The 72089-nt window shown below is 41.4% G+C and overlaps 2 protein-coding genes across 5 annotated transcripts in view; one reads left to right on the top strand and one right to left on the bottom strand.

Annotated features, from left to right (window-relative positions):
- Positions 1–23382, bottom strand: part of KCTD20 (potassium channel tetramerization domain containing 20) — a 26391-nt gene extending 3009 nt beyond the window's left edge. Inside the window, exons 1-6 of one of the 4 annotated variants that reach the window (XM_065885302.1) lie at positions 23297–23382; positions 7738–7925; positions 4921–5194; positions 2434–2536; positions 1949–2069; positions 680–877 (exon numbers count right to left, since the gene is read on the bottom strand). In XM_065885302.1, coding sequence (XP_065741374.1) covers positions 680–877; positions 1949–2069; positions 2434–2536; positions 4921–5194; positions 7738–7897 — 856 coding nt within the window. In that variant the 5' untranslated portion in view covers positions 7898–7925; positions 23297–23382. Of the gene's footprint in view, positions 1–679; positions 878–1948; positions 2070–2433; positions 2537–4920; positions 5195–7737; positions 7926–23065 lie in introns of those variants that run through there. The other 3 variants (XM_065885303.1, XM_065885304.1, XM_065885305.1) reach the window with 3 other exon arrangements.
- A 16680-nt stretch (positions 23383–40062) lies between these two features.
- On the top strand, positions 40063–59966 carry PXT1 (peroxisomal testis enriched protein 1). Its single transcript, XM_065885956.1, has 3 exons — positions 40063–40234; positions 53631–53761; positions 59862–59966. The coding sequence occupies exons 1-3, from the start codon at positions 40063–40065 to the stop codon at positions 59964–59966; spliced, it is 408 nt and encodes a 135-aa protein (XP_065742028.1).
- Positions 59967–72089: the final 12123 nt, after the last annotated feature.

The raw sequence follows: 72089 nt of genomic DNA, 5'->3' as shown, positions 1-72089 counted from the left end.
AAGCTTTTGACACAAATTTCATTTCTAGGAATATTATTCTGTAGAGATATACATGTGTGAAAGACTTTGTTTAAAAAGATATTCACTGCAGCATTATTTATAATTTATAGCTTAAATGGTCATCAAAAGGGCTGGTTAAATCAATTATAGCACAATCATGCAATGGAATACTATTCAGCCATAAAAAAGATTGTGGAAGCTTTTAATGTTAAGACATGATATAGAACAGTCTCTACAATATGGTATCATTTGGGAAAAGAACATGCAATTGCTTGTATATGTGCACTGAATAAATCTGAAAGAATATAAAAGAAACTGAGGAGGAAAACTGGGTAGATGAGGCGGGGTGGGAATAAGACTTTTCGATGTATATCCTTTTGTATTTTCTGAATTTTGAATTACTACCAATTCAAAAGGATTTAAAGTGAAACAAATGGAGAGAAGAATGACACCACCACTTAACGTGCTGCCGCAGTACTGACACAGTACCAGACGCCAGCGGTAGGCATGGGAAGTATAACGATGTTCCCTATGCTCCCCAGCAGGAAAGACCCTCATCCAGGTGAGTGTGCTCATCACCAGCTCAACAGCGACAGTCACACTGGTTCTAGGATTTAGCTGCCACTCTGGGCAGCACATTTCTTGCTGGAAACAGGTACATCATGCAAGGGGCTCCTACTTTGGGAATACTCCTCCCCCATGGGTGGGGGGTGGTCTTCGTCCCAGTCCACAGAATCCTCATCCGTCAGCACGACGATGTGGCATTCTCGCTCCCCTTTCTTGGCACAGCCCACCATGATGGGCAGGATCAGCTCTTCGAGGTAGTGATCAAACTGCTTGTGAGCACCGTCGTTAGACAGTTCATGCAGTAAAGCACCTGGGAGACAAAAGGCAAGTGAACATCCTCTCTGCTCAAATGCAGGTAATTACTGGAGTGAAAAGACTATGAGGTAACAGCTGTTATCATTGATAAGGTCCAGAGAAGTGGCCCATTTAAAGGCACGGTATGTCTCCTACTCCAAGGCTATTATGTTAGATACTTTTCACATTCTACCAATCTCCTGTTTAATAAACCCTGAGCATTCTGATCAACTGTGGTTTTCTTGACATGCAATGTCAGAACATAAACATTAATTCTACAAGAGACAGAACCATCATTTGGGGATGACTCTTTATAGTACCTCTTCTGAAGATGCTCTGGACCGCAACTTCATAGAGTACCACAGAAGAGGAATGATATCAAGTTTGGCGACACCAAGGGACTTGCTCTAAGTGTGTACTAGACTCAGTAGAGACACCACACATCTAGAGAACTTCATGGAATATGCAGGGAAACGTACCATGAACTTCAAAGAATTTTAAAATCATTTCAGGAAGCCTAGGTAATGATAAGTGCGTGGAGTTTATATTCAGACAATCAGTTCTAATCCCAGCTTTAATGTTTAGAGCTTTGAACAAGCTAATTTCTCCACCTTCTCATTTGGTAAGTGAGAATATCACCTAGCTTTCACGGGTTAATTGTGAAACTTATGCAAGTTCACGTATATAAAGCACTTAAACACTAAGTTAATAATAATGATAAACTGTAAGAAGAACCCAGCCGATTTATGTTGTGTGACTTTATTAGTGAACCTTCCCTCATATCTGAGGATCAGTATCCTTACTTGTTAAAGAGTTGAGACACCAAGGTCCCAAGAGGGGAAGCAATTAGCTTGGTGACTCACGGGGTCAAGCTAGACTTAGAACCCACTACATGTTCTCTTGTTTACTCCACTTCTCACAGAGCTTTGAAATAAGACAGGGAATGGTTAGTACCACGTCTCTGCCTCTACAGATGATTTTCAACCCACACTTGAAACGCTTTCTGTTTAGTAATAAAAAATGTCAATTCCAAGCACACTCAAAGTTCAGCTGCTCAAACGCAGCTGGCAGCTTCTCCTGCACTTACTCAGATCTTGACATCGGATAGTGTTGAAGTCAAAGTTAATGCAGAGATAATCGCACGTATCTCTAAGGTCTGGGATAGAGATGCCATCAGGACAATTGATGATACCAGTTTTGTAATAATCCTATAAATAAATTAGGAAGAAGAAATGTAGGCAAAGAACAACATGAAAATTTCCCTCTTCAACCCCCTACTCATTCCTGGTTCTATTAAAGTGGTGGGTTACTAGAACTATCACCAAGTTGGTGATTCATTAGATAGCAAAGTGGCTCCTGGCCATCTTGACATGTTTAATCACAATTTGATACCTGACTGAGCTCACACAAGCAAGAAGGACTTAAGAATTATAGAAACAGAAAATAAAGTGGGAAAGGCAATAACTAGAAATGAGAAACCCTAAAGTCAGAACACAGTCTGATGGAACTCTCAAGGCTTCTGACCATGCACACCCCCAGGGAAGATGATGTAACAAGAAGGCCACTACACACCAGCACCGTTCGAAATACAGTTGCACTGATTCCTTCGGCAATCTCATACTCGCCCTTCTCATTGGGCCGTGTGAAGTTGTACTCTCTTCCTGGTCCAAACATCCTGAAAAATACCCAGGCAACAATGTTACCCGCTGCAGCAGGATTCTTCACAGATGAGACTTCTCCCTTCTTCACCTCATTCTGGAAGACTCCGTTCCACTCTTTCAGTGTAAGTTAAAAACACAGCACTAGGACTCAACCCCTATACGACACACTCAAGTCTTAGGAAACTCCCTTCAGATAGGAAAAGAGGGCAGCAATCGCTTTCAGTGTTTGAGTGCAAGAGGAACAAAGCAGCAAGCCCTCACAGTCCACCGTAGCGAGCTTCTGTGACAGCAAAGAAAGTAGAACAGCACCTGCAGAGGTGGCCCTTGGAAAGTGTCTGGAGGGTGTGACAGTCGCCTCTCACGCCCTCCGCAGCGCCCAGGAACCTGCCCACGCACCGGCAGCTCAGGAAGACAGCGTCTCCTCCTCCTCACCCATCAGCATGTACCTATCCAGCACAGCATCCTTGATATTTCTGAGTTTTGCTTTTCAATATCTAATCTGATAGATGAATCTGTATTAGTAGGTGCAGATGTTACTGCTTTCCCTTTCCTGGTAGATTTTAATGGCGTAACTCTGGGGAAAATGCCCTTCCTCAATCCAAGGAGTAACTAATGATGGGAATTTCAGGTCAAGTAGAAAAGGAGGGTAGGTATTAGGATCATCAGCAATTTGACATATTTCAGCGAGGCAGGCCTGCTCTGGGCATGAATTCAGAGCGCATGAGGGCACAGGGAGGAAGTCTTGCTTTTATATTCATCTTTTCCCGTCCTTCGTCTCTCTCTCAGATCCCCTCCAGTAAAACTGGCCCGTGACTTCTACTACTCCTGCTGCACACCTGTGTAGGAGCTGTGGAAGGAGAAGCCAGGACAGGCAGGTGCTGGTATCTTCAGCTGGCCCACTGGGGACTCACTGCCTTTTCCTTCCTTAACCTGTTGGGAAGCCCTGCTGTCCAACTGTTCAAAACTGTTATCCTCCACCCTGAACTGGCTGTTTTCCAAGGTCTGAAAAAGACTCACATGCTTTCCAAATCACTACACCATACATAAGAAATCCATTTAGATAAAAGTAGTCTTCAAAGGATGCTGACATTTTTCTGGAATGTTCCAGTTGAAGTGTAGCTGAGACAGCTATGAATCAAAATAGTGAACATGCCATAAATATAACCCCCCCTCAGAGTCATTCATCCAGTAGTGGCACGGATCTGCATTAATCCATTCTCAGCTTCTTAGTTTGTCCCCCTTGTGACCAGTGGCCCACATTTGTAAGCTCACTGGCTAGGCTTATGAATACTTTACGTAGCCACAGGACAGAACAAACCTAAGAAACTCAGAATTCATGACCTCGGCTGACTCAGCTGATGAACCATGTAGATAAAGGGGTCTATTACCCAGAAAATGCTTGCTTTTCTTTTCTTGTGCGCTACTTTTGGAGGCAACCTACTTCAGACAGCCTACCCTGAGGAATGCCTTTCTGGAAGGGCCTGGGGGGAAATGGTGGCGATACCAAGACTGAGGACATGAAGTCAAGTCTGATATAGGGCCAATTTAGAAAATGTTTTAATGTTCTGTCTTAATCCAGATGTTTAAGAAATATATAGGTTTGGCTCTGGTTAAAAATGGTTCATCATGAATTTGTATGTATATGTTTAAGTACACACATATTTGAACAGCTAGATTCCACTTAGCCTAAAATTCAGCAAGTTAGTGTGGTCCATTCTGATTTCTATTTCAGTTCAAATTAGTTCAAAGTCAGAGTGAGGTTAGATCCACTTTCAAGTACTAGATGAAATCCTCAAAAGCCAAATGTTTGTGTGTGTATACACTCAAATTATTTTACTCTTACCCCAATCTGCTCTTCATGTTAAGGTCTACAGTTGGCCAGAAAGAGATCTCCTAACTCCCAGCCCAGGCTCTAAAAGTACTTCCTGCACAGCGCTCCTCCTCAGTAGACTCCTTCCGTTCCTAAACTCTAACCCTAAAAAGCTGGAGGCAGGAGATGGTGAGGGGAGGGTAAGACTATAGTCTGAATGAAGTAACACAGACGAAGGAACACGAAGAATAAAGAGAGCAATCGTCAAACAAAACAGCCAGATACAAAGATCCAGTTTCAGAAAACTTGAATAGTAGTGGAGGCATTAGAAATTGACACCATTTGGACCTTTTGCACTCCCTTTTGTAGGGGGGCTTATTTCACTATACTGGCTTTGTAAATGAAAGTACCCACCCCCGAAAATCACCAACACATATAAGGTTTTTATGTCCTCTGTCTCGCAAAAGTATGAAGGTAGAAAAATAAGCAATGAAATGTTTTTATGCTCAAATCTAATGCAAGGCAAATAGCAGATATTTCTATTCACAGAGAACAGAGTGAATTTGGAAGGAAATTATTATCAATTACCTTCCCAACATGGTATCCGGATGAGCAGTGAAAATTTGTGGATTGACAACAAAACGTGTGCCATCTACAAGAAGTGTCACTTTCTCTGGTGCCTGAGAATGAACGTTACTGCCAAAGCCCACAGTGCTGTTTCCAAATCGCTCTGGAGCGATGAAGGGTTCATGGTTCCGTTTATTCCCACTTTGGAAGCAAGAGCCTTTGATGTCTTCAGGAAGTGGCATCATGTGAGGGAACTGAAGATTTGCTGGCTGAGAGGCAGAGTCAAGTGGAAGGTCTAAAAGATCATACAAACAAACCAAAATAACTTGACAGCAAAAAGCCCTGGGGAAAAATAAACCTTGTCCTCTTTAAAGAAAACAAGAACAAAAACCATTACACAAACAAAAGAACCCAAACTTTAAGTATCCTTACGCAAAAACTCTTGCCTAAAACACGTAAAGAAAAACACAAACTAGAGATTCATACTGGATGCCCCTGAACTTTTTCGTGTGTGTGTGTGTGCTGGGGAGGAGACAAGGCAGTAATGCCTACACTTTAAAATAGAACGATTAAACAATTTTAAAGTAAACTACACACATGGTTAAAAATAAACACTAGAGAAGCACTTCTGTGGAAAACAAGCAATCCTCTGCCATACTGCTTAACCTTCCCTAGTCTTGTTTCACAGAGGCATTGCTTTTTTATTTCCGCTTTCACTTCTATCTCTAAATAACACTCATATTTCCTGTGTTTTATTAAAGGAACTTGATAACTCTGTTAGCCAAAACTATTTGTTTTCCACATTTTTAAAAAACGTTTCTAAATGTTATTTTCCAGAAAGGATAGTGATAGTCTCTAATTGTCACTTTTCCTAGTAATTCACTGAAAAATGCATTATCACTACACATAGGAGAATCCTAACATTACCAACACCGTTTTTTGAACAGGCGGGTCTTGCTCTCAACAGAAAAGTTCCCGTGCAGATGGTCTTGGATTAGAATTCATTCATGGAACCTGAGTTTTTGTTCTAGTATCACCAGAGAGCCATTTTCTTTAAGTAATTTATTTGATTTTTCTAAACCTGATTCATCATCTGTAAAATGAAAATAATGTTCACTCCACCTACCTCACAGGATTGGTTTGACTATCAACTGAAATAAAGTATGTGAGAGCACTTAAAAATGTATTAATACCACATCATGTAAACAGGCTTAAAACTAAATATATGAAATCTGGATGTATATAGAAGAGAATCAGGGGAAAGTATTTTCAAAAGGATTACCAGAAGATTCTTTTTTTTAAATTGATGTTTGCTGCTTTTATTATATAGCTGTACTTTTTTTTAGAAGATTCTTTTCAATAGGAAGTTCTCCTGAAATATTAAAATGTTTTTTTATTTAATGAAAAATTTCAAATATACCAAATCAGAGTTAATACAATATGTATACCTCACCTAGATTTGGCTAGCTTACATTTTCCTACATTGGAAAGAAATAAAATGTTATAGATACAACTTAATGTCTCACTCCCGCCCTTCATGTAATTTAAGTTTGTATACAATAATTCATTGTTAGCTAGAGTACACTCAATTTTTTCCCCATTTGCTTCTAGAGAAAAGGAAACCAAAATCTAGACCAAAATCCTGTTTAGGGATCATATCCTAGAGCTTCTGATAAATTTTCAACTTACAAAGAGCTAAGTTTCCACACAATCCATGGGCAAGCTTGTAGCAAGAAACGCTTTAATTACCAAGACAGGCTTTCAACACTCAAGTGCTATTCTTAAAAATGAAAGTAGGCACCTAACTTATTCAGCTTTTTAGAGCACTTGATTTTCCCCCAGCTATGATGCAATTAAATTGGGTTGATTCCTGAAGGATGCCTCAGATTCCACCCTGCTTAAATGGGTGAGTAGGAAAAGAGACTCATTGCATAAATTCTCCGTAATGGGGCACTCTAGGGTGGCAGTCACACTCTGCTTTTTTGTCCGTTGATATATATAAAATGACAGCGAATGCTGGCCGGAAAGACAGGTTTAAATCCCACCCAGTCCCCTACCTCCTGGCAGTGTGAAACTGAGCAAGTTATGCCTAAGCTTTTGAAGCCTCAGTTTCCTCATCTGTAACAGGAGGATTAATCTAAGCAGGGATCAGCAAACTTTCTGTGAAGGGCTAAAAAGTAAATATTTTGAGCTTTGTGGGTCACAGTCTCTGCCACTATAGCAGGAAAGCAGCCATATAGACAGTATGTAAACAAATGGGCACGATGGCTGTGTTTCAAAATTTTATTTACAAAAACAGGCAGTGGTTCAGATTTGACCAGTCTGCCACCCTTGATCTAAAAACAGTAAAGTTTCTAGCACAGTGAGTGCTCAATAAATGGTTAATTGCTATTATTATTGTTGCTATTGTTTTCATTAAAAGTTAAAAAGAACCTGACAATTTACCAAGAGCCTTCACATCCATTAACTCAACAGTCTTCTAGCCTTGTGAGGTAAGAAGAATTATTAACAACCTTGTTTTCTAGATTAAGAAAGCAGGGCTCAGAAAGATTAAGGATCTCATCCATGGTTACAGCTGATAAGCAGCAGAGCCAGAATGTGAATCTGTCTTCTGACTCCAAGCCTGAGACTATTTTTCTTATACCATTACCAAGTTAGATGTACTAAACTGATTAAATAAGTGGAGGTTTTTTGTGATAGATTCATATAACTGTGGTATATAAGCGAAGCTAATTAACTGGATATTTTATTTATTAAGAACATTTATGCCTTCTGGGCAAAATAGGTGCTGAGGTGTCAGAAAGCCCTCCACATTAAGTCAAGATCTAATCATCGTACCATCATTCCTGGGACCCAGAGGATAAATAAGATTTTGAAGACCAGAAGAAGCCGGGCTAGTTGCTTCTTTTTCTTGGGCTGCAGCTGAGGCTTCATCCATCAGGCAGCTGGCCTCCTGCCACAGTAACCTGTCGCTCTCAGTGCCACGGTGAACATTCATCCTTGGACTGTGTATCCTGAACTGTCTGCTTGATCAGGGAGAAATCCTGGAAGACAGGAATATGCATGATTTAGAACTCTCTCTTAACTAGAGGACTGACAGACAGCTCTCTTTTTTTTTTTTTTTTTGCAGTACGCGGGCCCCTCACTGTTGTGGGCTCTCCCATTGTGGAGCACAGGCTCCGGACGCACAGCCTCAGTGGCCATGACTCACAGGCCCAGCTGCTCCGCGGCATGTGGGATCTTCCCAGACCGGGGCACGAACCCGTGTCCCCTGCATCGGCAGGCGGACTCTCAACCACTGCGCCACCAGGGAAGCCCACCACTGTTAACTCTAATTCCAAACATCTGCTGATAACAAACGTTATTTCTGTAAACCAAACCTGTAGTTTTAGAACTAAAAACTGTACAGTTTTCTAATGGACCTTTTATACTGACTAAAAGCACTTTTATCAGCTAGGTTTCTTTTTTTAAAATCTCTCAAAATTATAGAGAAGTTTCTGGTAGTCTCTTCAGATTATCAACAAATTAGTCAACATATACAGTCAGCATATATTTTCCAAACACCTACTGCGTGGAAGGCACATGGCACTTTGTGCCAGCACTGCGGGACACAAAGGATTGAGCAACATTTTCAAGGGTTAGCCCTAAGCTCCGACTGGTTAGGTGGGGATATATGAAAAAGATAAGCAAATTTATGTAATAAATACAGAATAAGTGATTCAAACCAGTGGTTCCAGATTCTCGGGCCTATCTTTACAGTGGGGTCTGGGAATTTATAATTTTTAAAAAAGTCAACTTCTCAGGTAGCTCTCATGTGGCATTCAGGTTTTAAGATAAACATAAAAGTTAGAGAAAATCACCTCTAGATTGTATGGTTGGGAAAAGGAAGTCTTCATATGAGACAAAATCTGAGCTGGGCTCTGAAGTAAAGATAAGATTTTCTCCTCAACTTTTTATTTTGAAACTTTTCAAATCTACAGGAAAATGGAAAAAATCATTACAATCAGTAAAATCTTATATATCCGCCAGACTTACCAATGATTATCTGCCTCATTTGTGTGTGAGCCTGTGCTCTCCCACCACACACGTTTTTCTGAATCACTTTAAAGTTACAGACATCACAACACTTCACCCAGTTACTTTAGCAAGCATATTCTGAGAACATTCTCTTAAAAAACACAACAGTACTGTTTTCACATTTAAGAAAATGAACAATTCCATAATACTAATATATAACCCATAATCAAATTTACACAACTGGCCTCATATTTTCTTTCAGAACCTTTTTTTTTGGATCCATAATTCAATCAAGGCTCATTCCTTACATTTGGTTTTTCTGAGTCTTTTAATCTTGCATATTCCATACCACCACCACCCCCCGCAATTTGGGGGGGGACTGTTTTGTTTTACATGAAATTGACTTTTTAAAAAAGCCTAGGTCCGAAAAGGGAACCCTCCTACACTGTTGGTAGGGATGTAAATTAGTGCAGCTACTATGGAAAGCAGTATGGAGGTTCCATGCTAAAAATAGAGCTACCATATGATCCTCTCCTGGGCATACATTCAGAAAAGACAAAAACTCTAATTCAAAAAGATACATGCACCCAAATGTTTACAGCAGCACTATTTACAATAGCCAAGACATGGAAACTACCCAAGGGCCCATCAACAGATGACTGGTAGATATCTACACACACACAATGGAATATTATTCAGCCATAAAAAAGAATGAAATATTGCCATTTGCAGCAACATGGTTAGACCTAGAGAATATCATACTAAGTAAGCCAAAGACAAATATTATAATACCACTTATATGTGGAATTTGAAAAATAATACAAATGAACCTATATACAAAACAGAGACAGACTCACAGACATGGAAAACAAACTTAAGGCTATCAAAGGGGAAAGGGGGGGAGGATAAATTAGGAGTATGGGATTAACAGATACAAACTACTATACATAAAATAGATAAGCAACAAGGATTCACTATATAACACACAACTATATTCAGTATCTTATAATAACTGTAATGGAAAATAATCTGAAAAAACATAATTGAATCACTTTGCTGTACACCTGAAACTAACACAATATTGTAAACAGACTATATTTCAATAAAAAAAAATAAAAATAAAATATTTTTAAAATTTAAAGTCTAGGTCAGTTCTAACATCCATCTGATTGTTTCCACGTGATTAGATACAAATTTAATTTTCTTAAACAAGAATATGTACATGTATAGGTGACAGGTGAGTCCTTCCAAATGCCATCACATCAGAGGCACATAATGCCAGGCTATCCCACTACAGGGGATAAGTTTGATCATGTGGTTAAAGTGGTGACTATAGGTCTATCCATTGTAAAGAGAGATCTAATACCCTATCTCCCAATAACTTTTCACCCAGTGGTTTTAGCATCTATTGATGATTCTTGCCTGAATCAATTATTACATTTGGGACTACAAAATGATGACTTTCTAATTTTATCATTCCTCCTACATTTATTGTCTAGCATTCTTCTGTTAAGTAGAACTACTTCTTCACTCTCCCTTTATCTTCCTTTTAAGTATTATTATGAACTCAAAGATCTGTTTTAATCTAATGTATTATAACAATCCATTACCATCATTTTTTTTCAAATTGTCCAATTTTTGGTTCAAATTGTCCCAGGTGGGACTTCCCTGGTGGCACAGTGGTTAATACTCTTTGCTCCCAATGCAGGGGGCCTGGGTTCGATCCCTGGTCAGAGAACTAGATCCCACATGCATGCCGCAACTAACTCACATGACACAACTAAGGAGCCTGTGAGCCAAAACTAAGGAGCCCACATGCCACAACTAAGGAGCCCGCCTGCCACAACCAAATAGACCCAGCACAACCAAATAAAATAAATAAATAAATAGACCCAGTTATGGCTAATATGGTTCCCTTCAAGACTTCATCTGTGTCATTTAACCCCAATTCTACTGGCTGATGAGGCTACTTCCTGTACAAGATTTTTCTTTTTTTAATGAAAGTTCATAGCAGCTTTATTTATTTGCGTGAGAGGAATTTCATTTTATTTTATTCTATTCTATTTTATTTTGTACAAGATTTGTCTAAGCTCACCTTTTACCATCTCTGACCCAGACCTAGAATCAGCTATTCCTCCCTGGAGCCTTTGTTCCTTTTAGTGGACAAAAGAATTTATAAATCAGGATCTGAGCACTAGGTGTCTTCATAGCTATTGAGATGTCATCGTCTCCTGAAATGGTCTAGAAGCAAAGTTGGGGATTAAAAAAAAAAAAAAAAAAGTTTATATTGATATTTTCAACTCAAATTCAACATTATGGTTTTTTTTACTTACTTTATATTAGTACTATATCTTTTCTCTCACAATGAAAATCTTGGTTAATAAACTAGTTTTTAAATTATAACATTAATATTACTAACAATAAACCTACTGAGTTTAAGTCTTTTGGGGGTCAATTCTTTTTGTCCTTAAAGTATACCCCACTAGGGATGTACAGTCAGTTCAAGTTATTTTATTTTTATTTTTTCTCTGTATGTCCTGTAATTTAGGTTCATTTTTTAACAATTATAGCTTATTTTTCATTATTTTTAAATTTAATTTTTGAATATGTAAAACATTTACATTCTTCAAAAGTTCAAGTGTTACAAAAAAGGAACGCTCAGAAAAGTGTCTCTCCCTTCCCCTTTCCCTCCAATATTTTCCTATCTATTCCCTACAGATAACTAGTTTTATTTGTTTATCTTTCATGTTTCTATTTATAGAAATAAGCATAATGTGTGTATACACATATGAATTCTTAATTCTTCTTTTTCTTATACAAAAGATGGAATACCATATCCAGTTCTGTACTTTGCTATTTGTACTTAACAATATATCTCAAATTCACTCCATAGGAGTGATTAGAAGTCTTCCTCATTCTTTTTAATGGCTGTTTAATACTCCATTCTTAGATGTTAATAGGTAGAACTTTGATAGAGAAAAAAGGAAAGAGCATTTTAGACAGGGTGAATGGTATATAATAAGCAGGAGAGTAAGCGTGAACAGGCTTTATACTATATGAAGGAGTGCAGGCTGTGGGGAGAGCAACCAGCTTAGAGTGAAGGGTGGGAGAAATCAGAATCACCATACCATACGACTTCAGGGAACCCCATACACACCATCATTTAAGGAGCTGTACAATGCACAACTTAGATGGCTGTATACAACAGCCCTATAAGATAAGGTTGAAAACCAAGCTGGAGCTAGCTTACGGAGGCCTTGAGTTATAAAGTAAAATAGAGTTAGGACTTTGTCTTGTAGCCAAAGTTTTTACACAGAGAAGTGTCACGTTCAACATGTTGCTTTAAGATAAATACAACCACAGATGGACTAGAAGAGTAAGAGGTTATTGGAATTGTCTAGGCATGAAAGGATCTCTGTGGGTTGACAGCAAGAAGGGTAGTACCTAAGACACAGTCCTGCCTACTTTCAAAGAGCTTACAATCCTATTGTTGAGAATGTGAAACACAAGAGTTACAAAATACAGAAAAGTGATATTTCAGGATCAGAAGAGACCTTAGTGATTATTTTGTCCAGTGGTTCTCAAGTCTAGCTGATAATCAGAATCACCTAGCAGAACTTGTTAAAAACATTCTGTGGCCCTATTCCCCAGAGATTCTGATTTAGTAGGTCTAGGGTGGATCTGAGAATGTGAATTTTTTTTTTTCATGTGGGATCTTAGTTCCCTGACCAGGGATCGAACCCGTGCCCCTGCAGTGGAAGCGCGGAGTCTTAACCACTGGACTGCCGGGGAAGTCCCAAGAATGTGAATTTTTAACAAACTCCTCAGCTGATCCTGTGGACTGGCTATGTTTGGGAACAACTCATCTGGTGTACCCGTTCATCTCACGAATGAGAGACTGAATCACAACAACACTCTTTTTAAAGAATATCCTAGGAGATCACAAACTTAGAGTAGGGAGGCCTTTTCAATCAAGAGCAAAACACCCAAAATCTAAAAAAGAAGAGAAAGACAAATCTAACTACAAACATTTTTTTAAACTTTTGTATGGCAAGGAATCCTATAAAGGAAAAAAAATACTTGAAAAACTGTATTTGCAACAGACTTTTACAAAGAGTTATTATCACAATATTCAAGGGCTTATGAAAATGCATGAAACTAACCCAACAGAAAAATGCGCAAAGGATGGGCAGAAAAGGGAAATACCCAAGAACTTGGTGAAACTACATTAATAGGCTAGGAAATAGAATTTAAGGCAAAAAAACTACACAAGTTGGGCAAGGCATAACATTTGAATATATCTGTTGCCAGAACCATTTCTCTTCCTCATTTCTACCTTGGAAGAAAGCCGTAACAAGAGAAGAGATAAAGGAGAGAAGAGGGCATTCCAATTCCACAGAAAGGCAGGAACGCCTCTGATTCCACATCCCTTCTCCTTCATTTTCCTCTACGAATTGCTGAGGCCAGGCTAGCAAGCTGGCAGATAAAAGCACAAGCACAGGGCTTCCCTGGTGGCGCAGTGGTTGAGAGTCCGCCTGCCGATCCAGGGGACATGGGTTCGTGCCCCGGTCCGGGAAGATCCCACATGCCGCGGAGCGGCTGGGCCCGTGAGCCATGGCCACTGAGCCTGTGCGTCCAGGGACTGTGCTCCACAACTGGAGAGGCCACAGCAGTGAGAGGCCCTCGTACCGCAAAAAAAAAAAAAAAAAAAAGGCACAAGGACAATAGTGACAAGATTATAACCGCTTGGATATATTTTCCTCTTCTCTACTTGACATCCCTAACTTACCACCCTTAGTACCTTTTTGTCAATATAACTTAAGCCCAAGAACAGCTTTTGCGCCAGAAGAGACTATATTACAGTTACTTGGATTTAAATTAAGACTTAAGACCTTACATTCAATTTATAACTGCCTAAAGGCCTTTAAACAGTTTCCTTTACAACTTTATCAAATTACCTATTAAAAAAAGACTTAAATAACAATAACATTTTTACTCACTACTCAGTTTAAAAGATAAAATAAGACAAATATAGTTTAATCCCCTAAAACCACGATCCTAAGTTTGATATTGCCAAACATTTTAAACTATACTTATCATCTTAATATGTTCTTTTCTTGTTTTAGCACTTTTATTGCCTCCCAAGCAAATCTTTAAGTACTCAAAAAACCTTTAGTAAATACTAAAAAAGTAAACTTTTGAATCTAGTATATCTCAAGAAGTTCTTAAATATTGCAACACCCTTTCAAAATGCAAAGTTTTCTTATATCCTTAAACTAATAATCAAACTAAACCCAGTTACTCAAGAACACATTTTACACTGGAACCAAATCAATCAGTTGAGATTCTTCAATATGCCGAATCACCACAAACATTCCGTCTTAAGTCCAGATGGACTTAAACTTCACTGATTTAACATATATCATGTGCTACATATTATTCTAAGTACTTTATATTATTTAACTTAATACTCAAAGAAAAAACTTTTATGAAGTAGGTACTATTATTACCCCTATTTACAGATGAGGAAACTGAGGAAGAAAGAGGTTAAGTTCCCACAGTCACATAGCTAATAAATAGTAGAGCCAGGCTTCAAAATCCAGGCTTCTGGCTCCGGAGTCAAATGCATGTTACCCTTAAGCTGTGTTACCTCTCCTTATAGGTCTGATTTACTTCATGAATTCTACATAAGTTTCACAGGTTTGGAGATATGATTTCAAGCCCAAGGTCTGGAGCCAGGACATATGACCTTTCTGTGCCAGTAACAGGCACACCTAGCACCTTTTCTGTTTAAATAGTTGCTTTGAGATGACCTCTAAATCAATTAACTCCAGATAGGGGCTGATTTTACAATCTGAGTTCCCCAAGTTCAAATTAAAACCTTACCTAATTCTGCTGTAACTTTCAACTTTGTTACCTAAAAACAGGGTAGATAAAATTCTGTAATTTCCACACAGGTGCTTCTATCTTTTGATGGATTCAACTAGTTATGGTCATTCTAATGACACCTTTAAGCTAGGAACAATCCAAGGTACATAACAGACCAGGCAAAGCTCATGACTCCTAAGAAAAAGCCAGTCAACATATGAGGTCCCTAATGTCCAGGGCACTCTTCTGCTTGCTATTATCTAAAACTCTCTATAGGAAAAGATACACAAGCTGTTAAAGATTACTTAATGGCAAACTTCCAGGAAATATCCAAGAGATATACTATTAGCAATAATGTCTTTAAACAGTACAAGGGAGTGCAATTAAAAATTTTTTAATGTATTACTCAATACAGTAGGCCATTTTATAAGAAAGAGCTAAGTTTTTGTACAGTAAGAAAAGATCGGAAGGTCTTAGGGGACAGATCCATGGATCAGTACTGTAGCAATAGAACAAACATTGAAAATTCTGGAGACAATCCAAAATCACTGTGTCAGAAGATGGTTCAAGGACCAGTATCAATTAGCATCAAAAGTTTTCACTGACTCTTAGCAAAAATGAGGACAGTGGAGATGATGTAACACATGGGGGCAGGCACACACACACACAATTACCCCAGTTCTAAGACATGTGACATTGCCTAAGACATCAATATAATAACAGCGTTTCAGGAAAGCACTATTAAATACATACATGAGTTTAAGATACAGCCTGATTTCAAAAATATTAAAATGTGAATTGAAAATTATGGTATATATTAGTGTAATGCTTTCTTGGTACCTAAATTAAATCTTTACTTCTTTTCTGATATTAATGTCTTTTCTTTTACAACATAATGGTGACAGAAAATGATAGTCAGATTTTTTTTTTAATGTCCTAAAAGGCTGGCAACCTGATGATGGGCTCCCAATTTCCCCCCACAATTTTACCAATCATAAATCTCAAAAAAAATCTGGGTCCCAAATCACCTTCCATCTAGGACTACAAAAACACTTCTATTAGTTCAGTCCATCCTACCTAAAAAATCCCAAAATAAGGAATCTCTTGCTTAGCTCACCCTATTGGTGGCCAGCAATCCTCAAGGGAAAAACTTTTTTTTTTTTCCTTGTGCCAAGTTGAAGTCTGCCTTCCTCCCCACACCCACCGTGACTTCCACGCATTGGCAAGTCCTATGCCCTGGAATAATGCAATTATCAGAATGGAATGGGTAAAACAGAAAACAAAAACCAAAAAAAAACCCATTTGTTTGAAGACATTAGACAACTAGTAAGATAGCCAAGACTGCAGAGAAGCTGTGATGGTCAGTTTTATACGGCAACCCTTGAGGTTACAGTCCTAGTCATTCAATCAAACACTAATCTACCTGTTACTGTGAAGGTATTTGGTAGATGTGATTAAAGTCTTTAATCATTTTAGTTTAAGTAAGGAAGATTATCCTAGATAATGTGGGTGGGCCTGATCCAACAATTGAAAGGCTTTAAGGGCAGAACTGAGGTTTCTCTGAGGAAGAAGAAATTTGACTGGAATGCAGCTTCAACTCCTGCCCAAGAGTCCCAGCCTGCGTTCCTGATGGCCTAGTCCAGTCTCCACAATGTATACACCAACTCCCTTCAATAAGCAGCTTAATATATACGTGTGTATATTTATATACAAATAGATAGATGACATAGATTATTTTGATGATATATAAATACTACACAGAACCATATTCCATAATTAAAACCGTCCTTCAAAGAAAACTTCAGGACCAAGTGGCCTGACTAGCAAATTCTTCCACGCCTTTAAGGAAGAAATTACATCAATCTTATACAAATGCTTCCAGAGAACAGAAAAAGAGAACCTATATCCCAATTCATTTTCTGAGGCCAGCATAATGCTGACCCAAAACCTGACAAGAACATTACCAAAAAGCATTACAGATGACTTTTTCTCATAAGCACAAAATCCTATACAAATTATTAAAAAATCAAACCCAGATACATCAAAAAGGATAATACATATGGCAAAGGTTGACTTAACATTCTAAAATCAATATAATTCATATGCTGAAAGGCTAACAAAGTTTTAGAATAATAACTAAAATAGCATGAAACAGTACTTAAAAAGGGCAGGTTGACACAATAAATATAGTCACAGAAAAAAAGATTAAAAATATAAACAACTATTCTCCCTTAATTGTAGGCTTATCATATGTGATTTTTAAAAACTGTTTTATTGAGTATGCCAAAGTCTCTAAAATGAATGTGTTATTACTTTTAAAATGAGAAAGGAAAATGTATCTGTAAAAACAGGGAACTCTTCAAGAAAATGTTGGAGTATTTTTTTTTTGGAGTATTTTTAAAGCTTAGAACAGTTTAAAAGAAATTTTTTAAAGTTTCAGAAGAAAATGATATATTACTAAAGAGATTTGGACATTTTTCCATCTAGATTAAAGAAGAAATATTAGGAATATAAGACAAATTAGGAATTCAGGTTAAAAACATGAAATAGTTTCTCAAGCAGATTATTCAATAGGATGACAGAATAATCTTGGTAGCTTTAAATCCAACACAAGGGCTTAATGTGGAGGCATGGTGTGCTTCCTAGGGTACTCAACAGCAAGCATGGTTCTAAGGAACAGGCAGAAGGTAGGACAGGTGGGTAGCACAGGATAAAGGATGATGCTGGAATCCCAAGTGAGAGGGTGCTCAACAATTAGGGCAATGGAACATTCAGATTACCTGACATTTAATTCCCTAAACAGATTGTTATGAGCTAAATTAAATTGTGTTTCCCTCAAAATTCATATGTTGAAGTCCATTACCCTAAATCCTCAGAATGTGACTGGAAATAGGGCCTTAAAGAGGTGATTAAGATTAAATGAAGTCATTAGGGTGGGCCCTAATCCAATACAAATGGTGTCCTTTTAAGTAGAGGAGATGAGGACACATACAGGCACAGAGGGAAGACTGACCATGTGAAGACACAGGGAGGAGAAGGCAGCCACCTCCAAGCCAAGGAGAGAGGCCTCAGAAGAAACCAACCCTGCCAACACCTTGAACTTGGGCTTCCAGCCTCCAGGATTGTGGGAAAATAAATTTCTGTTGTTTAAGTCACACAGTTTGTGGTACCTTGTTAGGGCAGTCCTAGCAAACTAATACACAGATACAACTGCAAAAATTAAATTTTACCCTCTCCCACAAAAAAAGAGATTTAGGGCAAACACACTGAAGGCGTCTTACATGGTGTTAAGGTATGGACTGTGATCTTCATATAGAAGTGTAGATCATTAGCTGTTTTATTCTAAGGAAGGTGAGCTTTCTTTAATAATCTTCTTAACCAAATCATGTCACAGATCTTTCTACTACACCCCAGTACCTTCCAAAATGTTAGTAAGCCCCGCCTCCATGTTATAGTAAGAACAGAGATAGTTTAATTTATATCTATACTTATCATAAAAGCCTTAATATTTCAATGCTGGAAAGGACAATCTGAATCTAAAGAAAATATCTTCTTAAATTAAAATATTTAGAAAAAAATAGTTAACAGCCAGCATCTCCTGGGAACTCACAATAGTCAGGTGCAAATCAAAGCATTTTACATGAATTAACCCAATCCTAATAACCCTCTGAGGTAGGTACTATTACAACCTCTTTTTCGGAGACAAAGAAACTGATGAATATCCAAGGTAGTAAATGAAGGTACTAAGACTTAAACCCAGTTAAAACTGGCTCCAAAGCCCACATTCTTAACCACTGCCCAATGAAGTATAATGAGGGCACTATTGAGCATAAACTGTAATGGCTTTGGAGTCAGTTTAAATTTGAATGCTGGCTCTGCTACTTACACGGTGTATGACTTGGGCAAACTTAAGCTCTTTGTGTCTTAGATTCCTTGGCTATAAAATGGAGATAATTAAATGAGGCAATGGATGTAAAAACATTTAGCACAGTGTCTGGAACATAACAATGTCTACTAATTACTAAGTCCTTACTATTTCTAATTCTACTTTCACGAATATACAAGAACAATCCAACAATGTCTACTTTGGAATGGACTTCCCTGGTGGCGCAGTGGTTAAGAATCTGCCTGCCAATGCAGGGGACACAGGTTCGAACCCTGGCCCAGGAAGATCCCAATGCCATGGAGCAACTAAGCCCGTGCGCCACAACTACTGAGCCTGCGCTCTAGAGCCCATGAGCCACAACTACTGAGCCCCCTATAGCCACACCTACTAAGCCCACGCGCCTAGAGCCCGTGCTCCACACAAGAGAAGCCACCACAATGAGAAGCCCGCACCCCTCAACAAAGAATAGCCCCCACTCACTGCAACTAGAGAAAGCCCACGCATAGCAACAAAGACCCAACACAGCCAAAAACATAAATAAAATAATAATTTTAAATTAAAAAAAAAAAGAATCCACCTGCCAATGCAGGCGACACGGGTTCGAGCCCTGGTCTGGGAAGATCCCACATGCTGCGGAGCAACTAAGCCCATGCGCCACAACTACTGAGGCTGCGGTCTAGAGCTGCGTGCCACAACTACTGAAGCCCACACGCCTAGAGCCTGTGCTCTGCAACAAAGAGAAGGCCATGCACCACAACGAAGAGTAGCCCCTGCTCGCCGCAACTAGAGAAAGCCCGGGCGCAACAACAAAGACCCAAATGCCACCATAAATAAATAAATAAATAAATGTATTTAAAGAAACAAAAAACAATGTCTACTGTGGGGACTCTAAGCAAAAAGAGCAAAGGGTTCTCTTCTTTCATCCATACTTCTTTCCTTCCTATGATTCCAGAAATACATATACTATTCCAATAATCTCATTTCTCATAAGAAGTATATTGAATCAGATTAGCAGTTAGATCAGCCTTATATTCTGTCTCCCACAAAGATGATACCTAATAACTTGGGTAAGGACAACAGTACAGTTATGCGACAACTTCAAAAGATTCTGGACATTGCTCAAACATCTAACATTTAATAAAAATTCACCAATGTACTTACTTTAACCTTTACCAAATTTTAAAAAAAATACCGAGTTCATAACATTTCTTGGGATTACAAGATAACTATTTGCTCTTATTTGTTCTATTACTACTTATTCCAAGCTTCAGAGTTCCTTATTTTAGTGTTCCCAATCTTCCTGATTTATGTGGTTAGAAAATACTCTCCTTCAATCTCCATTTTTCCAAATACTGCTTCTGTACTCATGTGAAAGTCTCTCAGTTTTCTTTATCTACTTATAACTGAACTTCTCTAAGCCTTTTCCTTTTTTTTTTTTTTTTTTTTTGCGGTACGCAGGCCTCTCACTGTTATGGCCTCTCCCGTTGCGGAGCACAGGCTCCAGATGCAGGCTCAGCGGCCATGGCTCACGGGCCCAGCCGCTCCGCGGCATGTGGGATCTTCCCAGACCAGGCCACGAACCCGTGTCCCCTGCATCGGCAGGCGGACTCTCAACCACTGCGCCACCAGGGAAGCCCGCCTTTTCCATTTTTGAAGCATTTTTCTTGAGATGATTTAGTGGAAAAAACACTGGGCTAGGAGCCAGGAGTCCTCACTCTGCCGTCTCATCTCTCAGATTCCTCATCTTAAAAGGCAAGAGGATTGCAATAGATAAATTTGTAATAGGTTCCCTTATAGCTCTAAGCCTCATATTTCCATGACTCTGGGTCTTCCAACTAGAAATCATTCAGTATGCCAACAATTTCCCTAAACTTTACTCCAGTTAGCCAAGGAGGAGTAGGCATGTTCAGATTCAGGGGCAGAGTAAGACACAATAATCGGAAAGCCCAGGGCTATAGAAGGAAAGACATGGTATTTTGTGAATCAACAGAAAAAGATTAGTAAGAAAAATGAGATGCCAAGAAGAAACCAAAGACAGAAAAAAAGTCAGAAACATACAGTCTAACTCTAATCTCATCCCTACACATCTATTTGAAGAAGAACTAAAAAACAAAAAGCTTTGGGAGCAGAGGTTATCCAGCCCTCATATCTACCTCAAGGGAGCAAGGCAACTCTATGACATCTTTGCAATGTTGTTGCTAAAATGGCCTACTACAGTGTTTTGCACAAAACAGGCGTTACTGGGGTATCTGATGACTGAATTACTGTTCAGATGACCTGAAAGCCCTCATAAATGCTACTGGTACTGCTACATACCAGGAAATCTGAGAGCTCAAGGCAATGGGAAATACAAGGCACTGGCTGTCCTGGTTCTAAGGGGAAGGAGACTAAATTAGTTGGGAGGGGGGAAGATTTGGCCTAATGGCATAACTTATGAGCTGATGCTACTGGAAGCAGCTCCCAGAAGGTAAAAGGACAGATTACCAGGCACAGACCATCTCTAAGGCAATATTATAATATGTATGAAAGTATTTCCTACCCTGGTGTCAGAGTCCAAGAAAGCACTATCTTTTCTAAAGTTTCCTTCCAAAGAGTCAGATCTTCTTGGCTTATGATTGGTTAGGGGGCAGGGGAGAGTAAATCAATAAAGGGATAAGGAAATTGGGCAGTTCTAAAAATTCTCAGAGCAACCCTATTTTGGTGTTTCTCAAAGTGTGGTCCCTGGATCACCAATAACAGACCAAGGGAGGGGGTGCTTGCTTAAAATGCAGACTCGGAAACCCATCACTGATCTCCAGAATCAAATTTCTGGGAGAGGTACAAATCAAAACCACATGAGATATCACCTCACACCTGTCAGAACAGCTATCATCAAAAAGAACACAAATAAAACATGTTGGCAAGGATGTGGAGAAAAAGGAACCCTTGTACACTGTTGGTGGGAATGTAAATTGGTGCAGCCACTGTGGAAAACAGTATGGAGGTTTCTCAAAAAACTAAAACAGAACTACCATATGACCCAGCAATTCCACTACTGGCTATATATCTGAAAAAAACAAAATCACTAATTGGAAAAGATGTATGTACCCTAATGTTCACAGCAGCATTATTTACAATTACCAAGATATGGAAGCAACCTAAGTGTCCAACAACAGATGAATGGATAAAGAAGATGTAGGATACACACACACACACACACAATGGACTACTACTCAATCATAAAAAAAGAATGAAATTTTGCCATTTGCAGCAACATGGATGGACCTGGAGGGCATTATGCTAAGTGAAAAGTCAGAGAAAGACGAATACTGTATGATATCACTTACATGTGTTATCTAAAAAAAATACAACACACCAATGAATATAACAATAAAGAAGCAGACTCACAGATACAGAGAAAAAACAAGTGGTTACCAGGTTGGGGTGGAATAATATACGGCTGGGGGAGTGGGAGGTACAAACTATTGGGTGTAAGGCTCAAAGAGGTACTGTACAACACGGGGAGTAGAGCCAATATTTGGTAATAACTGTAAATGGAAAGTAACCTTTAAAAATTGTATAAACAATTTAAAAAATTATTTTAAAAAAATTCTGGGAGGGGTATTGGTACTTTTAAGGAGCAAACTTATGTTTGAGAACTACTGTCCCAGAATTTGGGTCGGGGGGTGGGGAAGAGGAGTTAAGGGTGGAGTTCTTCAACCGGATTCTTCAAATTCAACTGCTATAACTACAACACTGTTTGGAGGACCATTAAAAAAAGAACCTTAATTTCTCAGGTAACAGCTGCAGCTAGTTGTTTAACAGCTAACAGGGGCACAATTAAAGGGCCTGGAAAATTCATTTTCATAAACTGGTTAAACAGTTCCTTAGTCTGTTTATCCTGTTAGTTTGGTCACTGGTTTCTCCTTTAAAAATAAATCGGATCAATCCAGGAATTTTCAGAAAGAATCACAAACTCCAAAATAGAAGGTTTTTTTTTTTTGATAGTGCAGAACTAGGCTTTTAAACCCGAAAACACTGAACGCTATAAAAAGTAAGGTTTTATTTAAAAGAACATTACCAGTTGAGGCTCCCCCAGCTCTTCTACACTCAGAGGCACTGATGAAAGCTAGTAATTTGTGGGTGGCAGAGAAGGAAGACTGAAGCAGGGGTGCAAAGAGCGAGAAGTCCGACCAACGACCTAATTTTTAATGATTCAATTAACTGCCAGAAAGAACACGTCTGCAAATGTTTTATCAATAAACACTCCGGGGCTCTCATCATTCCTCTTCTGTTGGGATTAAAAACACCAAAGGCCTGCAGGAAAGTCAAGTTATACTTTAGTTGTCCCCACGACTGTGTTGACGATTTCCACACAAGGCGACCCCCCTTCTTCCCCGGATTACCAAGCTTTACCCTCAGCACGGAAACTGGCGCCTGGAACCCATTTGCCAACGTTGTGCCTCGAGATGACTGTAGCCCCGCGGGTTTTCAAACTGGGGGTCCGACCCGGCGGGCTGCCGCCCGAGCGGCGTCCTGAGGAGTCGGCGCCCTACCCACGACACAAAGGCACCTTCCGGGGCCAGGCCCGCTGCCGCACTCGGCCCGCCGGGTCTTCGAGGCGAACGGTCTCGTGCCGCCACTTACCTGAAGCTCCCCGCCGCGCTCTCGCGCTCGGGGGCCGAATCCGCCCGGGAGGCGCGCGCACACGGCGCCGCAAGCAGCCGCCCCTCGGACCGCCCGGGCCGCAGCGGCGCGCGCCCCCCAGCCCCCGCCCCGGCCCGCGCGGCCACACGGCTGAGTCACCCGGCGCTTCACGTTAAGAGTCCCCCTTCGGCGCGCGGGGCACGCCGGGAAGGCCGGGCTCCGGCCAACCCCCTGGGCAGCGCGCCACAGGGTGTCCCTTTTCCTCCCGACACGCCCCCGCGTCCCACGCAGGACGCTTTCACTGCTGCACAGCCGCGGTAGATCGATTTCTGAGCTGCGGATACCCTCTTTCAATTATTAAAAGTCTGAAACGGAAAAGTTAGTAGTTATCTGAATTGTGAAACAAGCTCGCGCAGCCCCGGGACAGCCAATGCTTCTAGAAAATTGTGGAGCCCGGATCTTTACATACGTTTGGAGGGAGGAGGTAGTGAGAATAATGGAGTTCCTTAAACACCTTTTGCTTGGAAATCCCTCTCCCGGATATGCATTCTGACTTAGAGGAGGGAGGAAAACTCCACGTTTTTCTCAAACCTTGAGTTTAAGGAAACTACATAGTATAGCAAACAAAGCGGAATTACACATTTTTAATCAACCTGAAGCAAATTATTGGAAAATTGGTTGTGTTACTAGTAAAATATTTCAACACTCAAAACAGTATCTATGTATAGTCCATGACCTATAAAGCGTAAAAGAAATAGCATCAGTCCTTTCTGTCATGATTTCTACTGGTTTTTGTACTTTTAAAAGTTATACTAGTTAAATAAAAAGTTATACTGGTTATGCAAACTATTTTGTTTTAAAATTGTTGAAAACCAATTAAGTTAATAGCACGATTTCTTAAATTTTGAGTCAACTTCTTTTTCATTACTTAAGAGTCTAAAAACTAATTTGGGGCTAATGATTATGTTTGAAATGGAAGGAATATAAGAAAATATCTCATTCCAGTAGGTTGCAAATGGTTGCCAGATACTTGTATAGTAAAATTGCCTCATTAAGGGCAACAACTTTAAAAAACTGAAACTATAAATTTGTTCATTGTAATTTTATCTTAGAGGTGTAGAGGATCAGTCCCCATTTCTATTCTTTCACTTCACTTACAATGACTAAAACATCCAGTACTGTGTTTGAATCAGGATGGGCTAGGTGCTGCACTAGTCACCTGTACGTCACTAATAGGTCAGGTGACTCTACAGGGCAGTTCACCTTCACGTGGTGACACAGCATTCCCAGCTGCTTCCATTCCTGGCTCTGCCAACCCAACACGAGGTTTCACATCAGGGATGCCAAAAGAGCTAGACTGGAGAATCCTGCAAGGGCTTTTCTTTGCCTCTTCCGGATGTGGACCTTTCACTTCTGCTGACATTTCATTGGCCTGAACTAGTCACCCGGCCAAACCTGACTTGACTCTAAGAAGGCTAGGAGGTATAAATTCCTGTGTGCTGAGGGAAAATGAACAAGAAAAAAGATTTGATGAACACAGCATCATCTCTGTCACAGTGTTCAATAGTAAAACTAAATATAAACCAATTTGAATGTGTTATAGGATCCAAACTTTACAACCAAAGTAATATAATTATTCAAACTAATGCCTTTATTTCCATTTCTATAAAGTACAACGTTACATCCTCTGAGTCAAAAGGAAGAAAAAACTTTTCTGATGTTCATGTGAGACAGTTCTTGAAACAAATTCTTCCTTTCTGGAAGAGTTTCTCTCTGCAGATTTGTAATATATAAAAATCTGACCCCAACGTTGGAGAATTAGGCTAACTACTGTGTCTTTTAATCAGTCGTTAAGACTAAATGGTTCTATTCTTGTCTCTAATCTCATATAATGAATAGCATATCAGTCCTGGTACTTTTTTTGGGTAGACATCAAGCAGATGGAGTATGAAAAATGTAGAGTCACAGAAAGCAGAGGTGTATGCTGATTTTTACCATTTTATTTCTAATTTAATGCATCTCCAAAATCTGAATCTCTCAGATGTATCTGGAGCTGAAACCTTTCTTTATTATTATTTTTAAAAATATTTATTTATTTTGTCTGTGCCGGGTCTTAGCTGTGGCATGTGGGATGATGATCATACGTGTTGTAGCATGCAAACTCTTAGTTGCAGCATGCATGTAGGATCTAATTCCCCAACCAGGGATCAAACTTGAGCCCCCTGCATTGGGAGTGTGGAGTCTTACTCACCAGACACCAGGGAAGTCCCTGGAGCTGAAACCTCTCTAATGTCAAATTGGGAGGCCTGAAATTTTCAATTGTCATAATGGCCAATTCAGTTTATTTGATTAACTGTGTTATTTAAGTTCCTTAAATATAACATCTACTACCCGTAAATATTACAAAGCACTTTCCCAATATTTCACGTGACTTAAATTTCTCAACAGCCCTGTGTGAAAGGAAAATCAAAATTAAGTTGGGGGCTTGCCCTGGTGGTGCAGTGGTTGAGAGTCTGCCTGCCAATGCAGGGGACAAGGGTTCGTTCCCTGGTCCGGGAGGATCCCGCTGGGCCCGTGAGCCATGGCCGCTGAGCCTGCGCGTCCGGAGCCTGTGCTCCGCAACGGGAAAGGCCAAAACAGTGAGGGGTCCGCGTACCGCCAAAAACAAAAAAACACCAAAAAAACCAAAAAAACCTTAATGATTCCTAAGGACAAATATTGTATGACTCGAGTCAGAGTCAATCACAATTCTCGCAAGGCAACTTTTAACAACCTCGTGGCTTTTTGTCTTTGTAAGCCCCTGATTCTTTTTCTTCCCAGGAACACTCCTTTAGGGTTACCCAAATCTGTGTCTCCCCAGCTGCAATTCTTAAGACCCCAAATAAACTTTTCTTATCTGCAGCCTCCTGCATTATTTTTTGGTTGACACCTGGGAGATAGATTTTACTACTCAGATTCGCAAATGAGGAAAACAAGACATAAACAAGTAAAGTAACTAAGGTCATTAAACTACTAAGTGGTGCTGGTGGGCTGAGAACTCAGACCATCTGACCCCAAAGTTCTTGCTTGCCAGCTCCACCTAATTGCTTCCAGGTGAACTGAGCACTTCCAGGTGGCACCTTAAATGTCATCAACTGTTGACACAAACCAACTAATTTCAGGTTGACTTAGAATGAAAATATTTTAAAAGTAATAGCTATTATCAATTATCATATAAAAAATGAATTATCCTTTCTGCATACTACTTCATATGTAGTAAATATAAAAACAACCCCAAAATCCCAAGATTTTTGAACTCTTTCAAAATAATTACATTTGCAAAAACAATTTTTTAAATGCTTTAGGTTGTATAATCTCTAGATCACTGCAGACATATCAAATGAGACTTTTTGAAAGAATAATCACTTTTGTTTGGAAGTCCAAAATTGTGCTCAAATATAGATGAAATATAAATACAGATGTAAATTATTTAATTTTTGACTTTTTAGAGGGGGGCCAGAACTCCGTATATTGACCCAAAGTAGATTCACAAGAATCTTTTTCACTTCACTTTCATCAGTTCACCTTCATCAACAATCTCTTCATGAAAGTCACAAAGCTTTATGACCAGCAGGAAACAGACGGGACCTTGAGTACATAATCAACCAGAGAAGCAAGAATTTTAAGTTTCTAGTGGCTGGAATTTTCTACTAAATCTTTATTAATGTACATCTGCTTTACATAAAACTTCACTATGCCTTTTAGTCTCATTTATAGGGATTGTTTCATCTGCAAATTCAACAAACATATAGCCACAGTCCAAAGGTGTAGGACCCCAAGAGAGTTACATAGATGATGATTGCAGGATCTCTCCTCTAAGGGAACTTAAAAATGTTAAGTTTGGTTATTTGGGTAACCAAATAGGAGATAAGGGGAAGTGAATCTACATCAAAATATTCCACTATTAAGTAAAAAAGAAATGATAGAATATCGCACTTTTGCAAACCCCTGTGAATTAATAGATATAGGCATTATGCATCAACAGCTCCTAAGATCATAAAAAGAGAGAGAACTAGACATTATGTGCCTCCTGAGGGAAGACCACACCACCACCTAAAATGCTGCTACAGGGATCGAACCTAAATCGGGTCCAGGCTTGAGATCCAGCTGCCAATTCGTAGGAAACAGAGAACAGAGGGACACGTTGAACTGCACCGTGATCACGCAATCTGCAAAGTCCTGACTGCGGGTGACTCTACAGGTCAAAAGTCCTCTTTTCTTCAGGAGAAAAATTGTAAAGTTAAAAACAAAGACAAAAGATATCTCAAGTTTTTAAAAAGTATATATATGTGTGTAGGGAGGAAACTATTCTGTCTATGGGAGAACATTTGGGTGGTAAAACCATGTAAGAGAAAGGAAGTGAAATGTTTACTGTAAAGGTTAGGATAATGGTTACTTATTCGCTGCCGTTGTTGGTGGTGAAACAGTTGTGACTGGGAAGTGACTACAGAAGGGGCTTCCAAGGGTAGGTAGGGAAGTTGTTTCTGACCTGGTGGTAGTTACAAGGGTGTTTGCCTTAGAGTAAGTGATTAAGGCAAACATTTTCTTTGTGTTGTCTTCTGTGTCTGTGGGTTTTTTTGTGCTAAAAAATTTTTTTAAAGAAAAGGTTTGGAGCTAGAGGCCAGTCCTCCCCAAGAGCTGAAATATATTTTCTTCACACTGAGCTATTTGCAAATGTATCCATTTGGTTTCCTGGGAAAATATCAATATTAAGGTTAAATTACTTTAAAAAGAAAAATAAACGCTTTAAAAAACTTTTGAAAGATATTCCACATTGTAATATAATTGGGGAATTTTATTTAGATATTGTCCTTTTTTTAGAAGGTAATGGACATGTCGGTAGTAGAGTGTATTTTGAGTGTTAGAGAAAAGGGGTAAAATGGAATGATGAAAGGTAAGGATACTAAAACAATTTCTTGAAGCTTAATTGTTAAATTCCAATAACTGTCAGGAGAGTAATCTATTAACATTTCCCATTGAGATTTTGTTGGGGGCATGAACTCCCTCCCTTTCCCACCCACAGGCCAAGACAATTCATCTCAGAATTCTATGACTTTTTTTTTAAATTTTATTATTTATTTATTTTTGGCTGCATTGGGTCTTCGTTGCTGCGTGGGCTTTCTCTAGTTGCAGAGAGTGGGGACTACTCTTGGTTGCAGTGTGCGGGCTTCTCATTGCAGTGGCTTCTCTTGTTGCGGAGCACGGGCTCTAGGCGCGTGGGCTTCAGTAGTTGCGGCACACGGGCTGTAGAGCACAGGCTCAGTAGTTGTGGCTCATGGGCTTAGTTGCTCCACGGCATGTGGGACCTTCCCAGACTAGGCTTGAACCCATGTCCCCTGCATTGGCAGGCAGATTCTTAACCACTGTGCCACCAGGGAAGTCCCTCTATGACTTTTTAAAAGTACATAGAATAGAATGCTCAACTTGAGACTCAAGAATCAAATAAACCTCTGTAAATAGAAGTCCTGTGGGGTTCAGAATGGGGAGCCAGAAAATGTACGTGTTAGCCCGGGCTTCGGCAGAGGCCATGTGTAAACTGATGATACGTTCATCTCTCATTACTCTTGTTATCAGTTTACAAACAGACTCTGACCTTCCAATCTGGTGCACCAGCTCTGACCACTCACAGTGCCCCTGTTTACGAACACACAAGTCTCATTCTTTTTCTTTTTAAATTTATTTATTTGGCTGTGTCAGGTCTTAGTTGTGACATGCGGGGTCTTTCGTTGTGGCACGTAGCCTCTTTGTTGCAGTGTGTGGGCTTCAGAGGGCTCAGTATTTGAGGCCCGTGGGCTTAGCCCCACAGCATGTGGGATTTTAGTTCCCCTACCAGGGGTCAAACCCACGTCCCCTTCATTGGAAGGTGGATTCTTAACCACTGGACCACCAGGGAAGTCCCCACAAGTCTCATTCTTGAGCCCAATACTGAGAATGCTGGGAAGTTTTCTTTTTTTTTGTTACCCTTACATGTGTTTTAAATAAACTGCATTTGAGGGGCTTTCCTGGTGGTGCAGTGGTTAAGACTCTGCAATCCTAATGCAGGGGGCCTGAGTTGGATCCCTGGTAGGGGAACTAGATCCCACATGCATGCTGCAACTAAGAGTTTTTGCATTCCCCAACTAAGGAGCCCACCTGCCACAACTAAAAGACCCAGCACAACCAAATAAATAAATAAATAAATATTAAAAAAAACCAACAACTGCACTTGAAAAAGCAAACAAAGAGACAAGCCCCAAAATATACATTCTTCAAACTAGGATTTGAACCAGTGACATTTAGGATCACAAAACAGATTCCAGTCACCCACTGAGCCAACACATAAAACCTCCAGGTTCTTTTACTTTGCTCAAATCACACTTCCTCCTTCCGCCAAACTTTCAATAACTGAAAAAAAGACAAAATCTGTTTACCAAAGCATGTGTGCTGGCCCCTTACCTTTGCTCTCTGAGAAACTTTGTAATGAAAACAAACAGATAAACAATAAGATAAATAATAGGAACTAGGCAAATTCAGAAAGGTTTCTTCTGCTTGTCGACAAGGATCCCAAACAAACTGTTCTCCTTGCTTATTTGGAGTTGTGACGCCTACCTGGAAATAAGTCAATGTTTGTGAATGTACAAGGTACATGAAAAGGAAGTACAGAAACATGAAGTGGTATCAGATTCATAAGGCAGTATGACGTGGTGAAAAAACAAAGAACAAAACATTGGAAAAAGAGCCAGATGACCTCAGTTTGAGGCCATTCCACCAGTTACTAACTGAGCAAGTCACCCATAAGCTTGGGTTTCCCAGTCTGTAAGATAACTGACCTACCTCTGCCATGAGGATGTGGAAGGAAGAAAACATAATCAAAATGTATACGAGGCTTCCCTGGTGGCGCAGTGGTTGAGAATCTGCCTGCCGATGCAGGGGACACGGGTTCATGCCCCGGTCCGGGAAGATCCCACATGCCGCAGAGCGGCTAGGCCCGTGAGCCATGGCCGCTGAGCCTGCGCGTCCGGAGCCTGTGCTCCGCAACGGGAGAGGCCACAACAGTGAGAGGCCCACATACCGCAAAAAAAAAAAAAAAATGTATACGAAAGTATTTTATAACCTCAAAGCACTAGAAAATTTTAAGGCTCTATTAGTATTAATGTTATATACACACTCCATCCAAACCAACATTATCTTTAAAAGGAACACCAAAAGACTTTTTTGTGAGATAAAATTGACCTCCTTAATGTCAACTGTAAATTGTTTGCATATCAAAATATACTGGTTTATACACTACCATGCGTAAAATAGATAGCTAGCAGGAACATGCTATAAGGCACAGAAAGCTCAGCTTGGTGCTCTGTGATGACCTAGATGGGTGGGATGGCGGGGGTGGGAGGGAGGTCCAAGAGGGAGGAGGTATAGGTATACATATAGCTGATTCAATTCATTGTACAGCAGAAACTAACACAACATTGTAGAGCAATTATACTCCAATAAAAAAAATATATATACAGGTTTCCTTAGCATTTATGACTTTTTTTTTTGTTTTTTTTTTGCGGTATGTGGGCCTCTCACTGTTGTGGCCTCTTCCGTTGCGGAGCACAGGCTCCAGACGCGCAGGCTCAGCGGCCATGGCTCACGGGCCCAGCCGCTCCGCGGCATGTGGGATCTTCCCGGACCGGGGCACGAGCCCGCGTCCCCCGCATCAGCAGGCGGACTCTCAACCACTGCGCCACCAGGGAAGCCCTCCTTAGCATTTATGATGCAGTTTGAATGAAAATAAAAATATTTTATAGTGACAAGATATTTTCAATATTTCCTCCTTTTATTCATAATAGTTGACAACAATAGTTATTATTTTAAAGAGAATTTAACGTCTTTTCTTAAGGGGACATTTGGTTCTCTGTCAAATATGTCCTTTTCTTAGCGCTTTTTTTTTTTTTTTTTTTGCGGTACGCGGGCCTCTCACTGCTGTGGCCTCTCCCGTTGCGGAGCACAGGCTGACGCGCAGGCTTAGCGGCCATGGCTCACGGGCCCAGCCGCTCTGCGGCATGTGGGATCTTCCCGGACTGGAACGCGGCACGAACCCGTGTGCCCTGCATCGGCAGGCGGACTCTCAACCACTGTGCCACCACGGAAGCCCCTCTTAGCGCTTTTTTTTTTTAACGGTGCAGTAAGTACCCTCATAGATTCTAATTCTTAAGAGGTTGCAAACACACACACACACACACACACACACACACACACACACACTCCTAGGCTGAATCTGGAAGGAATTATTAGGAATTACTGAGTCCTTCCTTAGCTGCTCTTTGATTTTTAATCACATGATGGTAATATATGAACGAGGTTGAAGAGAGCAATTTCAAGCTTTGAAATTCTAGGATTCCTTAGAAAATCCACCCTTTGGGCCTCGTGTTTCCCTTTTAGAAATTCCATTCTTTAGAATTCAGTCATGAAATGCCAAATGTGAAAGGGGCCTTAGAAATCATCAGTGCCAAGTTTTTCACTTGATGAGAAGGAATCTAAGATCTTAAGAGGATCAGTGACCAACGCATGATTGTGATTTATTTTCTTTCAAGTTTGCCCAAAATGCTCATTGTAAACTGATTCTAATTGGAGAGAAATATATATGGGAAGGTGGGTCAGGAAGTGGAATTTGGCCTAGGCTCCAAAAGTTCCGAAAGATGACCTTGGTTACATGTGAAAATATTGTCTGTCCAAGTAAGGAGACTTTTGAAGATTTGAAAGTCACTGGAGGACATTTCTTTTTTTTTTTTTAAGGTTTGTTTTGGGGGGCCGCTCTGCGTGGCTTGCGGGATTTTTGTTCCCAGACCCTTGGCAGTGAGAGTGCAGAGTCCTAACCACTGGACTACCAAGGAAATCCCAAACATTTCCTTTTTTGAAAAGGTATAAAATAAGGGTGGTTGGGGCTTCCCTGGTGGCACAGTAGTTAAGAATCCAACTGCCAATGCAGGGGACACGGGTTCGAGCCCTGGTCTGGGAAGATCCCACGCGTCACAAAGCAACTAAGCCCGTACGCCACAACTACTGAGCCTGCACTCTAGAGCCCACGAGCCGCAACTACTGAAGCCCGCTGCCTAGAGCCTGTGCTCTGCAACAAAAGAAGCCACTGCAGTGAGAAGCCCGCACACCGCAATGAAGAGTAGCCCCCGCTCACCGCAACTAGAGAAATATGGCGCACAGCAATGAAGACCCAATGCAGCCAAAAAAGGAAAAAAAAACAAGAATTAAAAAAATAAATAAAAATAAAGGTGGTGAAACTCTTCTACCCAGAGCCACTGAACCACTGAAAAGTCAAAGGAGAGTCACACATAATTAAAAAGCAACTTAATTTAGTTTTTAATGTGTTATTAAAATAGCTCCTAAAAATTAAGTACACATACAGATATATTTTTACATTTTAAAATTATTTAAATGCTAAAAACAGGATAAATTTCTATAAATAATACACTTTCAATAAACATAATAAATAACTATTTATTATGTCTAGCTAAGAAGGAGAAATCCCAATTAAGGAGAAGGGGAAAGGAGAGAAAAAGGAAAGGGGGAGGCAATATCAAATTAAAAAGAAAAAAGGGGGAAGGAAAAAGGAAAGGAGAGAAGTATAGGAGGAGAAAATTAGACTTAGGGAGAAGGAAAAGAGAGAATGACAAAGAGGTAGGGAAGGAGAAGGAAGAATCAGAAAGGGAGAGCGAAACTGGGAGTGGGAGAAGGAGGAAGCTAGTCTTAGAAGGGAGAGAAAGGCTAAGAACAAAGAGAATCGCAGCAGAAGCCAGGAGAGGTGAGTTAAGGGAGTTCCTTTTTTCATTCTACAAATATTTATTGCCCATCCACTGTGTGCAAGGCACTCTGATAAATTCATTTCTTGGGAGAAACAAATATGCATTACTCTGCAAAAAGAATTCATGATTTCATTTCTTTAGTAACTTTTTTTTTTTTCTTTCTGTGAATGAAACTAATTTATGCTCCTTTAGTAAATTTGGAAAATAGGGAGTGGAATAAAGAAGCGCTAATTCTCTTTCTCTGGGAGAAAGGCAGGGTAAAAAAAGAATCTAATTCTAGCCTGTTGATGTTCTGCTGTCTTTTGTTTTGCACTCTTTCTGATGCTCAGCCTGAAGGGCAGCAGTTACCCAGGGAAAACTCTTCCCATGGAGATGGCAGAGGTGCGAAAGGGCAAGCAGAAACACATCAGGCTTCTTCGGGCCTAGGTTTAAAACCAGCACACTGTCACTCCTGCCCCAGTCTCATGAAGCCATGGCAGAGATGTGGATGCAGGGTAAAGAAATGAGGCCAATAATCACATATATCTAATTTTATATCGTATAAAAAGTATAACTCTCTAAGTATAACAAATTTAAATTTATATTTTACCTCTCCTTGGACAATGCAAGGACCTTAGAACACTGTTTTATAGCCTTTTTTTTTTTTTTAAACCAGGATCCAAAGTTCATATATCGCATTTGGTTGTTTTATTTCTTTAGCTTCTTTTAATCTAGGGTAGTGCTCCCCATCTGCCCACCATTTTATCTCCCTATAATACCAATTGTAAAACAGAGATCAGTTAGCTTGCAGAACGTTCTCATGATTGTTTCAGACCTGTAACAATTTCCAAGGCCATTCTACTTTGAGGATTTCTTTGTCTTTATCTTTCAGTATATAATTTTTTACTGAATTTTAATTATTACAGTATTTTTATTTCCAATTGCTCTTTCTTGCTCTTAGGTTATTTCTTCTTTTAGCATCCTGTTCTTGTTCCATGGATATATTTTTCTGATACTATGCTTTCTTTGAAGTATTTTTATGCTCCTTGCATTGTCTCTATTTCCTGTGATTCCTCTCCCCCTTGATTCTCACATGTTGCAGGTTTTTAATTTTTTTATGTTGAAGTATCTGATGATTTTTGTTCACTTATATTTTAAGAGTAAAGTCCTAAAAGCTGATTGGGTGCCCCGAGTATGTGTTTGAGTCTTGTCAATTGAAGGGATTCACTGTAGACTTTTCCTATGGGTCCCCTAAATGTCAGGGCTCTTTTCTCTGGCATGGTTAATTTTTCCTGAGAAGCACACTTTATTTTCTGCTTGAGAGTAGAACTTGGCTGTGAAGTTCTGTATGTGAGCAAGAGAAGAGGCCTGGGTGTCTCATTTTCAGATTCAGACTTAATTCCTCTCTATTCAGTAAGACATCTCACTCCCACTCTGATGTATGCCGATGTCCCCACATCTAGAACTCCTCAGACTTACTTTCTCCAGAGGTGGCGTTTCTTGTTTCACATGAAGGTAAAAGTAGTAGCCTGATTATATCAGGTGGAGTCGGGACCTGGGGATCTGACCACTTCTTAAACACATTTTCAAACAAATCTCTCTTTTCAACACTACACTCCTTCCATCTCCGCTCCTCTGATTTCCTCCTGTGTCTTACCTGCTTCCAATTCCTGAGTCTTTCCAGGGTCCCTTCTGGTGACCTGCCTTGCTTCTCCTTGGTTTTGTCTTCCCCACCACTTAGACGTGAACTTGCTTGGGTCTGCTAAGTCCTTTATCACTCTCCATCCATTTTCCATTTTCATGCATTGTAGTTTGGGGTGATTACCAGTTCAATAAAGATGAAATTTGTGTTTCTGGGTTTTTTTCCCTCCTTTTTATTTTTGAGGGAAGTGGTGTGGGGAAGATCTCAACTACCCTGAATTGAAAAGCCTTCACTGTTTTTATTTTTAGTTCTTCAAATGCCTTGAATTCGTTACTGCTGCTGGGCTTTTACATTTGGTGTCCCAGCTTTCTGAGACCTTTTCCCCTCCCTTATCTTCCCTCCTGGCCAATTCCAAGTCATCTTTTAGGTCCCTGTTTAAACATCATTCATAGATAAATCCTTCCTGACCACCCAGACTAGGTTAGGTACCATCCCCATGGTAGATTCTCATAATACCTGCCATGACTCTAATTAGTATATATGCCTATCTCCTCTGCTAGACTGTCACCTCCACAAGGGAAGGCACCATTTCTGTCTTGTTAACTGCTAGCTTCTAGGGTAATGCCTGGTATTCAGTAGGGGGTCCATATATGTTTTTCATTGTTGATAACATACATTGCTCGCTATAAAGATTTGTAGCTTAATTTATAAATTAATGTTAAATAAATAATTTAATAATTAATGTATTGCTGCCACCAATAAGTAGTTATTTAGAGTTCAACAATCCTAGTTATTATAATTGTCTAATTACTGATATGAAAACACTATAATATGGGCTCTTGTCCATCTCCCAAATTTATTTTATAATGAACACTTTTTAAATTATTATGTACTGGCAATAATATAATATTGTGCTCAAGTAACATATTTTATAAGTTTTCTATTCCTTCTGTTTCAAATTACCATAGACTGAGTGGCCTAAAACAACACAAATTTATTATCTTATGGTTCTGGAGGTTGAAAGTCTAAAATGAGTTGGCAGGGCTGCATTCCTTCTGGAGGCTTTAGGAGAGAATCAGTTTCCATGCCTTTTTTAGCTTCTAGAGGCTGCCTGCATTCCTTGGCTCATAGACCCTTTCTACACTTGATCTTAGCCAAAAGGCCGAGAATTGATGATAGACCCTTTCTCAGATTACTCTGACCTCTGCTTCCATCTCATTCTCTGACTCTGACTCTCTTGCCTCCCTCTTATAAAGAGCTATATGACTAGGCCAGGCCCAGATAACCCGGGATAATCTCTGCTTCTCAACAGCCTTAATTTAACCACATATGCTAAGTCCATTTTGCCACGTAAAGGAAAATATTCGCAGGTTCTGGGAATTAGGATGTGGGCATCTTTGGGGGTACCATTATTCAGCTTACCACACATAGACAGCAAAATATGAATCCATAGATGAATTAGTTGCTGCAAGAAATGATAAAAACTTCACTCACATATATTTAAAACGTTATTTTAGAACAACCTCCAAACAAAGTAGATAAAACAACTTTATTAAGTGAAAAATATCATAAATATATTTTGAAATAAGATACCTAATAACATAAACCAATGATTATTAAATAGACAACATATATCAGCTCAATGATTGCTTAGGCTTCCATGTGCCTCCCATTATTATGCTTTCAAGAATCCTGGGATTTCCTAAAGTTTTCAGGTAGGCACAGCATTTTCTAAAGGCAGTTATACTAACAACTATATAAAAGAGCATAGTGTTTTTCTTAGATATATTTAAAAATAAATTTTATATGAAATATATAGTTGGCTCTCTGTATCCACTGGTTCTGCATCCTTGGATTCAACCAATTGTAGATGGAAAATATTCGGGAAAAAAAAATTCCAGAAAGTTTCAACAAGCAAAACTTTGAATTTGCTGTGGACTGTCAACTATTTACATAGCATTTACATTATATTTATAACTATTTACATGGCATTTATATTGTATTAGGTATTATAAGTAGTCTAGAGATGATTTAAAGTATATGGGAGGATGTGCATAGGTTATATGTAAATACTGTGCCATGTTATATAAGGTACTTGAGCATCTGTGGATTTGATATCCAAGGGGGATCCTGGAATCAATCCTCCATGGATACTGAAAGATGGCTGTATAATTAGCATTGATTATTTTTCAATAAATATCTCATAACATCCTGTAGAACTGTTTGGTAATAATTGTATTAAAATACAAACCTATTTGGGGAAAATAAAGTCCAACATTCTCGATTGTTTATATTAAAAGACCATGGTTGGGGACTTCCCTGGTGGCACAGTGGCTGGGAGTCCACCTGCCAATTCAGGGGACACAGGTTCGAGCCCTAGTTTGGGAAGATCCCACATGCTGCAGAGCAACTAAGCCCGTGTGCCACAACTACTGAGCCTGCACTCTAGAGCCCGCAAGCCACAACTACTGAGCCCACGTGCCACAACTACTGAACCCCGTCCGCCTAGAGCCCATGCTCCGCAACAAGCCACCGCAATGAAAAGCCCGAGTGCTGCAACAAAGACCCAGCGCAAAAATAAATAAATAAAATAAATAAATTTATTTTAAAAAATGTCAATTTCTAAAAAAAAAAGAAGACCACAGTTAGGGACTTCCCTGGTGGTGCAGTGGTAAAGAATCCGCCTGCCAATGCAGGGGACACTGGTTGGAGCCCTGGTCCAGGAAGATCCCACATGCCATGGAGTAACTAGGCCCGTGCGCCACAACAACTGAGCCTGCACTCTACAGCCCTCGAGCCACAACCACTGAGCCTGCGTGCCACAACTACTGAAGCCTTCGCACCTAGAGCCTGTGCTCTGCAACAAGAGAAGCCACCGCAATGAGAAGCCCGCGCACTGCAACGAAGAGTAGCCTTCACTTGCTGCAACTAGAGAAAGCCCGTGCACAGCAACGAAGACCCAACACAGCCAAAATTTAAAAATAAATTAATTAATAAAAAAAGACCATGGTTAGATATTTTATTCTCAGTTATCTAGCAATGTCACGTGAACACCCAGTACAAAATGACAGTTTCACAATGTGCTGATGGGTAAGGCTGTCAGCAAGCTCTTTCAAGTAAGACTCTCACCCCGAAACTACATCTTGATTGTCAACTTTGCCCATTTAGTAATTTAATAATTTTATCCAGGGCTGATCTGGCTCTGATGCATTTGCTGGAGAGGATATCCTTTTCCCATTGAAAAGTTTACTTGAGAAATCAAATTAAGGTTAGAAGATTGCCTGATGAGTATAATTAAAATGTCAGGCAGCCTAAGGCACTAAAAATGCCCAGGCACACACTACCCTTCATCCCACAACTCCCTCTCTCCTAATCTGGCCCAAATTACAATAATCAAAATTTGTAATAGCATTCTACACTGGAAAATGTGGTACATTTGAAAAATGATGAATCAGAATTTTACTTGATGATTTCCCCTACCTTGGTTTTTCTAGCTGAGATAGCTGCTTATTGTTTTTCTCTAAAAGCCATTTCTTTTCAATTCTTGCTTCTTCCTCTAAAGCTGCAATACCACTTTGTTGCATTTACTGTCCAGTACAGTAGCCACTGGCCAAATGTAGCTACTGAGCACCAGAAATGTGGCTAGTCTGAATTGAGATGTGCTGCAAGTGTAAAATACATACCAGATTTTGAAGACTTACATTAATGAGAATATAAAATATTTCATTAATAATTATATTGACTACCTGTTGAAATGATAACATTGGGATTTATTTAGGGATACATTTGGTTAAATAAAGTATATTATTAAAATTAATTTTACCTGTTCCTTTTCACTTTTTTAATGTAGCCACTAGAAAACTTAACATTACGTATGTGGTTCACAAATTTTTATTGGATAGTACTCATCTGAGGCTCCTGAAGACCTACCCTGTTACCTCTTTAGTTGTTTTTTATGGTCTGACCTCTCATCCATTCCTTTACCTTCTGGTAACTGCTTAGATTTACAAGGTAAAATAGCAAGTGAAACTCTGTGGCCAACCTTTAGAAAAAGATAATTAAGTGCACTAATAGACAATGAAAATCTTCAATTCTTCAAATTATTGGATTGGTGCTTCAATATTAGAAAAAAGGAGGAGGATTGAGCACAAGAGAATAGCCTTCATTAGTGTCTGTAGAGATGGACTGTGTGTTTATGGAGGATTAAAGAGGGAATACAAGAATCATTCTGGGGAGGAAACTCATGCACGCACAGACACACCAAAATAGGATGAAGAATGTATTCCATCTCCAACCTTCCCCACCTGTCTAGGTTTTTTTTTTTTTAATAAATTTATTTATTTATTGGCTGCATTGGATCTTCATTGCTGCACCCAGGCTTTTCTCTAGTTGCGTTGAGCGGGGGCTGCTCTTCGTTGTGGTGTGCAGGCTTCTCATTGCAGTGGCTTCTCTTGTTGCGAAGCATAGGCTCTAGGCACGCAGGCTTCAGTAGTTGTGGCATGCGGGCTCAGTAGTTGTGGCTCGCAGGCCCTAGGGCACACAGGCTTCAGTAGTTGTGGCTCACAGGCTCAGTAGTTGTGGCTTGCGGACTCTAGAGAGCAGGCTCAGTAGCTGTGGTGCACGGGCCCAGTTGCTCCACAGCATGTGGGATCTTTCTGGACCAGGGCTCGAACCCGTGTCCCCTGCATTGGCAGGCAGATTCTTAACCACTGCACCACCAGGGAAGTCCTTAGGTTTGTTTTTTTTTTTTTTTTTTAATCTATTTTTCTTTTGGCTTCTAATTTGTCTCTTTTCTTCTATGTGTACTAATTTAGACTGTTCCTAAATGTAGCTATTAAAAAGATGACGGTGCTTCCCTGGTGGCGCAGTGGTTGAGAGTCCACCTGCCGATGCAGGGGACACGGGTTTGTGCCCCGGTCCGGGAAGATCCCACATGCCGCAGAGCGGCTAGGCCCGTGAGCCATGGCCGCTGAGCCTGCGTGTCCGGAGCCTGTGCTCCGCAACGGGAGACGCCACAACAGTGAGGGGCCGCGTAACGCAAAAAAAAAAAAAAAAAAAAAAAAAAAGATGACGAAAAACTGCTGGGAGATGAGGATGCAGGGTGGTGTAGCAGATCTAAAGACCAAACAACATGGAAAGATGTTTACTTAAGCTGAAAAAGAACTTAGAGATCACCCTGTTCCATTTTCCACCCAAATCCAAAACCCTTTCATATACGGAATAAAGGCTGCCTGTGTTACATCACTATTCATCTAACATACCAAATATACACTGAGAAATGGGGGAAATCCTCTGAAAATATATTTTTTCAACAGGGAAAAAACATGAAGAAGAAAAAACATGATGCCATTGTTTGTGAACCTAAACAACTTCTGAACCTCTCTCCCAAAGTAACAAATTGTTGCAAATCACTGTGGTTGAAATACAATTTTCAGAAGGCTTACATGACCAGACTTGTCAGCTCCCAGCCAGTTTCAGCCATGTCAAGGAACCCAGGTAAGATATTATTTGTATTAAACTAAGTTAAATATTCTACTTAGCTTGTATTTTTCTTGATATTGAGGATATAAAATTAAACATTAACTATAAGTAGTGAGTCATAAATCTATTCATCAAAGTTCTTACATAGAAAAATCTAAAACTGACTTTGCTTCATGGTATAAATCTCTTAGTTTCTATAAGCCCTGAATCACTGATGTGACAAATAAGTAAGATGATCCCAAATTGACCGAAATAGATCAAATTTATCTTTTAATAAAAATTAATGTTTAAACTTGACCTGAAAATGTCTGCATTGTTAAGGTAGGGAAAATTCAGTTTAGGTTCCTTCTTAATTTTGTCAGTATAGGAAGGAACATGAGGGAAGGATAAACGTGAAATTTTGTTTTTCAAAAAGGTGTGATGGGCTTCCCTGGTGGCGCAGTGGTTGAGAGTCCGCCTGCCGATCGATGCAGGGGACACGGGTTCGTGCTCCTGTCCGGGAAGATCCCACATGCCGCGGAGCGGCTGGGCCCGTGAGCCATGGCTGCTGAGCCTGCGCTCCACAACGGGAGAGGCCACAACAGTGAGAGGCCCGCGTACCACACACACACACACAAAAGGTGTGATTCCTAAATGTCCCAAAATGTCGGAAAATTAAAGTGTTATGCTTTGAAAAGCATTAAAGAGTGTTAGGGTTATATGTATGAGGTTTTAGACTTTTAAAAAAGATTTTAGATTAAAAATATGCTAGACACCTGAAAGGAATTATTAAGATTAATCTCAAACTATTCTCCAATTTAAAAGAATTACATGCCACTGAGAAAGTGGAAATTTCAAGTATCCTGATAGATGCTTGCCACCATATCAAATATAGTATCCATTTTCTAGAAAGAACTCAATTGACTAAAATTTCGAATTTTCATCTGGGCAGGTGTCAACAATGATTTCTCAAAGCCTGAGACTGTGTCATCTATGAATACCTTCTAGAACGTATATTTTGCTTTTTTAAATTGAGATGTAATTCATACACCATAAAGTTCAAACTTTTAAAGCACACAATTCAGTGATTTTTAGTACATTCATAAAGTTGTGCACTCTTCTAGAGCTTGTATTTTATTGTAAACCTTTCCAATGTTTTCACACCCACTATACTACTTAAGCCTCACAGAACCCTCACGAAACTGAGGTGCACTGTGCGCGGTTGCCACATTTACCCCAAAAGCATTCCTAATTAAGCTTCACCTCAAAAGCAGAAGCACCTGTTTGTTTTCTCGCTTAGAGCTCTCGTTTTACTATGTATGTAAAATCTTAATTGCGCCTGGCATTTTCGACTGGTGCATCACCAGTGTGCATTCAACGACCGCCGAACAGGAATAAGGGAAGCCCCGATTAGAGGTGGTAGCAGACACAATCCACCTCCCCCCACCCCCGCCCAATTTCCTTCCCTGACAGGCTCAGGAGGAAGCAGTGCTTTTCTCCCCTTGTATTTCACGGTATCACTAAAGGAATGGGGGATGTGCAGACTGAGCGGTGCGGTGTGAGAGGGACATAGAATTGTTATTCCGGCGTCGAGAACGCTAACGCCAGGGTCAACGGAGGTGCCGGGCGGTATATTCCGGATGCCCCGCCTCCCTCCGTCTCATTGTACTCTGAGGCGGGGAACCAGCCAGACGCACCACCACTGGCGCGGGAGACCGCCTACGGCCAACGCGCTCCGTATGCGCTTCCCATTGGTCACAGCCGCCCACGTGACTTCTACCGCCAGCCCCGCCCCAAGCGCTTTGCCAGCCGGAGAACGGGTCTGAGCAACGCAGCTGGGCGCGGAGTCCGCCCAGGTGTGGGAGGTCGCGCAGACGACCCTGCGAAGTTCTCCTGCTGGGAACCTGATTGGATGGATGGATGATGGATGAGATAGATAGATGATAGAAATAGACTAGATAGATAGGTTACTTAAGATAGATAGCGCAAGTACTGCCCAAAGTAAAACTCTTAATGAAGAAGCTGATTGAGAAGGTCCCTTTCTCCCCTTAGTGGCTTTTGTCCTCACTGAAGCCCAAATTTATCTGTTACTTTGGGGAGGCTGGAAACTGACTCACTGAAGCCCAAATTTATCTCTGTTACTTTGGGGACATCTACACTACACGTATGAACATAACTCTTTGGGGAAAAAAACAACCCATAGTATTTGTATGGGGAATTAAAGACACTTCTTAGAAAAGTTGAGGTGGTGGGTAGGATTTTGGGAAGTCCAGAGCAACCATCTTGATACATCATTTAAGATAAATTAGACACTCTTGGGAAAACAAAAATGATTAAAAGTGGAAAGAGGCCCTGCCCACCCCTAAAAATGTAATAAGTATTGATAGGAAAGGGCAGAATTAAAAATATTTACACACACATAGGGGAATTCCCTGGTGGTCCAGTGGTTAGGGCTCTGTGCTGCCACTGCAAGGGGCCCGGGTTCAATCCCTGGTCGGAGAACTAAGATCCCACAAGCCGCGTGGCATGGCCAAAAAATTAAAATAAAATAAATATATATAAACACACACATATATATGTATGCATACACATATGTATAGCTAGTGTAAATGGGATATATTAATTGTAGAAGTCAGTAGAGGGTCCAGTTATTCAGCTTCTTTCTCCCTTTGAGAGTGCCTGGATGCTCAATTTGCCTTTTTTTTCTTTTTTTGGTGCTTCTAAGGCTCACCACCTCTCCCTTTCCTCCTCTAGATGGACACATTTACTTTTTTTATTCATAAAAAAAAAATACTAGGGCTTACTATATTCTAGGCACTGTGCTAGGTTCTGGGGTGACAATGGTGAACAAAAACAGTAACAGCCCCTTCCTTCCTGGAGCAGACAGTCTGGTAAAGGAGGCAGATAGCAGTCAATTACGCACACCAATGTTAAATATAATGTGATAGGTGCTAAGAAGAGGTCCAGATGCTGCAATGGGGCTTTGACCTACTAGGGAGGTTAGAGAAGGCTTCCCTTGAGACGTAACCCAAGACTGAGACCTGAGGGGGTTAAGGAGGGTGCAAGTTGCAGGCAGAGGGAATGGCTTGTTCGAGGGAGAGCTAGTAGCCTCTCCCCTTCCAATGACTGTCCATCTCACCTATTTCCACTAAACACACATTGATCTTGCCTTTTAGTTGTCAGAAGACAATTTTTTCTTTCAATTCCAAGTTCTTAGGGAGTAATGGTAACCCATAATTATTGTTATAGACAATGTGTATCCAATAGGTACGTATGCTAATATACACATCTAATGTGCATAATCATCTCTGTCATTTTACGTAATGAAAACATGCAACGATCGTAACAAAATCTAGACTACGATGTATCCAATAGAACTGAAAGTGCTATAGATATTCGAAGTGGTGACAGATTACATTATTTTGGAGGACTCAAAAAAGGTAACTTAGAGAAAGTAATTTTTGAGATATGCTTCACAGGTAAGATTTGGTCGAATGGAGATATAGTTTAGTTAGAGCATAAGGTTCAAGAAGAAGAGCGAGGAGGACGGACAGATAAGTTGAGATTATTCTAAGGGCACTGAAAACCAGTCCAAAGACTCTGTAGAAGCTAAATGGAAATGTTTTATTTAAGTTTTAAGGACTTTTCTAAGATACTTTTCCCCTCCAATGTTGACCTTGGAAAATTTTAAATCTACGCAAAAGTTGCACAGATAAGTCTATGGTTATGCATATACTCTTCACATGGATTTACCATTTTTTTGGCCACATTTGCTTTCTGTCTCTCTGTCTCTCCACACACACATACACACACAAAGGCACATACTCATGAATGCATACACAGATGTTTTGCTTTGCTAAACCATTTGAGATAAAGTTTCAGACATAACTAACTTGATCTCCAGGTAATTCCACATATTGTCTCCTACGAACAAAGATATTTTTCTGCATAATCTCAGTACAATGATGACAATTCTGGGATAGTTTTAAAATTAAAATGTGAATAAGTATTTATGTTAATAATAATAGTAATGCATTACTTATTTTAAATGGCTTGCAACAGTGGCTGACACATTATAAGTGCTATATAAGTGTTTTCTTAAAAAAATATACACTTTCAAGGTTGGGAAACTAAAGAATAAGAAAAGGCATATAGTGAAAAGTCTCTCCTGCATTCTTGTCCCCTATCTGCTCAATTCCTATCATAGGTAGCCACTGTTTTAGATTCTTGGGTATTCTTCCAGAGGTTCTTTTTGCGAATATGAAAAATTGTGAATATAAATTTATATACCCCTCCCCTTTTAGACAAAGGTAGCACATTAAACACACTGTTTTTACTTGTTTTCTCACTTAACACTATGATCTGGAGCTCTCTCTGCATTAATACTTACAGAGCTTCCTAATTCTTATTTATAGTGGCATAATATTCCATAGTGTGGATACACCATCATTTATTTAAGTAGTTTCCTACTGATATACATTTGGGTTGTTTCCAAACACTTAATATTGAAACCAATGCTGCAATAGATAACCTCAAGCACATTTGCATTTGTAAAATTTGATAGATACATTGCCCCCCACAGAGGTTGTACCAATTTACACTTCCACCACCAATTGTGAGAGGGTCTCCAGGATTTTGATAAGGTTCTATACCAAGAGTTTAAAATATGTGAATGTGCATTATTATTGCTATTTTGCAACTTTAAATGAAAGGAGAGCTGTCTTCACGACAAAGGAAAAGGTAGGGCTGTCCTTAGATCAACTTACAGAGTAGCCAACATTTTTCCTCCAACCCTTCTCTGTCCCATTCTCTCCACCCCCTTATGCAACTTTATAATCATAATCAACAATATCTGTATAGGGCACTGAGCTAGGTTCCAGTTATGAAATAGATACATGTGCTCAAGGGTTTTGCCACTTAGTTGGTCAGACATACACAAAATACAAATAGTTATTATGTTGAGTTCCGGAATGCAAAACACACCTCTTGCTTTGGGCACAACCTTTTGTTGCATCCTATCTCTAGGTCCTTCCTTCTCTACCCCTTTGCCTACCCAACTGGGATACCCAAGGCTTGTTGGCATCCTTACAGCTCCTTCATTTCTCCCAACGTCCATTACTGAAACTTATCCAACGTGTATTCCATCTTTCCACTGCAGATACTAGATTTTGTATTCCCCAGGTGACAATTAATCAGGTAAAATAATAGTTGCAAATCATTATGCTTTTGATTGGCACAGGTAGGGCTGGCCCTAAACCCATTTTGAAGTAGATGATATTCGTTTGGAGGGTGTCCCCACTCGGTTGCCCTTTCTTCTCCCTGGGCACCTTCCCTCTTGCGTGAACTCTCAGCCCTCACTGGTGCCCTCATCTTTTCTCAGGTAATTGTCAAATTATACTTGCTGGGGTGTCAGTTAATTGTTAGGGTGTCATTTCAAAATGGCTTGAGGTGAGATACTCTTGAAACAACAGTAGAAACTGAAATGACAGGAAATATGGTTGCAATTTTGATCAAAGGGCCATATATTTCACCTACTATTTCAGCCACCTACTTAGGAGCTTACCCTTGGCTGAGGTGAATTAATGCACTGAGACCCTGGCTCTCCCTGCCCCCATCTCATCCCTCCCACTCTATTCTGTGTAGCGTCCTGGAGCTCTGGGGACCCTTGCCCTCGGAGCTCTTTACTTTTGAACCCAGCCAGGTTCATCACTTCATATAAAGGACTTGAGCATCCTTGGATTTTGGTATCTGCCAGGGGAGGGGAGAGTGTTCTGGAAACAATGCCCCTCGATACCAAGGCACAACTGTACTTTTTAATTTTTATTAGCTGGAGTTTTAACATATACATTCTGTCTTCCAGCCACAACCAACTCTTCCATGTTTTTTCCATCAGTTGATTCTAAAATTTAAAAACCAACAATCTTGGTTTACCTTATTGTATCTATGTAAATATAGTCTAACACCAAGTCCAGTGGTAGTAGCTAAGACATATGACATAGGACTTATTGTATACCAGGTACTTCACGAACATTATTGTTTAATATTAAGAATAATCTTAAAGTCCCTTTTGACAACTGAAGAAACTGAGGCACAGAGAATCTAAGAACAGGCAATTAGAAAGTAACTGAGTCAAGACTTTCTCCTATGTGAGGATAGGATACAATTTTCTTTTCTTTAGATCCAAGTTTAGGACTCTTGCCAGCTGGAAAGAGAATGCACATCAAGATCATATATACGTATTTTTTCTTTCTTTTTTTGGGGGGGTGATGGTGGTCTTTAGCTCTGGTCAGTTTTCTTTTTTTCCATTTCTGTTGGTGACTAATTTTAGCCACTTCAGGATTCCCCTCTTTCTCAGCAGACGGTTGAGTTCTCTGCTTCATGGACAAAACTGACGTCATTGGCGGTAAACACCTTAATCTCCTTAGCCCTTATTGCAGTCTTCCTTACATGAGCATCACATCTTCTCTCTTTCTATCCTATCTCAAAGGAAGGGAAGAACCCCTCCACCCCATTCAAAATTTATCCTTCCTCACGTTTTCATTCTTATTTCTCCTAAACCTCTGGGACTCTGCCTCAGCAATTTGCCCTACTCTACCTTCCATTTTCCATCACTCCGGTGCTAATTCCTCTCCTCAACCTACAAACCTGCTCAAGACTCCCAACTTAGAGAATTCCTTCAACACACCTCTTCCTCTCACTACTGTCCATTCTCTCTCATTCCTTCATCAGGGCACTTTTTGGAAGAGTAGTCTACACTTACTGATGCCAAGTCTAGTCTGGTAGCTCGAATTCAGCTTCAGTTGTGCAAACTTCCTTTCATTCTCATTGTGTGACTAATTCCCTTTTGCTGTTCTTCAATCCTGGGTGATACTGGTAATCCTTTTTTAAAGGAGCAGCAGTCCTTGGTAAGAGACTTTGAGTCTTCCTAAGATTGACTAGTAGTCTTGCTAAATGTAAGCACATTTTTTGGAAATTATTATTCAGATTAGGTACTGTTAACAATCGGACATTCAACTATAATATGTTTAATTGATTCTGAGAGGGTGTGTCCTTTGAGATGGGGCAATTACTGTTGATTTTATACTTGAAAGATTAAAATGTTCAAAATGACTGACTCTTAAGCACTAGCTAACGGCTTAATGCTCTCCTAAAAGAAGCCACTTTCCTTTACTTGAAGAAGAGGTCACATTGAGTTTGAGACAAAGCCTTGAGTTCCATTGAGGTGGTGTGTTTCTGAAAAAGGGAGGCATGTGTTTTCCAATCTGGAAGCAGATGGTCCAGCATGTGGAGAGGCCAAGACTTCCAATACCCTCTTGTCCACTTGTTATTTTACAAAGGTAAAAGGTTGTGCAAAGAAGAACTACAATCCTGCAGCCTGTGGAACAAAAACCACATTCACAGAAAGATAGACGAGATGAAAAGGCAGAGGGCTATGTACCAGATGAAGGAACAAGTTAAAACCCCAGAAAAACAACTAAATGAAGTGGAGATAGGCACCCTTCCAGAAAAAGAATTCAGAATGATAGTGAAGATGATCCAGGACCTCGGAAAAAGAATGGAGGCAAAAATTGAGAAGTTGCAAGAAATGTTTAACAAAGACCTAGGAGAATTAAAGAACAAACAAACAGAGATGAACAATACAATAACTGAAACGAAAAATACACTAGAAGGAATCAATAGCAGAATAACTGAGGCAGAAGAACGGATAAGTGACCTGGAAGACAGAATGGTGGAATTCACTGCCATGAAACAGAATAAAGAAAAAAGAGTGAAAAGAAATGAAGACAGCCTAAGAGACCTCTGGGACAACATAAAATGCAAAAACATTCACATTATAGGGGTCCCAGAAGGAGAAGAGAGAGAGAAAGGTCCTGAGAAAATATTTGAAGAGATTATAGTCAAAAACTTCCCTAACATGGGAAAGGAAATAGCCACCCAAGTCCAGGAAGCACAGAGAGTTCCAGGCAGGATAAACCCAAGGAGAAACACGCTGAGACACATAGTAATCAAATTGGCAAAAATTAAAGACAAAGAAAAATTATTGAAAGCAACAAGGGAAAAATGGCAAATAACATACAAGGGAACTCCCATAAGGTTAACAGCTGATTTCTCAGCAGAAACTCTACAAGCCAGAAGGGAGTGGCATGACATATTTAAAGTGATGAAAGGGAAGAACCTATAGCCAAGATTACTCTACCCTGCGAGGATCTCATTCAGATTTGATGGAGAAATCAAAAGCTTTACAGACAAGCAAAAGCTAAGAGAATTCACCACCAAACCAGCTCTACAACAAATGCTAAAGGAACTTCTGTAAGTGGGAAACACAAGAGAAGAAAAGGACCTACAAAAACAAACCCATAACAATTAAGAAAATGGTAATAGGAACATACATATCAATAATTACCTTAAACATGAATGGATTAAATGCTCCAACCAAAAGACACAGGCTTGCTGAATGGATACAAAAACAAGACCCATATATATGCTGTCTACAAGACACCCACTTCAGACCTAGGGACACATACAGACTGAAAGTGAGGGGATGGAAAAAGATATTCCATGCAAATGGAAATCAAAAGAAAGCTGGGGTAGCAATACTCATATCAGATAAAATAGACTTTAAAATAAAGAATGTTACAAGAGACAAGGACACTACATAATGATCAAGAGAACAATCCAAGGAGAAGATATAACAATTATAAATATATATGCACCTAACACAGGAGCACCTCAATATATAAGGCAACTGCTAACAGCTATAAAAGAGGAAATCGAAAGTAACAAAATAAGAGTGGGGGACTTTAACACCTCACTTACACCAATGGACAGATCATCCAAACAGAAAATTAATAAGGAAACACAAGCTTTAAATGACACAATAGACCAGATAGATTTCATTGATATTTATAGGACATTCCATCCAAAAACAGCAGATTACACTTTCTTCTCAAGTGCACATGGAACATTCTCCAGGATAGATCACATCTTGGGTCACAAATCAAGCCTCAGTAAATTTAAGAAAATTGAAATCATATCAAGCATCTTTTCTGACCACAATGCTATGAAATTAGAAATCAATTACAGGGGAAAAAAAACGTAAAAAACACAAACACATGGAGACTAAACAATATGCTACTAAATAACCAAGAGATCACTGAAGAAATCAAAGAGGAAGTCAAAAAATATCTAAAGACAAATGAAAATGAAAACATGACGATCCAAAACCTATGAGATGCAGCAAAAGCAGTTCTAAGAGGGAAGTTTATAGCAATACAAGCCTACCTCAAGAAACAGAGAAAAAAAAAAGGTTGTGCAAATACTCTTCATACTCTCTTAACGCTCTGGGATTCAGGAGTGGTCATTACCAGCAATAGAGTCCATATGTACTGAAATGACTTTCCCTGAGAATAATCACCTCCTAGTAATGAAATAGGGGATTAAAGCTGTGATTGCTTAAAATTATGCCTAGTGACAAAAAAAAAATTAATTGGTCGATCTAAGAAAGAAATGGAAAATTTTATTCTAGCCAAATTGAGGATTATAACCCGGGAACAGCCTCTCAGAAAGCTCTGAGAACTGTTCTGCCTGTTAAAGGTCAAAGCACAGTTATATAAGTTTTTGAGACAGGAGGCTGTACATTAAATGACATATTGTTACAATTTACATAACCCAGATCTACATGTAGTGGGTCATGGGTTATGGTGGCCCCTTATAAGAGTAACAAGGAAGGTTATCTCCTAGGGAGGTCTGGTTACTGCAGATTCACAATACCCACTAAAAGGGAAGGAGGAGGCCGAAACAGGCAAAGAAAAGTTTTACGTTTAAATTTTTCTTGTCTGCCGTAAAATATGAATTTTATTTCATCACTAGTGATGCAAGTAAAGTACTGTAAAGTTTAACACAGAGGAATACCCTTTTGGAAGAAACTATAAAACAATTCCTTCAGTTTAAACTAAGCCACATTTTAATTGGCTTCACTTTGGACCATAAGCTTCCTGTATGACCTTTTATTGTTTTCTGGACTTTCTCATTGCCTCGCTGCCCCTCCTCATATGATTTGTAGTTATGATATCTTCAAGTTTCCCCAAATTTTCAACCATGCTATCAAATCTCCCTTTCCTCAGGGACTTCCCTTTTAGAGCCGTTCTTTTGCTCTAATCTCATCACTCTCTAGGTATGGTACACCGTTGGATCCACCTTTTGCTAAATCTTCTTTTTCTTGGTTTGGTCATACTCTGTTTTACTGGAAAACTTTCTCAAGAGGCTTCCTAAGAAACTGTGCATGGGAGAACAACTTCTTGAGTCCTTGCATGTCTGCAAATGTCTTTCTTCACCTCTCACAAATTATTGAGAATTAGATAGGCAGAGACTTCTAGGTTGAAAATAATTTTTTATAAAATCCTTGAGGGCATTAATTGTTCTACTATATTCTAGTACCCATTATTGATGGGAAATCAGTCATCAAACTAATCCATGTTTCTCTTTGGAGAATTTTAGCATCTCCTTATGCTTGGTATTTTGAAATATCGATATGCTCCAGAGGTGAGGATTTTATTTCCCCATTTGTTGTCCTGAGAACTTGGCGGGGTTTTCTGTTTTTTGGTGGGACTTTCTAATCTGAAGTTTGGTGTCCTTTAGCTCTGGGAAGTTGTCTTATGACAATTTCCCCCCTCTATTTCTCTCTTTCTGTGACTCCCATTTTTATTTTTTAATATTTATTTATGTGGCTGCGTCTGGTCTTAGTTGTGGCACACAGGATCTTCATTGCGGCATACGGGATCTTTAGTTGTGGCGTGAGGGCTCTTTTGTGGCATGCGGGCTTCTCTCTAGTTGTGGTGCGCAGGCTCCAGAGCACACGGGCTCAGTAGTTGTGGCGTGTGGGCTTAGTTGCCCCATGGCATGTGGGATCTTAGTTCCCCAACCAGGGATCGAACCCATGTCCCCTGCATTGGAAGGCGGATTCTTAACCACTGGACCACCAGGGAAGTCCCTCTGTGACTCATTAATCAGATGCCGGTCTTTCCATATTAATTCTCTGTATCACCTATATTTTCTCTCATATTTTAAATTTTCTGATTTTTTTCTGAGTGATTTCCTTGACTTTATTTTTTCAGACCATCAATTGTATTTTTAATTTTAGCAATCATATTATTAAATCTGAAAGATTTTGTTGTAGGTTTATTCTTTTTTCATAGCATTCTCTCTTGTTTCCTAAATGTAATAATTTCTTAACTCTCTCTAGACATATACATTACAATTTGCAAACATTCCCTTCTGTTCCTTGAATTATATCTGTTTTCTTCAGTGTTACTGTTTTGGTTGTTTATCTGGCATTTCTCTTTCATTCGGTGGTTCTTCTCAGTTGCCTGGTGATCTTCTGTTATTTTAAAGAAATACTGACCGGTTAGCTGGTGTGGGTTTTTTCTGTTGTTATGTGAGTAGGACTGTTTCCCCAGGTGGTAGCAGTAGCCACCATGTTCCAGGTGCTGTCCTGCACAAGTCAAATATATTAATTCATTTAATCATCTCAATAACACCTCTACAAGGTAGTTACTGTGGTATCTCATTAAGTTTAATATTCCATCAATTGTAAAATGTACTATAATTTTGTTTCCTGCTAAGAAGGTAAACAATGCTGTTGGACTATGACATGCCATAGACTATAAAACACATTCTGTTTTGGAGGCATTAAAAAATCTTAGAATTGATAAAATAATACATTATCATTCCCATTTTACAGTTGAAGAAACTGAGGCATCGAGAGATTAAATAACTTTCCCAGGTTACATAGTTTTATCTGTAATGGATTTTACATTTGAACCCAAATGATCTGGCTTCAGAATCTTACCACTATGCCTAACTGCTTCTCCAGGGCTCCTCACTGAGTGGGGACTCAAATGGGGGTTCTGAGTTGGGGGAGCTTTAGGGTGATGAGTTAGGGCAGCTGGCTTTCTGGCCCCAGGTCCCTCAAATGCCAGAACAAGGAGACCTTTAACCCAAGGCACCAACATTCATAAAGAAGTTTTAGCTTTCTCCACAAGATTTGTTCTCCTCTATTAGAGAAGAGTGATCTGGATTTTTTACCTGAAATCTGGTGGGTCTAGTGGGCTGGGGCTGTCAAGGGTACCAAGTGGTACACTTGATCCTCATCAGAATTACAGTCAATGGCATGTCTCCCTTTCCCAGCTTCAGGGTCTTGGTGGAGTAAATGGGTTTCCTGTCGTGGGTTCTTGGCACTTTGTCTGGCTCACTTGTCCATATCTTGTCTTCTCTGCTTTCTAGAAACGTACACAGATCTCTCATCTGCTCTTGATCCTGCTTCCCATTCTCTTCACTGTTGTGGTTTTACTCTTTTTTATACTTTCATTTTGGTGGGGTCTTGGAGGAAGGCTAGGACTAGTAGAATGGGAGAGGTCAGTGCTTGTGCTCAGTCTTGAACCAGAAGGCCCTAGACCTCTAGTTTTAGTGAACAAAATCAAGATTATAAAAGGATGACCATCATTTGAGAAAATAAAATATTCACATTATAGCTGGCAGTGGAAAAGCACTTATAAAACCTTAGAGGCATATTTGCTTAAAAGTTTTGCTAAATGCAACTGAAGGATTCTCAACATACAACAATATTTTTAAGAGTTCCAATACATTGAGGCTTATTATTTGCTTTATGAAGGAATTATTCTTTCAAAAAGATTAACCATGAGATTTTTCCAAATTCCCCACTAGGTCATTTAGACTACAATTTTATTTTCAGAACTCTGTGTGGATATATATATATCCACACAACTTTTCAGCATTGAGATACTTTTTCCTTCTGGATATTAAAAATTCAATACTTGGAAAATAATAGAGCACCTGAAATGTGGCCAGTGCAATTGAGGAACTGAATTTTAAGTTTTATTTAATTTTAATTAATTTAAGTTTAAAAAACTGATACTTAATTGTTGGAGAAGTTTTAGGTATGTTTGGAACAACTTGGATATACGAATTTACTTTTTAACTGTAAACTTCATGAAATCAAAATACAAGGTTTTCCAATGAAATTAGTTGATATCTGGATTGAGATGTGCTCTAAGTATAAAACAAACACTGGATTTTGAAAACTTAAATATAATAAAGAGTGTAAAACATATCATTAATAATTTTATATTGATTTTGTGTTATAGTGATAATACTTTGGATATATTGTCCTAAGTAAAATATATTACTAAAATTATTTTTACTTGATTTTACCAGTAGAACATTTAAAATTCATATGTAGCTTGAATTATATTTCTACTGGACAGAGTTGATCTATTCCAGTGCAAGGCTTTGTTTTTCGATAGTCATTATGATGCTGGGATTTCATCCCTCTCCTTGTCTAAGACAGTTTTAAGTGACTAGTGGTAAGTGATTTACAGAGTTGATGGAGTTTTCTCTTTGAATTCTTATGCAGATCACAACCCACCTTCTCAGCCCAAGCAGAATAGTATTGGCCAGAACCATCACCAGGAGGAAATAATCCACAAGTTGGCCAGGCAGCTGAGAAACATCGGGGACAGCATCGATCATAGAATGGTTCAAGAGGTGAGAATTCAGTTTCCCCAGTAAGGGCCTGTCAGGGAGGAGGAAAGAACAAACAGAACAATGGCTGTCAAGTGGCTGGGATGCCCAGGAATTAGCAGAACACACAGATTAATGATGACTGGATTACCAAGCATTAGATCCAAAAATTGTGAACCTGGGTTAAAGCCAGTATTAGATCTCACACTTGCTACTCAAACTGTGTGGTCCATGGACCAGCAGCATCAGCATCATTTGGCAGCTGGTCAGATGTGCACAATCTCGGGCTCCAGCCCACAACTCTGGAATCAGGATTTACCGTTTTACACGCACCCTAGGAGATTTGAGTGCACATTAAAGTGTGAGAAACTTTGCTCCATACCCTCAAACTAGGATGCATGTTATTCACCTGTGAAGTTTTAAGAATTACAGATGCTGGGCTCCACCTTGAGAGATTAGTCCAGGTGAATCTAACACTCCGTCAGGGAGGAGAACCTTTGCCTTAGATGGTGGTCATCCTCCTTGAACCAAACCAGGTTATGATCTAAGCCCAACTCCCCCTGATTTCTTTGTTTCTCCTGATTATTGTAAGAGATATAAGGGAAACAGGAAAGAATAATGATTACTGTTTCAAATCTTAGGGGTGATGAAATCCATAGCCCACTTAGTTTTCCTCCAGAACAACCTGCAGTTGGCAGCACCTAGAGAATGATCACGTGGGGCTCTGTGGTAGGGGGGTGGCTGCCCCTCAGAGCCCAACTTCCTCCCCTTAAATGCATCACAGGACAGGTACCTGTGGTGATTTCTTGTTTATCACTGCTGCTGCCATCATGCTGACTTCAGGGAGTGCCAGGCCCTCTTCTATGCTCTGGTCCAAATGTGGCAGTACTCAGCCATGCCCACAAATAACACATTCCCTGAGACAAAACAAGAATGGAAGGTCCCAGCAATAATGTTACTGAAAGTAAGAAGGAAACAAACACAAATAAAATACTGATAGACCAATTTCACTCCAACAAATATTTATTGAGTGCCTACTATGTTCCAGACTCAGTTCCAGGCAGAGAGCAGGACTGGAAGATGAGCCTGCTGTCATAGGACTCATAATGTAGGAGAGACAAACAGTAAAGCAGATGACTAGGCTCTAGGGGATACTGAGTGATGGAGAGTAACTTTGGATGGGCCATCAGGGAAGGCCCTCTCTGGGGAGGCGATATTTGAGCAGAGACTGGAAGTGAGGGAGTGAGCCATGGGAATACCTGGGGGGGAAGTGTTCCAGACAGAGGAAACTGGGAGGGCAAAGTGCTTGGGATAGGAACAACAAGGAGGCCAGATTGGCTGGAGTCGGAGTTGGCCTCCGTCCTAGAGACAGGGGTAAGGTGTTTGGGTTTTGTGCCAAGTATAAAGGAAGCTTCTGGGGAGGGAGAGCAGGAGAGTGCCATGTGCTGATTTACGTTTAGAATGAAGCCTGGCTGCACAGTGCAGAGAATAGGCTGTTGTGAACATTAAGAGAGAGAATCTATGTAAATCACTTGGAATAGAGACTGACCCACAGAAAATGATCAATAGATGTTATTGAAGCCAAAATGTTAATTTGTTTCTGGCCTTTGCCCTTTCACTATTTGGAGTTGAACACTTCTTTGCTGTGTATCATTTATTACAGGGCACTCATGATACTCTCCACCTCCCTTCCATGCTCCAGCTTCTTCTATAGTTTTCACTGATGACCATGCTTTATGAATTCTGGGCAAGTCCTTAGTTCAACTTTTCTGCTTCTTTGTTAGCTAACATTCTGAATACTCCTGGTTCCTTCTAATTTTTCCTCTGAAGAGGAGAACAGAGTAGGACAAATCACAACCACCTATTTTCTAAATTTACCTCAACCCCATCAGGAAGTCACTTCTCCATGTAACCACGTCTTCCATTCTTCCATTTTTCTTTTCTTTCTCTCCCTTACCTTTTTTTTGTAATGATTTTTTTCCCTTACCTTTTAAGTTGTAATTTACTTATGTTTTAAATTTACCTCTGCAACTTAATTGACACTTTTCTTTTTTTAAAAAATAATAACTTTGAGAAATAAAATTCACATAACATACAATTCACCCATTTCAACAGTACAATAAATGGTTTGTAGTATATTCATAGAGTTGTACAGCCAGTCATCACAATCAATTTTAGAACATTTTCATCACTCCAGAAAGACACCTCAAATCCAACAGTAGTCCCTTCTCGTTTCCTCCCATTTTCCCCCCTAGCCCCACCAATCTATGTTCTGTCTCTCTGGATTTGCCTATTCTGGAATTTCATATAAGGGAACTAATACAATATGTTGTCTTTACGTTTGGCTTCTTTCACTTAACACAATATTTTTTTCAAGGTTCATCCATGTTGTAGCATGAATCAGTACTTCACCTCTTTTCATTGCTGAATAATATTCTTCTGTATGTATATATCACATTTTGTTTATCCATTCATCACTTGATGAACGTTTGGGTTGTTTCCACTTTTTGACTATTATAAATAATGATGCTATGAACATTTGTGTAGAAGTTTTTGTGTAGGCATGTTTTCAGTTCTTTTGAGTACATACCTAGGAGTGGAATTGCTGGGTCATATGACAGCTTTATATTTAACTTTTTGAGGAACTTCCAGACCATTTTCCAAAGTGGCTGCACTACTTACATTATGGCCCACCAGCAGGGTACAAGGGTTCCTGTTTCTCCACATTCTTGTCAAAATGTATTGTTAACTGTCTTTTTGATGATAGTCAGCCTGGTGGGTGTGAAGTAGAATCTCATTGTGGGTTTGATTTGCACTTCCCTGATGGTTAATGTGCATCTTTTCATGTGCGTATTGCTCATCTGTGTAACTCTTTGGAGAAATGTCTATTCAGATTCTTGGCCCATTTTTAAATTGGGTTGTTGAAGTCCTTTATATATTCTAGATGTAAGTTCCTTATCAGATATATTATTTGCAAGTATTTTCTCCCATTCTGAAGTTCGTCTTTCACCTCGTTTTATGTCTTTCACCTTCTTGATGTTCATGGAAGTGCAAAAGCTTTAAATTTTGATGAATTTCAATTTATTTTTCTTTTGTTGCTAGTGCTTTTGGGGTCATATCTAAGAAACCATTGCCTAATCCAAAGTCATGAAGATTTATACGTATGTTTTCTTTCAAGAGATTGACTTTTAGCTCTTAAATTTAGGTCTTTGACCCATTTAGAGTTAATTTTTTTGTATATGGTATGAATTAAAAGTTCACCTTCATTCTTTCGCACATGGGTATTCAGTTGTCACAGCACCCTCTGTTGAAAAGACGACTTTTTTCCTACTGAATTGCCTTGGCACTCTTGTTGAAAATCAACTAACTGTAAATTTTGGGGTTTATTTCTGGACTCTCAAATCTATTCCATTGATCTATATGTCTATCTGTATGCCTGCCCTAGCTTTTCTTGCAACATTTTACAAAGCTAGCTTTGACCTAGACTTTTAAAGTAATCTTGTCTTGTACTGCAAAATTGCATTTTAGAACACTTTAAATAGACCACAGAGTATTTTTAAAATAATTTTAAAAATTCCTCCTAAGTTTGCCTCTAAAGTGCTGGACAGTCAAATGCATGATTTACTCTGCTACTTTAAGGCTTACCTCAAGCAACTATAACAGAATTTCAAATCCGGCATGGTATATTTCTTTCATATAGTCATTTATTCACCTTTTGTACTGTGTTTAATCAAGTGGTCACATTGATTCTCCAGATATCTTCCTGTTTTTGATGTATTTAAAGAAACTTTTATTCTTGCTCTTGGAACTCCCCGACAAGGAGCTCACCAAGGTGTATTTTTGTCTAACAAACTGATTGTCCTTGAGCTATCACATAGCTTGACTTCTTATTCTTTTCACTTAGCAAGAGTTCTGTGTTTTCAAATAGGCCTTGATTCTCAAAATAACATCTTCTATTTTGCCATCTAGTTTTGAGGGGTTCTGGTTCAAGGACCTGGTCTTTTTTGGGGTTTTTTTTGTTTTTTGTTTTGGTACGCGGGCCTCTCACTGTTGTGGCCTCTCCCGTTGCGGAGCACAGGCTCCAGAGGCGCAGGCTCAGCGGCCGTGGCTCACGGGCCCAGACGCTCCGCGGCATGTGGGATCTTCCCGGACCGGGGCAAGAACCCGTGTCCCCTGCATCGGCAGGTGGACTCTCAACCACTGCGCCACCAGGGAAGCCAAAGTGTGTTTAAAAATAGTCTTGGGACTTCCCTGGTGGTGCAGTGGTTAAGACTCCGTGCTCCCAATGCAGGGGGCGGGGTTCGATCCCTGGCCAGGGAACTAGATCCCACACGCATGCCTCAACTAAGAGTTCGCATGCCACGACTAAGGAGCCCACGTGTCGCAACTAAGGAGCCCGCGAGCCGCAACTAAGACCTGGTGCAACCAAATAAATAATATAAAAAATATAGTCTTCCTGTTGCTTTTACGATCTTAAATGTGTCTTTGAAATTTTTCTCCACAGGACTCGCTCCTGGGTTCTAGAAACTTCCCCCTCCCTGTCCCTACAGGCCTAGGAGTGGCAACAACTCTGCTGTTGCCGGCCTACCCTTATGCCTCCTCCCCCAACTTTTGTAGACAGTGTCTTTATCTGACCTTCCCTGAATTATTCCTAATTTGAGTATGCCATCTGTTTTCTCTGGGACCCTGACAGTAACGTATAAGGAATTTCTTAGTTTGTGAGAAAGACAAGAAGGAAACGAACATTTATTAAACATTTTCTTCCACGTACTCTGAGATACTCTTATGTGTTTCATTTAATTTTCCAAATAACTCTATGAATTAGTGGAATAGGTATTTCAGGAGAGGTATTTGAGGTTCAGAGAGATTAGATATCCTATCCAAGGTTACTCAGCAACTAAGTGGCAAAACTGGAATTTAAATATACGAGCATCTGACTCAGTGCTCTACACATTTTCTTGTCTGCCTTGCTGGAAGGAAATTCATTCAATTCTTGTAACTGATACCAACTATAAAAGGGAGGAAAAAAGTTCTTTCATGATTTCCAGTTATTGATAGGACAAAGTCTAAATTCCTTAGCCTGATGCTAATGGTTTATCATGCATTCATTCATTCAGTCAACTATTATTTATTGAGCACCTACTATGTGTCAGGCTCCATTTAAGTGCTGGAGATATGGCAGTGATCAAAAGAGAAAGCTTCCCTGATCTCGTGGAGATAAACAATAAACAAACAAAGAATATAGTTTATCAGATAGTCATGAGGAGTGTTGGGGGATTTGCAGTTTTAAGGGAAGGCCTCACTGAAGGTGCCTTCTGAGCAAAACCTTGACAGAGGTAGGGGAGTGTCCGTGGACCTGGGGAGAGAGCAGTGAAGGCAGGTGAATAGCAAAGACTGAGGCCGGGGCATGTCTGGCATATTTGAAGAATAGCAAGGAGGCCAGGGTGGCTGAAGCTGAGTAATGCAGAAAGCCGTAAAGATACGGTCAGAGAGGTGGGTGGCAGGGCCGTGAGGTCACTGTAAGGGCTCTTTTGAGTGCGGCCGAACCACTGGAGAGCACTGAGCAGAGGGGCCGCATCGCAACAGTCCCCGAGGCTGCTGGCTTGAGAACAGACTGCAGGAGGAGGGCAGGGCCAGGGAGAGCCCTTTCTGTCTGGCCCCCAGCCTTCTTCTCCTGATACTCCCATAAAAACACTGGCATTTACTTACAGCTCCAGAAATCTGCTGTGGTCGTCACTTCCAACTTTGCTCATATTCACCCCTCTTCACCATCTAAGTCTGTTCTTCCAACCCCAAAGCAGACTCCCTTACTTCTTTGAAAGGACTAAGAAAGTGCTCTGGGAAGCCAGAGAAAGAGGTTAATCAACCCTGAAAAGAGTGCCCCTATTTGCTGATGGTGAAGATGGGAAAACGTCCAGAGGAAAACTTCCCAAGGTGCTGTGGAGGGTATGGACCTTATGGAACAGACTAAGATATTCTTTCACTCATACACTTCATGAAGCAGCCCTAGATGCTTGTCTGTGGCATTGATTGAATTAATATCAATACCGAATTTCTAACTTTGGATTATTTTATCACTTAAAAAACAAATTTAACCTTTCTTGCTCTCTCTCTTTTTAAACAGGATTTTCAACAAGAAGACAGAGCTATCCTGGCTCATTTTGTCTTAGTTTTCTTTGGAGGAGTTCACATGTTGTTGCGCTTTCTCTGGAATAACCATGTGATGTAAAAGGAATGTAAATGTCAGGTTCTGCTTTCCTTCTACCCTCTGAGAAAATATGCATCCCACCGGGGCAGATGGGAAGAAGACCCGTCTCTACCTCCTCTGTTTTCACCCACCATTGTTGCTTTGTGCCTGGTTCTTGGAGAACTGCGGACTCACTGGCCATTTGTCTGTTCACTGGTCAACCAGCGATGAGATGTCTATGACTGCCCCATGGTAGAGCCCAAGGAACTTAGGAACCCAGGAGGCCGTACTGCTTAGGAAACACCAGTGCTGTGGATAGTCCCAGTGCTCCTTGTAAGGAAACCTTGAACATTTCCTCTTATGAGGGAAATTGAACCTCATCCCCAAACCAGAGGTCACAGGAATGGGTGCTTTCTCCTGGCCCCGCCCCTGGGTACCAGGCCCTCCAGCAGCCTGTTGACCCCACTCTCGTTGCCCACGTCCAGACCTGCAGTGCCCCGTCCTCTTTTTACCTTTCTGCCTACCTCATATTCCTCCCTCCCTTTGAGAAGTATGGCAAGTGTTAAGAAAATTTGTTGTTATAAATTATAAGTTCTGTATATGCGTTTTGAGTTCTTTGTAGGAAAAGTGTTATTTAAAAAATTAATAATTTAAAACATGAAATAAATATGGTTATTTTATTGAGCATGAAACACCTGTGCATATTTCTTTTGTGAAGGAGGGATTCCACTTGTTCCTGCTCATATGGGGTCATAATTTTGTAGTTTGATCATATATAGCATCGGGAAATGTCCTCGTTTTTTAGGTCTGTCTCAGGCAATGCCTATCATCACCTAGGTTTTGGCTTCCTGGCAGGGAACAGATCCTAAAACGTCTTTCTTATTTATTTCTTTTAACTCTTTTGAGTAGGCATTTATTTATTCATATGGTTAAAAAAATCAAAACCGTATAAAAAGGTTTACAATGAAAACCCTTGCTCTTATTTTCTATACTGAATCCCAATTATGTTTGTAAATTTGTTACATATCCTTCCAGAGTTTCTTTGTACAAATACCAGTAAATATATATATACACACAAAAGGTAGCATGTAATATACACTGTTACGTGCCTTGATTTTTTTGCTTAGCCTGGTGGTCACGCACTATTCTACTTGTCTTACAAACGTTAACTCATTTACTCTTCATAAGAACATCATGATACAGGTATTATCAATATTATTAGCTCTATTTTGCTGTTAAGGAAACTGAGGCAGAAGTAAGTAGAGAGAGGCAGTACAGAAGGTAACTAAGTTGCTCAAGCGCACACAGCCAGTGACACAGCTGGGTTACCAAGCCAGGCAGGCTGTTCTCAGAGTCTGGGCTCTTAACCACGTGCTGTACTACCTATTGGAGAGCTTGCCACGGTCCATAGAGAACTCTGTCAGACAGGATGCACAGAATTCTGTTAAATGGATGTAGCATCATTTATTTCATCAGCCCCTTCTTAACGGATGCCTGGGTTGTTTCTAATCATTCGGTATAATAAGCAATGCTGCAATAAATAACCATGTACCTTTTAGATATGTACAAATACATACATATTCCTATTGCTCATTTTTCTATTGGGTTTCTGGTCTTGTTCTTACTGGTTTCTAGGAGCTCATGATTTATCAATGCTAAGCCAACAGCATCTACACCTTCAGATTAGGCTTTTTGCCTCCTTTTCTTCCACGTGTATGGGTTTGCTTTAGTGCTTACAACCTTTCTGGGCCTCCCCTCAAGGCAGAGGGAGCTAGGGCAGGTACACACGGGTGATGGGTGGGTGGGTATTATACTTGGAGCAGCCAGGGGCCTGGGAAGAGGTGGCAGCTGGGATCCACTGAGTACTTGGGTCTAGGTCAGAAGAGCATTATAGCCTCACTGATGCTGGCATTCGGGCATGGGGCGGTGGGGCCTCCACCTGGCCAAAGGGCAGGCCGTGGCCGGGTCAGAGCTGGGAATGTCACTCACCCGTAAGGGGAGAGGCACCTGGTCCAGGCGGACAGCATGGGAGGCCCCCTCCTATCCATCTGCAGAGATGAACAGGAAGTTGGTGCCATGAAGTTGGTCTGTCGCTGTCATGAGCCCAGGACCAGGGATTCCCTCAGCTCTCTAGATCCCCCAGAATCCCACCTCTGTCCCCCTGGGAGCCAGTGCCAGGATGCCCGAGGGGCTGTCCATCTGCGAAAGGATGCGAGCAGGACCGATGCTTCCCAGTGGGCGAGCCCACGGCACCCTGGTCTGCCCTCCCGCAGGGGCCAGCCCCTGTGCTCCCCCGAGCCGACCAGGGTGCAAGTGAAAGCTGGATCCCGCTCTTTCGTTTTCATTTCCTGGAAGGACAGCAACTACCAGAGCACCCTGCTCGCCCGGGGAACCTGAGCACACAGCACCCAGTGCTATTTGAGATTCCATCCCATGAGACCTTCCAGTTTTGGGGGCCAAGTTAAGGGTTTGGGGAAGGAGGGCCTGAGAGCGTTGGCCTAGGGTCCAGCAGCTGCAGCCACCGGTGCACTCACGATGGACAGCCGGGTGGCTCCCTCACCTCCACCTGTAATGCAGGTAAGAGCCTGGCAGCTGAACCACGCAGTGTGCACACAGAGCCACCTGCCCTCTGCCTCTTCTCTACCACCTCAATTTCCATACCCATTTTATCAGACCTTCTGCCTGGCTGGAATCTCACTTTCCAGCACAATCCCATACCTCACCCATCCCTCACCGCCTCTCACTCTCCTCCAACCTCACTCACCTCCAGCCTCTCATTCGATCCCTTAGAAACCCCTACGTGTCATATACTGCTCCTCCTCCCTCCTTCTCACCTCTACACCAATCAGATGCAGTTCCTGCACAAGCCACACCCTCACAGCTGGCAGAGGCAACTACGCAGGGGCTCCTCTCCTTAGCAGTCCCTCTCCATTGGACATATTTCCCTAGGAGCCTCAGAAGCCCCCAGAGCTGGGCCCCCTTCCCACCTCCAAGGCCCTTCTCCACTTCTCTCTCTCCAAGATCCATATCCACATCCACTTTTTTTTTTTTTTTAAGTCAAACGTTTTCCTTACCTTCGTGTGGAACCTTGAGCTCTATCTCTCTGCAGCTCCCTGGATGGCATTTCCCAGGCAGTCACAGCCTGGAATTCCCCATTCCTCACACTTGGAAGAGGGCAGAGGAGTAGACAAGGAGCTCCCTGCAAGTCCCAGGTGAGTCTAGGCCTTGAACCCCTTCTCCAGCTTGGCAAGCCCCCTCTGCTAGGTGGCAACCTCTGAGGCACGGTTACCTGGGTACAGCACCAAGTGAGGCCTGGGGGGGGTGGTGGAAGCAGACAAGAAATGCAGTGAGGAGTATCCCCAAAGGTTTTGAATCCTCTTCGGCTGTGGCCACGGCTTCTTGAGTTTGCTTTGCTGGCTCCAGATGACAGTCTTTCACTGCACATTGTCCTCCTCAGACACCAAGATATGAACATAATGCTCTTGGAGATCCCAGAGTGAGAAAATGACTCCTACTGGGATTGGTTTCTTTTTTTTTTTTTTAATTAATTAATTAATTTTTGGCTGCGTTGGGTCTTCGTTGCTGCACGCCGGCTTTCTCTAGTTGCGGCGAGCGGGGGCTACTCTTTGTTGTGGTGCACGGGCTTCTCGTTGCAGTGGCTTCTCTTGTTGTGGAGCACGGGCTCTAGGTGTGCGGGCTTCAATAGTTGTGGCTCGCAGGCTCAGTAGTTGTAGCGCATGGGCTTAGTTGCTCCACGGCATGTGGGATCTTCCTGGGCCAGGGCTCGAACCCGTATGCCCTGCCTTGGCAGGCGGCTTCTTAACCACTGCACCACCAGGGAATTCCCTGGTTTCACTTTTACTTTTCACGATGTGGCAGCCTGTGGCAGGGCATGAGCCCCAAGGAGCCCCCTGTTTCTACAAAATTCTGTCACTTTTTCATCCCCTCATTCTGATGGCTGAACCAAATCACCTCTAGGGGCCAGGATGACTGTAACACTGTAAAGATAAAGACTTCCCTTGGTGGGACCTTGGGATTCAGAAGTTCATCCTTTCTTTCTCTCTTTTGAAAAATAGCATTTGCTTTTTTATATGTTTCTGGTTGAAGGTCTTTTTATCCTGGTCTCTCAGGTTCCCTGTGTCCTCACCAAGGTTCCTGGGCTCTCAGATTTCCAGCTTACAAGTATTGTCAGGGGAGCCTTCTGGTAGGATTAGGTGGAGGCATGAAAAGCTTGAATTGGAAAGATGAAATTTACTGAGTGTCCACCGGGTAAAACAGGGGTCCCCAACCTCGGGGCCATGGACTGGTACCAGTCCATTGACTGTTAGGAACCAGGCCGCACAGCAGGAGGTGATCAGCGGTCGAGTGAGCGAAGCGTCATCTGTGTTTACAGCCGCTCCCCATCGCTCGCATTACCGCCTGAGCTCCGCCTCCTGTCAGATCAGCGGCAGCGTTAGATTCTCAGAGGAGCGCGAACCCTACAGTGAACTGCGCATGCGAGGGATCTAGGTTGCGCGCTCCTTATGAGAATCTAATGCCTGATGATCTGAGGGGGAGCTGAGGCGGTGATGCTCGTGCTGGGGAGCGGCTGCAGATACAGACTATCATTAGCAGAGGGGTTTGACTGCACACAGACCATAATAAATCAACTGCTTGCAGACTCATATCAAAACCCTATCAGTGAGTGGCAAGTGAAAACAAGCTCAGGGCTCCCACTGATTCTACATGATGGTGAGTTGTATAATTATTTCATTATATATTACAATGTATTAATAATAGAAGTAAAGTGCACAGTAAATGTAATGTGCTTGAATCATCCCCAAACCATCCTACCCCGCCCCTGCTGGTCCGTGGAAAAACTGTCTTCCATGAAACCTGTCCCTGGTGCCGATAAGGTTGGGGACCGCTAGTGTACAAGATGTTGATGGTACCAAGCTGAAGACGTATGTGGTTCCTACCTGTAAGGTAGACACAGAGATGGACACTCCTCCTCTTTGAAAAAAATTCTTAATATATTTAAGGATGACTGAGCCTTCACCAAGATGCTCATCTTTGACTGCCCTGGTTTTCCCTCTCTCTAGGAGGGAGCTGATTCTCCTGTGAATCCCGAGGCAGCCACACCACCCCCAGACACCTAGGCCCAAGCCAGATGGGATGCTCGAGTGAATCTGCTGGGTGAGGGGGGAAATCTACAAGCTGCGGAGAAGACTGTGAGAGAGGGGAGAAGAAAGGCTGATGTTTTTACAGAATGTAAATGTGATGCATAAACTTCTTATCCAAGGAACTGCCTTCCCCCATTTGCTATTTCTTTCTTTTTTAAAAAAATATTTATTTATTTGGTTGTGTCGGGTCTTAGTTGTGGCAGGTGGGCTCCTCAGTTGCAGCTTGCCAGCTCCTTAGTTGTGGCACATGGGCTCCTTAGTTGTGGCATGCGAACTCTTAGTTGTGGCATGCATGTGGGATCTAGTTCCCTGACCAGGGATTGAACCCTGGGCCCCCTGCGTTGTGAGCACAGAGCCTTCACCACCGCGCCACCAGGGAAGTCCCCATTTGCTATTTCTTTGCTGTTTTTTTTCTGGCTGCGCCAGGCAGCTGTGGGATCTTAGTTCGACCAGGGATTGAACCCGGGGCCATGGCAGTGAAAGTGCAGAATCCTAACCACTGGACAGCCAGGGAAGTCCCTTTGCTAGGTTTTCTTTAACCTTTCCTTGGTGAGGAAGTCAGAGGAGGTCAGTGTGAATTCTCCTGCGGGGAATACAGCTGACATGGCCAAGCTTGAGGACAGGCAGTCTCCTGGTTGGTAAGAGGAGGATTGGGATTGGATGAGCTATTAGGTCCTTTCCAGCCTAAGGACAAAGAGTTGAGGACGTTGCCAGTGAGGAAGCCAGACAGGGCTAACCAGTGAACAGTTGTATGTACATAGAACCCTCTTTCAAATGATTATATTTATTTATTTTTAAAATAAATTTATTCTTTTTTTAAAATATATTTATTTTTGGCTGAGTTGGGTCTTTGTTGCTGCACGCGGGCTTTCTCTAGTTGCAGTGAGGGGGGCTACTCTTCCTTGTGGTGTGCAGACTTCTCATTGTGGTGGCTTCTCTTGCTGTGGAGCACGGGCTCTAGGCACGTGGACTTCAGTAGTTGTGGCCTGAGGGCTCTAGAGCGCAGGCTCAATAGTTGTGGCGCACGGGCTTAGTTGCTCCGCGGCATGTGGGATCTTCCTGGACCAGGGCACGAACTCGTGTCCCCTGCATTGGCAGGCAGATCCCTAACCACTGTGCCACCAGGGAAGCCCCCAAATAATATATTTAATTTTTGTTGTTACAAAAGTAGCACATGCTTATTGTCAAGAATAGGGAAATGACAGAGAAGCATAAGAATACATAGAACAATCAAATAAACTCAAAGACAACCACAGGAAACATATTGGCTATAACCTTTCATTTCATTTTCCTAAGTAATGCTCTTGCCCAAGGAAACTCATAACTATGGAGCAGGCTGTAGATTAATGTATTTATGTGGTAGAGCTGAGAGGCGGAAAAGCTAAATGACAAGCTCAAGATCACACAGGTTTCCATGCTACGGTCAAACCTTGGTTCTGCGGATAATCTTCTAAGAGATTTTCACATGCACTTCCTAAGCTGTGGAAATCATAGGACAGGCAGCTAGCTGACCACCAGTTGGGTCTTTAATCTGGGTGGGGGTCTAGGAGCAGGCACGTCTGACCTGGGTTGTGAAGCACCCAAGTCACTTTCTGCTTGGTTGCCCCAGGGACTGGAACACTGTTTTATATTTTCACACCCTTCTGATTTCCTGGACACAACCTGCTTTTTGAGCTGCTGACAGGACTGAGCAGAATGTGGTGTGTGACGTCACAGGCCTTGGGATGACACTGTTGCCCCCAAATGCCTGGCATTCTTTTAATGGGGAACAGAGCCTATCTTTTCAGGGTTAGAGGGAAGTGGGGACTCACAGACATGAGAGAACCCCAGAGCGTGGAGGATGCCCCGGTACCTCAGAGCAGCCGAGGGAAGCGGCAGTGTGATTTGGGGAGAGGGGCAGGGAGCTCTGTAAGGAAACTCTGTGGCTTCATTTCGTCCAAATGCCAAGACTGACCAATAGCTTGGGGCTCAGGAATGCTCTAAGGAGATGTCTGGCAACACTTACACAGAGGGTACGATTTGGGCTCCATTCCTGGCTCAAGCTGTGGTGATGAGGAAAACAGGACTTTGGGTCAGACCTGAAGACCCTGAGTGTTGCTGCTGAGGAGAACCTTAGAGGACTCTTAATTCTTGGTCCTGAGTCTCTTCATTCTCCAGGAGCTTATTCCTGGAAAAATCTGTGAACTTCCCACTGTTGGATGTAGAGGGACTGAGACATCTTTGTGTCTTGAAATTGGCTTTTGAAGCTCCTAGTTGTGACTAAACCACAGGAAAAGACATACAGAGCCACCTCTGACTTTCAGATGTCACAGGCAGGGGGAAAGCACCTCTCGGCAACTCCCTGGTGGTGTACAATAGGGGAAAGGGCCCTTGGAGAGCTCCAGCAGATTTTTTGTGCCCCTGCTCAAGTTCACATTCTTCACAGATAACAGAGTCCCCAGGTACTTATTTTAATAGATACCATTCTGGCAAGCGTGGCTTCCCGTTATCTTAGACCAGGGTATCTCAAATTTTCACGTGCACATGAATCCCCTGGGAGCTATGTGGAAATGCAGATTCTGGTTCAGTAGGTCTGGGTGGGGCCTGAGATTCTGCATCTCTAATAAACTCCTGGGTGATGCTGTGGCTGCTGGAAACGCATCCGAGGATCTCACTTTACACAGCTGTCCCAACAGCGATTTTCAGTCTCTCTGTGGAGGTGAAATCAGTTTGGTGGGTCAAGATATGTATTTTTTAAAAATGAGGGAGGGACTTCCCTGGTGGTCCAGTGGGATGCAGGGGACGCGGGTTTGATCCCTGGTTAGGGAAGTAAGATCCCACATGCTGCAGGGCAACTAAGCCTGCGTGCCTAGAGCCTAAGCTCCATAACTAGAGAGCCCCGCGCACCGCAACTCCTGAGCCCACATGCTCTGGAGCCCGTGCACCACAACTAGAGAGCCTGCGTGCCGTAACTACTGAGCCCATGGGTCCTCTAGAGCCCACGCATGCCAGAACTAGAGAGAAGCCCGCGTGCCGCAATGAAGAGCCCGTGTGCCGCAACGAAAAATCCTTCATGCCACAATGAAGATCTCGCATGCCATAGCTAAGACCTGATGTAGCCAAATAAATAAATAAATGAATAAATAATTTTTAAAATACCATTTAAAAAATAATAACAAAAAATGAGGGTTCAGTGGTTAGGAATCCATACTCACACTGCCAAGGGCCTGGGTTCAATCCCTGGTGGGGGAACTAAGATCCCACAAGCCATGTGGCACAGCCAAAAAAAAAAAAAGAAAGAAAAGAAAAGAAATAGAATATATCAGAGCACATCATAAAGAGTAAAGGTAGCAGTGATTTCATGAATACTTTGTTTTGGCTCTTTATGTATATATAGCTGTGTGGGTCATGACACAAAATGTAATTTTTACTGCGGGTTGAGGTCAGAATCGTTTGAGAATCACTGTCCTAGATCATGGCATGTTAGAAGTAGTAAGTTAGATGGATGCAGGCGAGGTGAGAGGCGGGGTGGAGTGGGGAGGAATGGGGACTAGAAGTGAATGTTCTGGACGCTGTATTGACAGTGCTGTCATCACCTGAAAATGAAAGGAACATATCAAGCAACAAACAGAAGGAAGATTCCCCAAACTAACCATTTGAGGACAAAGAGCTTCCTCCTCCCTAAACTCAGGGGCTGGGCTAGACCGTGTGCATTTTTGTGCAAATGGAAATGACCTCTCCTTTGGGAAGAAGCCAAGCCAAGCCTCCCCACTGTCCCCGGCCTCCCCACAGATGGTGCCCTTGTGCAGGTCACTACACAACCGTGTGTGCTGGCCCTGCTGGTGACGACCATAAAACTGAGTGTGATGACCAAGAAAAGCAGTATCTGCCAAGACAACCAGGGTAAGCAATGAGGTGACGGATTGGAGGGGACTCTGAATAGGCAGTGACATGCAAGAAACTGAGGACAACGGTAGTGCTACAACAGTCTTCGTGGCAGAGAAACAAGCTAGTCTGTTTCCAGGTAGGCTCCCCAAAGACGATGCTGATAATCCTAACAAAGGCCGTTGGTTGAGTTTTTACTCTTGACCAGGTGTCGTGCTGGGCATATTGTATATACTGTCTAATTAAATTCCTCCATAGGTCTGGGATGTAGGCTCTATTATTATCCCCACCTTACAGATGTGAAAACTGGCCTGTGAGGTGAATTATCTTGTCTATAGTCACCCACCAGTAAAAACGGTGGAGCTGGGATTTGAACCTATGTTCCACAGACCCTACAGCTCTCACTCAATCGGAGCAAGAGCCTCCAGCATCAGATGATGACAGCTCCCATTTTTAGGGGGCCAGCCGGGCACTTTACATTGTCATCCACATTCCTCCTGGGGACCCTGATAGGTAGGTACAAGCCAGCTGTTGGTTCTGATTTGGTTGCTAAAGATGAGTCCAGCTCTTTTTGCTCCTGGAGGTCACTCGACCTAGTAAACTGCAGAGATGTGGTGAAGAGTAGTGAGTAGTAGTTTTGATTGGGTGAGGGGCAGCTTGAGGGAGTCTTGAAACCAAGACAGAGGGGTTGTGACTTGATGGAGTTGATAGTTAGAAGTTATGTTAGTTTCTTGAGCAAGAGAGTAAAGGGATGCTGTGGGAAGAGAGACCTGGTCAGGGCCATCTGGGGGTCCACAGAGGGGGTTGGTCAGGATGCCTAGAGGCCTTTCCAGCCCCACACTGATTTGCTCATCTCACTCATTTGGACAATTTATATTTACTGAGCATCTATTACACTATGTGGCAGGCATTGCTCTAGGTGCTGGAGAAACAGCAGTGACCGAGACTGGCGAAGTGTGTGCCTTGTGGAGCTAGCTGCCCTCCTAGTGGTGGATGCAGTGAGTACAGAAGGAAGTGTGAAGCCCAGCAATGAGCCAGCTGGTGGGGGGTGGAAGGGGGAGCCCCCGGAGCCAGCCCTGCTTTGGAAGCCAGGGGGATGGAGTGCTGACTCTTCAGGGAGACACTCGAGCCCCCCGCACCAGGTCCTGGGCAAGCAGCCAGGACCTCTGTTTATATCTGTCCAGAAGCTGGGAGCCAGCCAAGCTGGAAATCCCCAGTGAGCAGGCCCCCGGGGCAGGGAGAGTAAGGTGATATCTGCCTGGAGTCTTGAGAGACAAAGATGGTTGATGTGAAGGAACTGAAAATACAGTGGATTGTTGCCAAGAGAAGAAGCCACGGGCTGTTCTGCTGGTCCCAGAGGTTTGGTTTGATTGGTGAGGGGAGACCTGGTTAGGCTCGTCCATCAGTAGGTCAGGGAGACTTCTTGGGGGAGTCTTAGATAACACTTGCCAGCATTGGTTGAGCTCCCTGGTGTGCTGGGCAGTGCCAAGCATTTTATATGCGTTCCCCTCAACCAACAAGAGCTCCGTCTGCCTCAGAAAGCACACACCGCATGCCAGACGCTGGTCTTTAAACTGACTAACTCGTAGGGTCCTCGTGATGGTCCTGTATGGCTGGTACTATTTTTGTCATTGTCCTCGTTTTGGAGATGTGGAAATTGAGACAGAGTCATTTAGGTCTCAATGTTTACAGCTGGCCTGGCACCGTCATTGGTAGTTTTTGTTGTTGTTGTATGTTTATACTTTTACTTTTTTTTTTTGACGTGTAACTTATATACAGTCAAGTGGACAGATTTTAAGTGTACAGCTCCACTAATTTTTATGTATGTATACACCCATGTAGCCATAATGTAGATTAAGATTTAGACCATTTCCAACACCCCAGAAAGTTCCCTTGTGCTTCTTTCCAGTCAATTCTGCTTGCAAGGGCCACCACTATTCTGATTTTTTTTTCCTTTAGCCGCGCCACGTGGCTTAACGGGATCTTAGTTCCCTGACCAGGGATTGAACTCGTGTCCCCACTGCAATGGAAGCGTGAAGTCTTAACCACTGGACCACCAGGGAAGTACCAGCACTGTCTATTCTTGATGGTATTTCTTTTTAAAAAAAAATGTATTCTAACATGAAGCAGGCTGAGAAGGCAGACCACCTTTTTTTTTTTTTTTTTTTTTTTGCGGTATGCGGGCCTCTCACTGTTGTGGCCTCTCCCGTTGCGGAGCACAGTCCCTGGACACGCAGGCTCAGCGGCCATGGCTCACGGGCCCAGCCGCTCCGCGGCATGTGGGATCTTCCTGGACCGGGGCACGAACCTGTGTCCCCTGCATCGGAAGGCGGACTCTCAACCACTGCGCCACCAGGGAAGCCCTTGATGGTATTTCTATATCTGCCTTCTTCCTCCAATGCAGCATCTTTGAGCTTCATTCATGTGTCATGAGTGGAAGTCATTTGTACATTCTGGTTCATTGCCAGGCAGCATTCCATTGCGTGAAAACATCACGATTTGACTGTCCATTCTCTGGCTGATGGAGAGTTGGGATGTTTCCAGTTCTTTTCTATTGTGAACAGAGTCACTGTGGACATTCACATGCATGTCTTTCAGTGGATGCACTCACTCACCATGTCTCTTAGGTCTTTACTTGGGGGTGGGAATGCTGGGTTGTACAGTATGTGGCCTGGGTGCCTAACCTCTGCAGCACACTGCCCCCCAAACAGCCCAGTGGGGGAGAGTTATTATCCCATTTCACAGAGTGGGAAATTGAGGCTCAGAGAGAATGAGTGGCTTAAATGAGGTGACTTGGCTGGTAAGGGGCTGAGCTGGAACCCAGACCCCCAGCTTGGGGATTTGGCCCCGAGCTAGGTGGCTGATCCAGTGAACAGCAATTTGGTGTGATGGGCTTCGACCCACTTCTGGGTTTGATGGAGACTTTGGTGGCTGACCCAGTGCTTGGAACCTGGCCCATCCTGGGGTTCAAATCCTATGGGAAAAGCCTTTTCACCTTAATATTCTTTGAAGATGCAAGGAACAAAAAAAGTCTCTTTTTTAAAAAAAAAATTTTATTGAAGTATAGTTGATTTACAATGTTGTGTTTAATTTCTGCTGTACAGCAAAGTGACTCAGTTGTACATGTATAAATTCTTTT

Source organism: Phocoena phocoena, chromosome 10, assembly GCF_963924675.1.
Source record: "Phocoena phocoena chromosome 10, mPhoPho1.1, whole genome shotgun sequence".
In the NCBI taxonomy this organism is placed as follows: domain Eukaryota; kingdom Metazoa; phylum Chordata; class Mammalia; order Artiodactyla; family Phocoenidae; genus Phocoena; species Phocoena phocoena.
The sequence above is the reverse complement of the archived record's forward strand: the minus strand, read 5'-3'. Positions and strand labels throughout refer to the sequence as shown.

Bases quoted from the DNA above. Each gene is read 5' to 3' on its own strand.
- PXT1 (XM_065885956.1), top strand. From the start codon at position 40,063: ATGAAGAAGAAAAAACATGATGCCATTGTTTGTGAACCTAAACAACTT. The intron at 40,235-53,630 runs GTAAGATATTAT...ATTCTTATGCAG, and splicing joins AGCCATGTCAAGGAACCCAG to ATCACAACCCACCTTCTCAG. The intron at 53,762-59,861 runs GTGAGAATTCAG...CTTTTTAAACAG, and splicing joins ATCATAGAATGGTTCAAGAG to GATTTTCAACAAGAAGACAG.